Genomic DNA, 56,284 nt, shown 5'->3' with positions numbered 1-56,284 from the left:
AGCTTTGCTAGTTGAACATTACATTCTACAAATAGCAGGCCAAGTCTGGTATCTACAGTGTAACAGCAGCCAAAATAATTACCTGGAGCACATTATAAGACAAATTCAAACTAATACTTTACAACATCCGTGCTCTGTACCTTATTTTGTTGAATAGTGACCGTAGAGAAAAAAATAGTATATTTACATTTATTTAAACAATTCCTTTACAATAACACAAAAACAAAATACTACAGATGCTGGAAATCTGATTCTTCTTAGAGTCCTATTTGACTCAAAACATTAACTCTGTTTCTCTCTCCACAGATGCTGCCAGACCTGCTGAGTATTTCCAGTACTTTTTGCTTTTATTCCTCTACAATAACCATGAGTTAATAAATATATAAGTAGTGTCTGCAACAATTACATTTCAATAGATGAAAATGTATCTTCTAAAAAGTCATAGAAATCATGCTAGTTTTTTGGGGGTTGGTTGTAAACTTGTTGAAGTGATCATGCTTAAATTCTGTATTTATTGCAGCCCTAATGTGATGTTGCAATGTTATTTTTAAAATAAATTAATACATATACATATATATATATATGTGTGAAAATGCAGCCTCATAATATAACTTTTTTTTGTCTATGAGGGTTAGCTGACTAGCAGAGTGAGGTTGGCGTGCAGCTTTTTGTTCTTGGTCGCAGACGGAAAGCTGCTATTTAATTCCCAGATTAATAATTGCCAAGACTATATGCTACAAAGAAGTCTGCACCATGGCAGAACTTTCCCCAGCTTGGTGAAGATGATTTGTGGACATAAAAAGATGGTGGAAAAATAGTAGCAAAATTATAAACCAAGTAACTTGCAGACTGCTTCATGCTAAAAGCAATATCTATGATGGTGGAATTTCAAAAATATTGTTGCAGGTCTTGGGGGAGAGGGAGCTTGTTTCAATTAATTATTTCTCTTAAATAAATAAGTTAATTATAATGTACTTCCCTTTAGAAATTCCATATGTAGCGTCAGGTATTTTAAATCAATGTTATTCAAATTGACAAGAATCCAATCCAGCCTACTCTGCATGTTGTTTTTCCCTCTATGTAAAAGTAACTTAGACCATCAGTTCCTTGTTCTACAAAATTTCAGAAACACTGGTCATGAGGAAACACGTTTTAAATCTGAAGGTTAAACTCCTGAAGTGTTCACATTTTTCACTAAATTCAAAGGAAAACTCGATTATCATTGTAATCTCATAGAATCGCAAGATAATTATGGGCAAGGAAGGCCATTTGGCACAACATAGTTTATCCACCAGACAAGGTTGTGTGTGCCTTTTTAGCAAAGCAATCTTGCAATTTCCTCTCCCTTGGCAATGGAAAATAATTGATTTGGGATCGTAAATATAGAAGGCAACGTTAATTTTGGACTTCTTGCACATTCTTCCCGTATCTGTGTGGGTCTCACCCCCACAACCCAAAGATGTGCAGGATAGGTGAATTGGCGATGCTAAATTTCCCCATAATTGGAAAAAATGATTTGGGTACTTTAAATTTATTTTTTAAAAAGGTTTTGGACTTCTAAATTACAATATTGTTGGTATTTTTGCATCCCTATGCTCAAATCTTCTATCTACTAAATAATCTTTAAAAGTGCATATTTATTCAAGATTGTATGCACTATTATTGATCGTGTTTATTTCTCCTGCAAAACAATTTCAAGCAAGTCCTTGCCTCAAAAGTTCTAATCATTATTTGATAGAACTGATAACTGTGTTAAAAGTATTGGGGCAATGAAATATTTGTGAAATGCAATTGGTTCCCAATTTTTAATGGTTTATTTTCTCTTTGAGCATTATTTTTGGAAGCAATTTGAATCTTAATTATTTTATAGTTATTTCCAGTATAGGTAATGGTATGATATCGTTAAACTGGCATAGACATTCATTTAATAAAAATGCCTTACATAATGTTTTTCTCTGACCATGACATTTGCATTATTGGATATTCTTTTTAGTAATAAAACAATTGTGTTATATTAAGATACATAATTCCATTATTGCACAGTAGATACTAATGGTGACTTATTGCCAAGTGCCTACTAACTTGTGGTAAGGTAGTTGTGTTTTATGATAGCTCCTCAACATTAAGGACATACGACGTACAAAAACTCAACAAAATTGGTAGTTTCGTTGTGGGCTCATTTAAGTTACCAACTAACTTACTACTAGAACAAATGAATACTTGTAATGCTTCAAGGGGCATGCAAATAATGTCTGCACTGATGAACATTTTGCATTAGTTAAAACTAAAAGTTGTGCTGAAAATCATAAGACCAGTAAAAGGAATTGAAAAAATTATGAAACCAAATACCCACAGTTAAAGCAACATGCATTGTGTTCAGATTGTCTTTGGAGTGTTATGATTTTTTGCAATTTGTGCCAAGTGATTGAAGAGGGAATTACTTGATAATGGTAACTAGTAAGCTTATAATATTTTTCAGGCATGACGGTAATTAAAAAGTAATTTATAATTCTGTGGTTTTACCATTTTTACATAAAAGTTAAAATTATTACTATCTATTTATTAAATGACCAGCTTGTCTTTAAATCATGAAGTTTTTTTTATATTACAACACTGATGGGTTTAAGTTTCCATCAATTGACTATGTACCGAGTTCTCCAGTGATCCCACCTAATTAATTGTCAGTAATAATTGATGGCATTCAGTGCAGTATTTCAGAATTATAATTCATTGTGCAATGCTGTTTGGAATGTTTCCTCTTTTCATTTAATAATTTATTGATTGTTAAGACTGTTTAAAAGATCAAGAATTGAGAAATTTGTATAAGCACAAAAATCAAAATTTGAACATTAGCTGATTTACAAAAATAAAGTACGTTTACGAGAAATCTTAAAACTTGCACAATCGTGCTTTGCATGCAACTCGGATTGTAATCTTATTCTATCATTCTCATTTGTTTGTGCTCCTCATCCTCGCTTGTTTTCTCATTTGCTAGTTGTGGCTCAATGGTACCACTCTCACCCTTGAGTCACACGGTTCCAGGTTGAAACCCAACTCCAGGGCTTGAGTGCAGAAATCAAGGCTGAAGCTCCAATGTAGTACTGACGGAGTGCTGCGCTGTCAAAGATGTAATCTCGCCGTTGAGATCTTAAACCCAGGCTCCATCTGCCTGCTCGAGTAGATATAAAATAAACCTCATGACACTATTTTGAAGAAGATCAAGGGAGTTATCCTCCGTTTCCTGGCCAATATCTATCCCACAATGCACATCGCTAAACCAGATTATCTGGTCATTATCAAATTGCTGTTTGAGGGAGTTTGCTGTGCGCAATTTCAAAAGATATTCATTGGCTGTAAAGTGCTTTGAGATATCCAGTGGTTGTGGGAAGTGCTAGAATAATTGCAGGTCTGCCTCCCTCCCACACAGTTTGGTTCCCTATTTAGTTATCTGCTATACCTTGTCTCCTCTCCATCTTTCTTTCCTTCCCTGTCTTTGACCAAGCTTTGGGTCATTTGAACTACTGTCTCGTTATGTGGCTTAGTGTCAGACTTTGTTTTATACTGCTTCTTTGAAGTGCCTTGGGATATTCCATTTATGTTAAAGGTGCTATATAAATCTAAGTTGTTGCTGCCTCTCATTGCTACTCTAACGTTCTCTGATCTGTCTTCCCGCTTCCATCTTTTCCATTTTGTCTCTCAATGTCTTGATTGCCTTCTCATTTCTCCTATACTCTTTGTTTTGTTCCCTTCTCTCATTCCATCTGTTCATTCCTTCCTTTACTTCTAATGTTGAAACACTGCTGAGGTGCTATTAAGTAGTTGACAATAAAATTTGAAATTTGGCATTTTATTTAATGAACAAAATTACACAAGATTTTCACATGAGGAAATTATAGACATTGTTAATCATAATAACATTGATATAGCATTCAGATGCACTGCAAAAATATTGCCATTAAGCTTTCTTATAATGTCTTTTGCCGGTATATAGATATTTTCTTTTCCAAGTTTGGACACTATAACGTATTTGTTGATGTATGTTTTATTGAGTGGATATATTTCCTCAACTTGTGTTATTTTCCCTCCTTTTACGATGAAGCTTCTCTCCATTTCCACTAGTGAGCATTTTACTTCCCATTGATTTCAAGTTTGGGAGGTATTGGTACCCTGTATCGGGTACTAACATTTGAAATTTACCAAAAAATGTTCAGGGTTCTGATGCTCGGGTTAATGAGAAATGATACCACCATCAAACTCTGATGACTAACTTTATTAATTCAGGAATATGATTTAGGATTTCTGTAAATATGTTCAAAGCAAAGATGAACTTTACAATAAAACTCATGAGTTTTAAAATGAGTTCATATTTGTCCAGCTGTGAATTACTCAACATTGGTGATTATACTTTCTTGAGTGAAAAAGACAAAATGCCAATATAGTAAAAAGAATTTGATTAAGAGTTGGTCAGTGAATAGCTGATGAGCACAAATCTGAAGAGTTTCGTTTGATATCTAATCTGCTGAGTAAGCTGATGGCAGTAGAAATGGCCCCTGTTCTGTGCTAGGGTTTCCATTCAGGAAGCTGTTGTGTGTGCTGGGTGAGGACAGGATTGAGCTCAACTATAATACCTAAATGTTGACGCAGTCCCATAGCCCCCCCTCCCTTTGAGAGAGAGCTGACTGGTAGTAATTTAACGCAAGGGGCAAGGTTGAGAAGGCAGGTTGAGAATAACGTCAGCCAGAATGGGAATTGAATCTGCACCGTTGGCGTTGCTCTGCATCTCCAGCCAACTCAGCTAACCGACCCCTGACAATGCCACTGCTCGTCCCCAACAACCATTCCAGTGAAATGGATAAGCAGCACTCAAAATGGAGGCTCTCACATAAACATGGCATTTTGGCAAGGTACTTCAGAACGATATTTGAAAGTTTACAAAATTACAAAAAAATCATTAAAAGTTAAATAGTCATCAAAAGCTTGTGACCTAAATCCTTTTGCAGGAAGGCAAAGATTGTTTTACCAAAATTGCAGCAATGTTTAATAAATGCATTCTGATTTATACCTTTTAACCCAAAGTACTGGAAAATATACAGAAAGTTATCTACAGTCATGGTGTTCTTTGAAGGGAAACTGAAATGAATTGTGCAGATTTGTCTTCACTCGTTTCTCTCTTTGCCGACGGTTACAAAACCAGACTCTAACGACTTCTTTCTCCAGGTTTAGACTATCTGCCATCTGTATAATCTCCTGTGAGGAAGGTTTGCTTTGGTGTCCAAAGTGTGTCTCCAGAGCCTCTTTAGCCAGCAGGCTAATGGTGCAAAACAAATTTAGCATTAATGCCATTTCTGTTCTCTGTGCTATTTAATAAATTAATCCAGTGCCTGCCTTTAACTTTTGCTTGACAGTTACCTTTGAGGCAGAAGACCATTTCATTTCAAATTATTTTCATGGTATGAAAATTTTAGTAGACATTTAACATTGTATATATTTCATAACACTGGGTGCATATAACAGTCAAATTGGCAGGTCTTTTGTTAGTTTCTCGAGTTGCTTTCATTTGGAATTTTGTTGAACTTAATTTTGCAGCACAAAATTGAATAGTAGCATTCATTGTTTGGGACTATGGACACTTTCATGTCTACAGGAGTGTCTGAGGTGCACTCACACATTTATAAGGTGAACATCATATTGAAGGATAGTAAGCCCCCACCAGAAGTATGCAGAGTAGGTAGATCACAACATCAATAGCACTGCCATTTTGGAACTAAATGCTGCAGCTAACGTCATCTCTTAATCACACATGGCCGAACGCACGTTCACCTGTCTTATAACTGGTGCTATTTAAAAGGGATCACAGATTATTTACAAGCCAATTGCTGCTTGATTTTTCTTCTGGCTGTTGGTATGATTCTATAAGAGATTTGTGTTTTCTACAATTATTCCAAGTTGCAAAGATTTACAGGGAATGATGTGCGAAGTGTGGAAAGACTTTTTGCTGACTGAGGTTTCTGCACAAACCAGTTGCTTCCAGATATGGTTGGACTAGTAGGCGTTCCTCTTGGAGAATGAGCAGAGGGTTTGCAGAGCAGGACGAGCTGCTGGGGGATGGGAGGGGGGGGGGGGGGGGGGGAGGGGGCGGAAAGAGACTGCCTCATTAGGAAGCCACAGTGTTGAGGTAGCAATTCCTTAATCTCAGCAAGGAACAGCATATTGAAACTGCTTCCGCTGCCTGCACAGCTCTGGAAAAGCCCAGTATAACTTGCTAGAGTGTGTATCATGGATTTGCTGTGGCCCGTTACATGCTGCATAATCTCTCCCATCAAGAGATGAATTCTCTGGCGATCAGCTATCTAGTGAGCAGTTTAGGAGCATGACGAAAAGGCACTGGCAAAGAGAAGAGGCTACCTAGACATCACCTTTCATGGCTATCCATGAAGAACTCAGACCAGTTTGATACCAGGAGCTGCAGCTCTATTCCCCATTCATCAACAGTCCCATATCTTACCATCCCTCAGTCACTATCATCATAGTATCTGCTTGGAAAAAATGCAAATATAAAAGCCTACACAAAATAGACATACCAAACCAAATTTATAACTCAAATTATTCCATATTGCATACAAAAGTCAACTATGTGCATTCACTTGGTGTCTACCGTTTGCTAGTCTTTGCCTTTCCGAGTGCTCCAATGCAATATTGTCCCAGTGGTTGCAGTGTGGCTGGAGGAAGGTTAATGATTCCCTGTGGAGGAGTCTGCAGGTGACTTTGGAAGATGACCTCGTGCGTGGAGTCTGCATCATTTAGGTACGGACGACAGCTGGATGACAGGCAACAATACTTGCACTGGTGGAGTGGCTGGAATTGGAGAAGAAATGCTGCCTTCCTGAGACAGGACATTAGGGTTGTGCTCTATGGAGCCATGGACGCTTGCCCCCAGGGGTGCCACATCAGTCTTAGTAACCTGTTGGAGAACAGACTGCTGGACACCTTGGAAGCTCCTTTGCTTGTAACCCAAAAGCATGCAAATAGCAGTCTGAGCTTTTACAACATAAGTTTGACCTTTTATTGCAGCTTCCAGACATTGGATGGTTTTTCCTTCTGCAGTGAAAACTGAGACATTGGCCATCAGATGCTGCATCATAGTTAGGGTCACAAGTGAGCACATGGAGTTGGCCACCATTTCTATGCTGGAAAGCATAGGCGCCAAGGTCTGCAAAACTCTGGGCAAAGTTGGTACTGAACTCTTCCATTCTCTTTGACAGTGCAACAGGCTTTTTTGGCAGGCCTGGCAATGCACCAAGAACGTTGTGTATATCCATCGTCCTGTATGCTGTGCTTTCAAATTGTTCAGTTGAGTTTTCTATGGCAAAACTTGTGTGCAACCTCATGCTCCTTGGCACCTGTGCTATTTATTCTGTACTTGGTTACAGCGTGATGTTTGCATGTGCAGGTCCTGCCTCTAATTTATCCTGTAAGTTACGCACAGTGTCATTATCTGAGCTGGTGGTTGGAGGTGTGAAAACAAGTATGGGTGTCATATCTTCATTGTCACTGACTTCTTGCTGGTCCTGCACTCTGGTATCTGGAAGGAGGAAAGCAAGAGTGTAAGGTTGCCATGAGGGGACAGAGTGGGTGGAAAATAAGAGGTGCATGCTTAATCATCTGCAGCTTGCAAATAAGAAAGGACTAAGGATTGGGTAGGAGTGCACCATATTGATGGTTTCAGTGCCTCTTCTGACCACAACTTCAATGATGAAACATTGGTATAATGGAGCCTGTCCCTCTCTGGTTAGTTCCTGCTTGCTTGGCTTTTGTGATACCTTGTCCTGCAAGAGACTGGGAAGTATGTCAGTGAATGTCATGCAATCTTTTTGCCTGATGTGACCGAATTAGTTGGACAACTGGCAGTATGTGCAAGCTGAGAGATGTGGGTCTGAGGGTTGCAGTAGTAAATGTTTGAAGGTGCAGTATAGCATATAATTCTCAGGTATGAGTCCTGATTGTGAGAGGTTGGTGGGATTGAGGAATTGACAGTGTTTAAGGCTAGTGGTGCAGTTGGTAGGAATTAGCATTTGAAGATGGATTGACTGACCTTTATAACTCCTTTCAGGTCATTCAACGTTTTGTGGCACTATTCTGTACTGTATCCAGGTCCTTGGGGCTTGACTGCACAGCTGAGCTCTACAGCTATCTATTCGCACATCCTTTGAGCATGTGTCTGCGAGGCCTGCATTTACAGGACATCTTTCCTCCTTTCCATCTTCTCCATCAAAACCTCCAGTGCAGTGTCCCAAAACCACTGGAGTTTGGTCTTTTCTTTGTTCTGTCATTCTTCTGTCGGTCACGGGCAGCACAGTGGTTAGTACTGCTGCCTCACAGCACCAGGGACCCAAGTTCAATCCTGGCCTTAGGTGACTGTGTGGAGTTTTCACTTTCTCCCCATGTCTGCGTGGGTTTCCTCTGGGTGCTCCAGTTTCCTCTCACAATCCAAAGATGTTCGCGTTAGATGGATTGGCGATGCTAAATTGCCCCTTAGTGTCTAAAGATCTGCAGGTTAGGTGAGGTTATAGGGTTACGAGGATAGGGTGGGGGAGTGGGCCTAGGTGGGGTGCTGTTTCAGACTCGATGGGCCGAATGGCCTCCTGCACTGTAGGAATTCTATGGTTCCCAGGTCAGAATCAGTTGTACAATAACTTTCTGCAACTGTTCTAGCTGCAATAGACTTCCCTTTCAAGAGGCTGAGGTTAGCTATAACTGGTGCTAGAATCTTGCAAGTTTGGGCTTCCTGCTGAGGTATGCAACCACTCAACGATGAACTTAGCACTTGACTACACATCACAATCATGAAGCTCACTGTATGAAGTTGGAAATAATGTTTTAATTAATCTATTGTGACATTTAGGGCGGGATTTTGCGTCGGCCCACGCTGGAATCGGGAAACGTGATTAGGTGGAGATTTTTCACTGTGAGCCGAAAATCATGGCCGTGCCGAGCGCCCGACAGGATGCCATGCTCTAGTGCCTCGACAACGGCATCAATGCATTCTTCTCCACAAGTACAGTAAACGTCGTTGGCAGATCATTAACGGGCCTGACCGGGTATTCTCCGGGTCTCCTAGGATGCTCCGCCTCCACCAGGGAAACAACCGATGGTGTGTTTCACTTGTGGTTTTAAAAATTAAAAAACAGGCACCGTGGCTGCTTAAGGAGAGAGAAAGGGTATGAAAACTGTCCAATATCACTATAGCGTGCCGACAGTTGTGCCGTTGGCCGGGGGGATTAGCGGGCGGCAGCTAGGAGATGGGTCGAGGTGGAGGGACACGGAACACCATTGCCGCAGCCTGCAAGGCAGCCATGCGGCTATGCACGCCGCTGACTGCCCACAATGAACGTGGTGCACGGGCCGCAGGGGTGTCCCTCCAGCCCACCCTTTGGTATCTTCTGGCCCTAGCAGACCCATAAACGGGGTGGATGTGCTCCAGCACAACCAGTGCCACCTTGTTGGCTGGAATGATCGTGTGTGTGGAGTGGAGCGTTAATGTGCAGCTGCAGCTTGTCGGATTCTCGAGTGCTAATCCCAACCCCGGCGAATTGGACGCTGTTTATCATTAGAATCGCTCGTGTCCCACGTGGCAGCGATGCTAGCCTGTTTACAGTTCCGGATTTGCTCCAGGACTGGCTCCAATTTTGCTGCCATAGAAGTCCACCGATTCTGTCCCAGCATCAACACTTTGTCTCTGAAATGGAGTGTGTAGCCCTTAGGCCGCGATTCTCAGGCCTCATTGCGCCCTTGCTTGAGCAAATCGAAGCCGGTGAATAGCCGGAGAGGCTGAAAATGAGAACCATGCCAGGCGCTAAACACTTTACGATGCAACCGGTCCGCTCCCGTAGGCAAAATCGAGATCCCGCTGTGTGGCGAGAAACTGATTATCACCACTTAAGCACAATTTCCATACAATTAACAGGAGTGACCCCATTATCCCATGCTGTCTGTGATTCATCGGCCTCCCCAGCAAGAGGGGTCACGCTGTCCCTGATTCATCGGCGTCCCCAACAAGGGGTCACGCTGTCCCTGATTCATCGGCGTCCCCAACAAGGGGTCACGCTGTCCCTGATTAGTATTCCTTTTAAAATATGTGAACCTTGCGGAAGGGCTTCTGCGGGGAGCCAAGGAGGTGAGTAGCCATCTTTGCTCACAGGCAAAAAGCCCAGGGGCGTTGGGTTTGCCGCCCCAGTGCTCGGTGGGGGGTGGGGAACCCTCGGCTGGTTGGGGCACCCTCCACAGGAGTGGGCCACCATGCAAAGGGGTGGGGGGTGGTGTGGGAATGGGGCATCCATGCGGTGCCACCATGCCCACCACTGGCAATCCTAGCCCCTGCTCGTCTGCCCAACCAACCACACATAACCTGCACCAACTGCTGAGGCCTCTACCCATGTGGCTGAAGGCTATTGCTAATAGGGAATTGACAATTGTGGTTCAGTAAGCACTTCACAAAACCCAAGTGGATTCCCGTGGGTGGGCGGGCCATGTAGGCAATGACTCCATGTGGGAGTCATTGCCTAGCTTCCCAATCACACCTTGATGCCTGACACTGTGCTTGAACACTGCGGGAGGTAACACCACACATGTAGCAGCCAACATCCGAACACCCAGGGGATGGGACACAGCTCCGAAGGGTGAGTGCTACAGGGAGGGGGAGATGCCTGAAGAGATGGGCCAAGGGGTCGGAGGTCAGGCCGCATTGTGGAAGAAAGTGACAGAAGCATCATACTGCTTGTGGTCAAGGGTTTTTAATATGTCACCGGTGTTCAATAATGCCCCATCTCCCCACTACCCCCTCACACTTCCCGGTGCACTTGTTGACGGCACATGCACATCCGTGCGCCCTGTCCTGTGTGCTGATATCGAGACACAGCCTCATCAAAGGGGAACTTGGGAGTGCTGGTGGCCACCATCCCCACTCTATAGGACGGGTCCGGTGTGGCACCCTCTGCCCTCTCCTCTCACTCTGCCCACAGGGCCTCGGGATGGAGGGACAATGGTTCGAACCCTGGCTACCCCTGCATCATCTGGCTGTGTCAGCCTTGGCGGCTCCCCTGTCGTGTTGATCGCCATTGGCAATGCTCCTCGATGATTGGGCCATGCTCTGCAGCACCTCGGCCATTCCCATCTGAGAGTGGGACATGTCCCACAGAACCTCATCAAGGTCAGCCCGGTACTGGGTCACATCCCCCAGCAAGTCGGACATTCTGCCGTGACCCTCAGTCATGGCCATCACCGACTACGCTGTGGACACCTCCATGATTAGTGTTGACGCTGTGCACCAGGCTCTCCACTGCGGTCGCAGCCCTAGCAGTGTTGGCCTCGGTACCATGCATTGCTGGCGATATCTCCTGCCCCCGCAGCCTCTTGGATTCCTGAAATCGGTCATGGAGCTGCTGGAGTGTCGCTGACATCTCCCTCTGAATGTCCCAACCTAATGTCTCCATCAGCTCTGGATAACCTTATTCCAGAGGCTCAGCACCTGGCTGGGACCTGGGATCCAGCAAGCCACCGACTGCTGTCTCGCCTGGAGGTTCCTGCCTCCACCTGATGTACATCAGCCGCTGTGTGGTGCTCACCAGATTGTGCCCCAGAAGCCTGACCACTAACGTTTCCCACCGAGGTGTGTGTATCTGCATTGGTGGAGGGTGGGGATGACAGCTGCAACGCGTCGATCATGGCATCCTTGGAGCTCCTCTCCAAGGTGTTCCCCTGGGAGGCAGGGGAGGGGCCACCCCGGTGGGCTGGTGCCATTGGCTGGAGAACCTGTGCGAGAATGGACATGGTCAATGGGAGGGATGGGTCAGTCAATATGGCAATAGCAACTCACATGTGACAGGATCTCCGGTTGGGGCCTGGTGGATCCTCACCTCTGCGGCGTACACCAACCTCCACTCTGTCCTTGGCCACCCCAATCATCTCCAGAGCCTGTTCCTCGAAGATGGTGAGGATTTGTATGTCCGGCACCCCTCTGCTAGTCTGGACCCTTTCCCGACGATTGTGGGAGAGCATTTCTTGTGGAGACACAGAGAGGGTATCGTTAACCCCATGTGTGGTTCACAGTGGTGGGAGGGTGGCATGAAGGCAGGGTTTGGGGAGGGGAGTTGAAGGGAGGGCTGGGGGCTGCATGGAGGGTTGAGGTGGTGAATGCTCACTAGGGGGAGGAAAGACCTTGGGGAGGGGAGGTGGCAGTAGTGTCAACTCACCCGTGCTGCCCGGCGTAGGTCGCTGATCTTCGCGCGACACGGGAGACCAGTCCCCCTGGTCACACTCCCCTTGCTCACGGCTGCCGCTTGCTCGTCCCAGGCGGCACTGCCTGCCCTGTGGCTCATCATCCGGGACCCTCGGGGGGACAGGACATCCCTCCTAGCCTCCACTGCATTGAGGAGCTTTCCCAGGTCTGCATCCCGAATCTTGAGGCCCGTCGTCACAGCACATGGCTGCGAGCTGGCTGTGTAGCTTAAGTGCTGCTCGACCTTTAGCAGGAGGGGATGGGGATGATGAGCATGGTCTCAGTGAATTGGCTGGTGAACCCGTGGGGCCTCGTTAAGCGGACCAATTAACATTGAATAGCGTTACCGGCCTCTCTCGGGCGAGCGTCGCAAAGCTCACGGCAGTTCCTGCTTGCTACCACACTTGGAAATCTTTCCAGGGAATTGCGACTTAGTGTTTCATTTCTTGCCAATTTTAGATCTGCATGGAAAACTAAGGACGTTTGTTTTTTGCCAGATGTCAAGACTGCGTACAAACCCCCCATAACCCAAAGATGTGCATGGTAAGTAAATTGGTCATGCTAAATTGCCCCTTAATTGGAATAAAATGAATTGGGGACCCTAAATATATTGAAAAAAGACTGCGTAGGAAACTTGAAAATTTCTGTTATGATCTCACACACAGCAAAACATTTTTTATTTTGCATGAATTTATCTGCATATCCCACATGTAAAGTCTAAAATATTATCGTTGATTTGTCACAGCAAGAGTTTCAAGCAGTGCCAAGAAGCTGATGATCATAATATTGTGACCTGAGACCTAACTATTCTCACTACACGGAACACTTTCCTTCCACATGTCAGCTTAGCTATTACTGTCATACTCACCTGATTGTAGTTCTTCGCTTTCTTTTTCTATCATTTGTTCCAGCTCTTTCATTATTTAAAGCTGCAAGTAAATTACAATTCACTTAGGTAACTGGTGAACTTGTTTTCAGTTCTTCAGTTAGTTTTCTCCTTAAAGAATATTTAATTAAATAATAATTCCCTTGATATAAAGCAAAATACTGTGGATGTTGGAGATCTGATACAAGAACAGAAAGTGCTGGAAAAATGCAGCACGTCTGATCTGTGGAGAGAGAAATAGTTAACATTCAGAGTCCCGTATGGCTCTTCCCCAGAATTGAAGGGAAGATAGGCTTGGACCCAAAATGTGAACTCCAGTTCTCGTTCCGTATTTACTGTTAGACGTGCTGGGTTTTTCCAGCACTTTGTTTATCGAATAATTCCCTCAAGTTAGTGATCAATTTTTCTATAAAATAGAGGCTAAATTCCATGGGTGCCGCAGCCAATCCTTTTTATTTATTCATTCATGGATGTGGGCCTCATGAGCTGGGCCAGCATTTATTCCCCATTCCTGAGGGCATTTATGAGTCAACCACATTGCTGTGGGTCTGGAGTCACATGTAGGCCAGACCAGGTAAGGACGGCAGATTTCCTTCCCTAAAGGACATTAGTTGAACCGGATGGGTTTTTAACGACAATGGTCATCATTAGACTTTTAAAATTCCAGATTTTTATTAAATTCAAATTTATCAGTGGAGAATAGTTAAAGAAACATTTAATGAGATACAGAGCAAGAATATACTGCTGAGAGGAAAAGGCTCCGCTTCACAAACAAAACAGCCATGGACACTAAAGAGGTTAGGGATAGCATAAAACTAAAAGAAACAGCTTACAAAAATGCAAGATATAGCACAGCTCCGGACAAATGGGATAGGTACAAGGGGGTCACAAAGCAGCTTATAAGAGCTACTAAAAGGGATTATGAAAGGAAACTTGCAAGGGACATCAAATGCAATAGGAAGACATTTTTTAGTTATATAAATGGAAAGTGGGTGGTGAAGGGCAATGTAGGTCGACTAAAAGCTGAAAATGGAGATATTGGACAGGATTCTCTGGTCGGCGACGCCACAATCGCGTTCGGTGATCGGCTGGAGAATCAAAATTTCCGACCAAATCGGGGGTGGCGCCGCATTCACGAGGCTCCGTCCCTTCGAAAGCGATGTACTCTGCGATGTATCGATGGCCTGAAAACATTACCCGTAGCCCGGCCCCCGATGCCCCGCCCCGGACAGGCCGCGTTCCCGACGGTGTGGGTTACAACACCAGGTTAAAGTCCAACAGGTTTGTTTCGATGTCACTAGCTTTCGGAGCGCTGCTCCTTCCTCAGGTGAATGAAGAGGTCTGTTCCAGAAACACATATATAGACAAATTCAAAGATGCCAAACAATGCTAGGAATGCGAGCATTAGCAGGTGATTAAATCTTTACAGATCCAGAGATGGGGTAACCCCAGGTTAGAGGTGTGAATTGTCTCAAGCCAGGACAGTTGGTAGGATTTCGCAGGCCAGATGGTGGGGGATGAATGTAATGTGACATGAATCCCAGGTCCTGGTTGAGGCCGCACTCATGTGTGCGGAACTTGGCTATAAGTTTCTGCTCGGCGATTCTGCGTTGTCGCGCGTCCTGAAGGCCGCCTTGGAGAACGCTTACCCGGAGATCAGAGGCTGAATGCCCTTGACTGCTGAAGTGTTCCCCGACTGGAAGGGAACATTCCTGCCTGGTGATTGTTGCGCGATGTCCGTTCATTCGTTGTCGCAGCGTCTGCATGGTCTCGCCAATGTACCACGCTTCGGGACATCCTTTCCTGCAGCGTATGAGGTAGACAACGTTGGCCGAGTCGCACGAGTATGTACCGCGTACCTGGTGGGTGGTGTTCTCACGTGTAATAGTGGTATCCATGTCGATGATCTGGCACGTCTTGCAGAGATTGCCATGACAGGGTTGTGTGGTGTCGTGGTCACTGTTCTGAAGACTGGGTAGTTTGCTGCACACAATGGTCCGTTTGAGGTTGCGCGGTTGTTTGAAGGCAAGTAGTGGGGGTGTGGGGATGACCTTGGCAAGATGTTCATCGTCATCAATGACGTGTTGAAGGCTGTGAAGAAGATGACGTAGTTTCTCCGCTCCGGGGAAGTACTGGACGACGAAGGGTATTCTGTCGGTTGTGTCCCATGTTTGTCTTCTGAGGAGGTTGGTCCGGTTTTTCGCTGTGGCGCGTTGGAACTGTCGATCGATGAGTCGAGTGCCATATCCCGTTCGTACGAGGGCATCTTTCAACGTCTGTAGATGTCTGTTACGCTCCTTCTCGTCTGAGCAGATCCTGTGTATACGGAGCGCTTGTCCATAGGGGATGGCTTCTTTAATGTGTTTAGGGTGGAAGCTGGAGAAGTGGAGCATCATGAGGTTATCCGTGGGTTTGCGGTAAAGCGAAGTGCTGAGGTGACCGTCCTTGATGGAGACGAGTGTGTCCAAGAATGCAACTGATTTTGGAGAGTAGTCCATGGTGAGTCTGATGGTTGGATGGAACTTATTAATGTCATCGTGTAGTCGTTTCAGTGATTCTTCGCCGTGGGTCCAAAGGAAAAAAAATGTCATCGATGTATCTGGTGTATAACATCGGTTGAAGGTCCTGTGCGGTGAGTAGGTCCTGTTCAAACTTGTGCATGAAGATGTTGGCGTATTGGGGTGTGAATTTGGTCCCCATGGCTGTTCCGTGCGTCTGGATGAAGAACTTGTTGTCGAAGGTGAAGACGTTGTGATCCAGAATGAAGCGGATGAGTTGCAGAATTGCGTCTGGAGATTGGCAGTTGCCGGTGTTGAGTACGGAGGCTGTTGCAGCAATGCCGTCGTCATGGGGGATGCTGGTGTAGAGTGCCGAGACGTCCATTGTGACGAGGAATGTTCCTGGTTCAACTGGTCCATGGGTGCTGAGTTTCTGTAGGAAGTCTGTCGTGTCGCGACAGAAGCTGGGTGTACCTTGTACGATGGGTTTCAAGATGCCCTCGATGTAGCCAGAGAGGTTCTCACACAGGGTCCCATTGCCTGAAACGATAGGGCGGCCTGGTGTGTTGGCCTTATGTATTTTTGGGAGGCAGTAGAGATCTCCAATGCGGGGAGTACGTGGGATGAGAGCACGTAGGGTGCTCTGAAGATCTGGATCCAAGGTCTTGATCAGTCTATATATTTGTCTATATATGTGTTTCTGGAACAGACCTCTTCATTCACCTGAGGAAGGAGCAGCGCTCCGAAAGCTAGTGACATCGAAACAAACCTGTTGGACTTTAACCTGGTGTTGTAAGACTTCGTACTGTGCTCACCCCAGTCCAATGCCGGCATCTCCACATCCTGGTGTTGTAAGACTTCGCACTAGGATATTAATGGAATTAACGAGTGACAAATCCCCAGGACCTGACCGTTTCCATCCGAGGGTATTAAAGGAAATGGGGGAGCACATTAACTATAATTTTCCAGAGTTCCCTAGATTCAGGAGTAGTCCCTCTGGATTGGAAAATTGCACATGTCACTCCACTTTTTAAGAAGGGGAAAACCAGGGATTTATAGGCCAGTTAGCTTAACACTTGTGGAAGGGAAATTGCTGGAGTCTATAATCAGGGACCTTGAACATCTTGAAAATTTTTGGTCGATCAGGGAGAGCCAGCATGGGTTTCTGAAGGGAACCGTATGCCTGACTAATCCTATTGAAATTTTTGAAGAGGTGACTAAGGTAGTGGACAGGGGAATGTCTATGGATGTCATTTATATGGTCTTCCAGAAGGCATTTGATAAAGGCCCACACAGGAGACTGTTAACTAAGGTGGAAGCCCATGGAGTTGAGGGCAAATTGGGGGTGGCATAGTGGCACAGTGGTTATCACTTCTGCCTCACAGCACCAGGGACTAGGGTTCAATTCTGGACTCAGGTGACTGTGTGGTGTTTGCACTTTCTCCCAGTGTCTGCGTGGGTTTTCTCCAGGTGCTCCGGTTTCCTCAGTCCAAAGATGTGCAGGTTAGATGGACTGGCCATAATAAATTGACCCTTAATGTCCAAACGGTTAGATGGGGCTACTGGGTTGTGGGGATAGGGTGGGGGTGTGGGCATAAGTAGGGTGCTCTTTCCAAGGGTCAGTGCAGACTTGATGGGCTGAATGTCCTCCTTCTGCACTATAGGGAGTCTAAGATTCGAATAAATTATAGACATGGTTAGGAAATTGGTTGAGTGGGAGGGTGAGGGATAATGGGTAATTATCCTAATTGGCAGGAGGTGACTAGTGGTGTACCATAGAGGTCTATGTTGAGGCCTCAATTATTCTCACTATTCATTAATGACAGAAAGTCATATATCCAAATTTGCGGATGATACAATGCTAGGTGGCTTTATAGCCAGCCTAGATGATTTCAAAATGTAATGTCATTTATATAGACTTCCAGAAGGCATTTTATAAAGCCCCACACAGGAGACTGTTAACTTTAAGAGCTACTAAATGCTGAATGTCCAAAATTGTTGCAGATGGAATTTATTGTAAGCAGGTATGAGGTTATCCATTTTGGACCAAAAAATGATAGTGCACTTTCTAAATGGCAAGAGGTTAGGTATAGTGGATGTCCAAAGAGACTGGGGGGGGGGGCAGGTACATAGGTCCTTAAAATGCCAGGAACAAGTGAAGAAAATAATCAAAAAAGCTAATCAAAAAAGCTAATGGAATGCTAGCCTTTATATCTAGAGGATTGGATTATAAAGAAACAGAGATTATGCTGCAGCTACGCAAAACCCTTGGACTCCACTTGGAGTACTGTGGGCAGTTCTGGCCACCACACCTTAGGAAGGATATTTTGGCCTTGGAGGGAGTGCAACACAGGTTTACAAAAATGATACCTGGATTACAGGGGTTGAGTTACGAGGAGAGTCTACTCAAATTAGACCTGTTTCCGCTAGGATTTAGTAGGTTAAGGGGTGATCTGATTGAAGGATTCAAGATAGTAACAGGGAAAGACAGGGTAGGTAAAGATAAACTATTTCTACTGATTGGAGATTCTAAAACTAGGGGGCCTAGTCTAAAAATTAGAGCTAGACCGTTCAGGAGAGATGTTAGAAAGAGCTTCTTCACTCAAAGGATGGTAGAGGTTCGGAACTCTCTCCCACAAACAGCAGTTGAAGCGAGATCAGTTGCTCACTTCAAGTCGGAGATAGATAGATTTTTGTTAAGCAAAATTATTAAGGAATATGGGCCAAAGGCAGGTATATGGAGTTAGACCATAGATGAGCCATTATCTCATTGAATGACGCGACAGGCTCAAGGGACTGAATGGCCTATTACTATTCCTATGTCCTGTGTTCACCATCCACGAACACCCCGGTCCCCAGAGCGTTACCCTGGGCATCTGAAATTACTCGTCCAGTGAAAATGCCACTACGCCACTGCCTCCCCTCAAATATGCAATTAATATTACATATTTGATTTTCTTTTTAATTACCATGAATATTTTCAAATATTGTTATAGTTAGATAAATCTCTGGTTAGGCCCCATTTAATTCACAGCAGTCAGTTCCAGCACCATACAAGTCCCGAAACATGTGCTGTTAGGTGAATTGGACTTTCTGAATCGTCCCTCAGTGTACCCAAAAAGGCGCCGGAATGTGGCAACTAGCGGCTTTCCACGGTAACTTCATTGCAGTGTTAATGTAAGCCTACTTGTGACAATAAAGATTATTATTACTACTTCCAGAAGGATATATTACCATTGGAGGGCTGCAGCTTAAATTCAACAAAACTACCCCAGGCTGAAGAGGTTCAATTAAGACAGGTTGCATAAACTAAGTTTGTATTCCCCTGAGTATAGAAGAATAATATGTGATCTAGTTGATGTGTTTAAGATGACTGAAGGATTTAATAGGACTAGATAGACACGGTTTCTTCTTGTGCGGATGTCTAGAACGTAGGGGTCCAACCTTGATATTAGAGCTAGATATTCAAGAGGCAATGTCACAAAACACTTCCTGTCACAGATCGTGGAACTTTTTTCCTCAAAACTCTGTTGAAGCTAGGCCAATTGAAAAATTTCAAAACTGAGATTAATAGATTATTATTTGGCAAAATATTGAGGGTTCAGGAGGAAGATTCAAATTGGCCATGATCTAATTGGATGGTAGAACAGACTATAGGGGAAAAATTACCTGCTTCTGTTCCGATATTAATCCTCTGGTTAGAGCAGTTCCGGCTTGCTTCATCAGAATGCACTACCAGTTACTGCATGGTTTTTCTTTCAAGATTTTTGGGGCATAGGAAGGAAGAATTCTTGTGCAAGGAGGAATGTCAATATAAATAGCCGCTTAGTAGTACAGAACTTGACTGTTGCTGAAACGAGAGACATGCAGGTAAAGCTTTTTGTTTTGCACTCATCAGGCAAGAAGCAAGAATGCCAAATTTCAAAAGGAGCAACCATTGATACTGCATGAATAAAGGGTGCTGATTGCTTGAAAAGTTGACTCTGGTTTAAGCATTGCCATGGAGAATGAACAAATGGATCAAATCGAAAAATAAAATACATTTGTGCACTTCAGACTTAGCATAGTATAGGACACAGTGTAGGTCAGTAATCCTACAACCAATTTGTTCAATCTCATCTTGCATGGGTGCTCGCTTGATCATGGATATCAACAATTTGGTTTGACTCACAGGTGAAGCATCTTTTGAATTTCTTAGAGTGCATTAGGCCCATGATTGTTCCAGTATGTACATTTACAAGTGTCTAGATAATACTATAGTGAGAATCAGTCCCACCATTGATGAAGTGTTCATACAGGATGAGATTGAACTGATTGGTTTTAGGATTACCAATCTATACCAGTCCTATACTGCTCTTGCTCTGAGTAGCAAAGGTTTTTCATTGTTTCAAATTTGATCTTTTTATGGATCCACCATGATGAGGTTTACCCAATCAGAGTTGACTTGCAAACAAATCTGCATCTCATAAATAAATAAATTGTACTCCCTTTGAAATTTGGCATTCTTGCATCTGTCCTGAAGAGTGCAAGACAAAAATCTTCAATAGCATGTTCCAAATTCAACATAGGCTAAATGTCGAATATATCACTGAATAAATAATGCGTGTAAACCATCATCTCCACCCCCCCCATGTGAAATAACAAATGCACCATATTATATATATTTCTCTAACTCTTCCACACCAGTTTATCATAGAATTTACAGTGCAGAAGGAGGCCATTCGGCCCATCGAGTCTGCACCAGCTCTTGGAAAGAGCACCCTACTCAAGGTAAACACCTCCACCCTATCCCCATAACCCAGTAACCCCACCCAATACTAAGGGCAATTTTGGACACTAAGGGCAATTTATCATGGCCAATCCGCCTAACCTGCACATCTTTGGACTGTGGGAGGAAACCGGAGCACCCGGAGGAAACCCACACACACACACAGGGAGGATGTGCAGACTCCGCACAGACAGTGACCCGAGCCGGAATCGAACCTGGGACCCTGGAGCTGTGAAGCAATTGTGTATCCACAATGCTACCGTGCTGCCCAGTTAGTGGTATGGTTTCAAGAACTAGCCATGCAAATTTAGATTAGGTATCAAGCTGAATTACTGGCACAAATGGAGATGAATGGGTTTGACTTAATGACCACTACTGAAATGCAGTTGCAGGGTGACAAGATTGGGAACTAAATATACCAGCTAGTTGACCTTTGGGGGAAAATAGGCAAAATGGAAAAGGAGATGGGATAGCTGTAATAATAAAGGACGAGATAAAGACAGCAGGAAAAAATAATCCAGGTAACGTTGCTAATCTGTATCTTGTTCCATCTCCCTTTTACATTTGAGATATTAACTGCAATCTTCAACCTTGGTGGGAGCATAGGACAGGTGAATAGTGTTTAAGGGAAGCTAGATAATTACATTAGGGAGAAAAGGGTAGAGACAAGTTGATAGGTTTGGATGAACTTGGGAAATAAAATCATGTGGAACATAAACAAATGGACGGATGAGCTGGGCCTAGAGTTCTATTTCTGTGTTGTAAATTCTACAGTATAAATGAAGTCCAGTGTGACACTAAGATTAAAAGTTATTCAATGATTTTCACATGTTAGAAATACCATAAAGCCAAAAAATGTCAACATCCATAACTGTTTTATAGTGAAAAGATTTTCTGAAATCAGTTTATGGACATTTTTGGTAGGTTTTATGGCTGATTTATATTCTTAATACCTATGTAATGAATATTCCTGATATGGATGGAACACAAGTGATGGCAAAGTTTGACAAATACATACCCCCTGCTTGTTCTGCTTCATCTAACCATTTGGAAAGAATTGACTTAAGCTTGCAGGCATTTTTAAAACTGAGCTGTAAATTTTCAAAGCGACAAATAGTTGTTTGACTGAATTCTGAGCCGTGCACAGCTGCAAGTGCCTCTCCAACATTGGTTTGGGTATAGCCTGTAATGAGAGAGAGAGGGAGAGAAAAGATAAAATGTTCTCGGGAGTTTTTCCTTTAAAAAAGACAATATATGTAATAAGAATAAATCTTGTTGCTCCTCTTGGAATTGTGAAGTATGTTAAATAATGCTAGAATCTTGTTAAAGTTGAAAAGCTGTAACTGGTTAATTTCTAATTAACTCTTCAATTTTGGTAATCAAATGGAATTGTTATCTTATTATGTAGATAAATATTTTATAGGTTTTGTATATTCATTTATAAATACAGTACGAAGTCTTACAACACCAGGTTAAAGTCCAACAGGTTTGTTTCGATGTCACTAGCTTTCGGAGCGCTGCTCCTTCCTCAGGTGAATGAAGAGGTCTGTTCCAGAAACACAGATATAGACAAATTCAAAGATGCCAAACAATGCTAGGAATGCGAGCATTAGCAGGTGATTAAATCTTTACAGATCCAGAGATGGGGTAACCCCAGGTTAAAGAGGTGTAAATTGTATCAAGCCAGGACAGTTGGTAGGATTTTGCAGGCCAGATGGTGGGGGATGAATGTAATGCGACATGAATCCCAGGTCCCGGTTGAAGCCGCACTCATGTGTGCGGAACTTGGCTATAGGTTTCTGCTCGGCGATTCTGCGTTGTCGCGGGTCCTGAAGGCCGCCTTGGAGAATGCTTACCCGAAGATCGGAGGCTGAATGCCCTTGACTGCTGAAGTGTTCCCCGACTGGAAGGGAACATTCCTGCCTGGTGATTGTTGCGCGATGTCCGTTCATTCGTTGTCGCAGCGTCTGCATGGTCTCGCCAATGTACCACGCTTCGGGACATCCTTTCCTGCAGCGTATGAGGTAGACAACGTTGGCCGAGTCGCACGAGTATGTACCGCGTACCGGGTGGGTGGTGTTCTCACGTGTAATAGTGGTATCCATGTCAATGATCTGGCACGTCTTGCAGAGATTGCCATGACAGGGTTGTGTGGTGTCGTGGTCACTGTTCTGAAGACTGGGTAGTTTGCTGCAAACAATGGTTCGTTTGAGGTTGCGCAGTTGTTTGAAGGCAAGTAGTGGGGGTGTGGGGATGACCTTGGCAAGATGTTCATCGTCATCAATGACGTGTTGAAGGCTGTGAAGAAGATGACGTAGTTTCTCCGCTCCGGGGAAGGACTGGACGACGAAGGGTATTCTGTCGGTTGTGTCCCATGTTTGTCTTCTGAGGAGGTCGGTCCGGTTTTTCGCTGTGGCGCGTTGGAACTGTCGATCGATGAGTCGAGTGCCATATCCCGTTCGTACGAGGGCATCTTTCAACGTCTGTAGATGTCTGTTACGCTCCTCCTCGTCTGAGCAGATCCTGTGTATACGGAGCGCTTGTCCATAGGGGATGGCTTCTTTAATGTGTTTAGGGTGGAAGCTGGAGAAGTGGAGCATCATGAGGTTATCCGTGGGTTTGCGGTAAAGCGACGTGCTGAGGTGACCGTCCTTGAGGGAGACGAGTGTGTCCAAGAATGCAACTGATTTTGGAGAGTAGTCCATGGTGAGTCTGATGGTTGGATGGAACTTATTAATGTCATCGTGTAGTCGTTTCAGTGATTCTTCGCCGTGGGTCCAAAGGAAAAAAATGTCATCGATGTATCTGGTGTATAACGTCGGTTGAAGGTCCTGTGCGGTGAGTAGGTCCTGTTGAAACTTGTGCATGAAGATGTTGGCGTATTGGGGTGCGAATTTGGTCCCCATGGCTGTTCCGTGCGCCTGGATGAAGAACTTGTTGTCGAAGGTGAAGACGTTGTGATCCAGAATGAAGCGGATGAGTTGCAGAATTGCGTCTGGAGATTGTCAGTTGTCTGTGTTGAGTACTGAGGCTGTTGCAGCAATGCCGTCGTCAAATCTGTCGCGACACGACGGACTTCCTACAGAAACTCAGCACCCATGGACCAGTTGAACCAGGAACATTCCTCGTCACAATGCACGTCTCGGCACTCTACACCAGCATGCACCATGACGACGGCATTGCTGCAACAGCCTCAGTACTCAACACCGACAACTGCCAATCTCCAGACGCAATTCTGCAACTCATCCGCTTCATTCTGGATCACAACGTCTTCACCTTCGACAACAAGTTCTTCATCCAGACGCACGGAACAGCCATGGGGACCAAATTCGCACCCCAGTACGCCAACATCTTCATGCACAAGTTTGAACAGGACCTACTCACCGCACAGGACCTTCAACCGACGTTACACACCAGATACATCGATGACATTTTTTTCCTTTGGACCCACGGCGAAGAATCACTGAAACGACTACACGATGACATTAATAAGTTCCATCCAACCATCAGACTCACCATGGACTACTCTCCAAAATCAGTTGCATTCTTGGACACACTCGTCTCCATCAAGGACGGTCACCTCAGCACGTCGCTTTACCGCAAACCCACGGATAACCTCATGATGCTCCACTTCTCCAGCTTCCACCCTAAACACATTAAAGAAGCCATCCCCTATGGACAAGCGCTCCGTATACACAGGATCTGCTCAGACGAGGAGGAGCATAACAGACATCTACTGACGTTGAAAGATGCCCTCGTACGAACGGGATATGGCACTCGACTCATCGATCGACAGTTCCAACACGCCACAGCGAAAAACCGGACCGACCTCCTCAGAAGACAAACATGGGACACAACCGACAGAATACCCTTCGTCGTCCAGTACTTCCCCGGAGCGGAGAAACTACGTCATCTTCTTCACAGCCTTCAACACGTCATTGATGACGATGAACATCTTGCCAAGGTCATCCCCACACCCCCACTACTTGCCTTCAAACAACCGCGCAACCTCAAACGAACCATTGTTTGCAGCAAACTACCCAGTCTTCAGAACAGTGACCACGACACCACACAACCCTGTCATGGCAATCTCTGCAAGACGTGCCAGATCATTGACATGGATACCACTATTACACGTGAGAACGCCACCCACCAGGTACGCGGTACATACTCGTGCGACTCGGCCAACGTTGTCTACCTCATACGCTGCAGGAAAGGATGTCCCGAAGCGTGGTACATTGGCGAGACCATGCAGACGCTGCGACAACGAATGAACGGACATCACGCAACAATCACCAGGCAGGAATGTTCCCTTCCAGTCGGGGAACACTTCAGCAGTCAAGGGCATTCAGCCTCTGATCTCCGGGTAAGCGTTCTCCAAGGCGGCCTTCAGGACCCGCGACAACGCAGAATCGCCGAGCAGAAACTTATAGCCAAGTTCCGCACACATGAGTGCGGCCTCAACCGGGACCTGGGATTCATGTCGCACTACATTCATCCCCCACCATCTGGCCTGCAAAATCCTACCAACTGTCCTGGCTTGATACAATTTACACCTCTTTAACCTGGGGTTACCCCATCTCTGGATCTGTAAAGATTTAATCACCTGCTAATGCTCGCATTCCTAGCATTGTTTGGCATCTTTGAATTTGTCTATATCTGTGTTTCTGGAACAGACCTCTGCATTCACCTGAGGAAGGAGCAGCGCTCCGAAAGCTAGTGACATCGAAACAAACCTGTTGGACTTTAACCTGGTGTTGTAAGACTTCGTACTGTGCTCACCCCAGTCCAACGCCGGCATCTCCACATCATTTATAAATAGACATACAAAAGTAGCAATTAGAAATAAATCAGTGTATTCCTCATCTGAATTGTCGAGCTCCCAGCTGAATGACTGACAAATATATTGTAAATCATACAGGAATATGGGTCTCATGTATTACTCATTATAATGAAATGAAAAGAAAATCACTTATTGCCCCTAGTCGCCATATTCCGGCGCCTGTTCAGGGAGGCTGGTACGGGAATTGAACCGTACTGCTGGCCTGCCTTGGTCTTTCAAAGCCAGCGATTTAGCCCTGTGCTAAACCAGCCCCTAATAATTCAAACAAGGCAGCGGAGGTTCGTATATATTGTTCACGTTCTTACCTAGGTGTGAGCAGTACAAAACTTTATTTTTTGTTCTATCAATGACTAGCTACAGTAAGACTAGAGGTAATGAAATAAAATAATTGGAATGCTTTTAAATATACAATATTGAGTGAACTTGTAACTACACTGAGAATGAGATACTCGCACTCGGTTTATACTCTCCGTCTCTTCCTGTGCCCACAGGAACTAGGTTATCATGAAAGGCTAACTAAAGTAAGCTAATTTAATTCAGGGTGCTTATAACCTTTAGCATGAGGAGTCCTCTATCCTATCTATGTGGGCTGGATTCAAACCCTGGGATAATGTGTCACCCAGCAGTAAACGGGGGTACTTGATTATTCTATTTTGCTTTTTTGCATTTATGTCCTGTGTTCTGACGTTAAATGAACTGAAATTAATAGAAAGACTGACCTGCACTTTTTTATCCTTTAACTTTGCAATTCGCAAAAAAAATTTATTTCAGTTTTTACCCAATGCCCATTTCCACTTTGTGAGGTTATGTTTTTTCTAATCTTTTTATAATTTCCGACTGGATGGCTACATTGCGAGGATTTTGTCACAGTACAGACTATGGACTCTTTTGCACTACTAATATCCTGTGATTATCTGGCCGAAGATTGGCATTATTACTGAAGAAAATGCCATGAGCAGGTAATTTTGCTACATCTTCATTTACATTTGCAGTATTGTCTACAATCTTCAAGCTCAATAGTAACATAAGATGGGTGATGGTGAATTTGTGTAAATTCTAAGGTAATAGACAAAGGAGTGGATTATTCATACATCATTGCCAAAATCTTTGTGGGGCTGTTGGCATCATCTTGCTTCTTTTGCCTTCAGGCCTTCCTCATTCCACATCTCAATGTTTTCCATCCATCTGATTTTTCTTCTTCCACTTCTGTATTTACCCTCAATTTCTCCTTCAATTGTTGCCAGGACAAGGCTTTCAGGTCTTCATTTCAAATATCTGGACTTGGCTATCTTTTTCTTTCTAACTGCACTTAGCAACCCTTTAGATTCCTGAACTTCTAATCCTCTCATTTATCTTTTGATCCATCCTGCTGATATTGAGTATCTTCCACCATACCCATAATTCAAAAGCTATTATCCTCCTCTCATCCTCTTCAGAGTCCAATCCATAGGTTGCAGCACTCCACATTAGTGACTATAACAGAAATTCTTTCAGCTTCATGTTGGTGCTTTTGGACTTACAAATGTTACTTCAGTCAGTCACTCCTCTTGCTGTAGCTAATCTAGCGTGGATTTTATTCTTGGATGTAACTTATTATTACGCCAAGGTACTCAAATTTGTCCACTGCCTCTAACTTGATGGTTCCAATTTTAACTTTTGCATTGCCATTTCGAGCCACAACATTGTTCTTTGCCTCATTTATGTGCAGTCCAAAAGTCTCTCTGTGTCTTTGGTTCTGGCTAAGAGTGTGGTGTCATCTGCATATCTGAGATTCTACAGGCTACATAATGCCTTATGGTGCAGCCACATCTGGTAACTCATCCTGCACCATTCGCATTATCCCATGATAGCTCTGTAAAAGAATTGATGGTGGTGGAGGTTCATTCACAGGGATTGGGGTGGGGGAGGGACAGGGTCCAGTATAGCAGTGGACCAGGTTGTTTTAGTGGGGTTCAGAGGAGCATTCCTGTTCTGAATGGCCTTGGAAAAATAGATAACTTATCTATCAGACTCCTCGTCCGTTGAACTAGCAGCTGTACTACTATCACCCTGGCATAACAATCCAGGTTCCACAAAATGATTTACACATGAAAAAAACCATAACATCCGCATGGTGGTTGGATGGATGCAGACTGGGCCAATAAATGTCACCTCCCTCCCCTTCCCCCCAATTCTTTCCGACAAGCATTGCCAGTAAAACTCTACCCCAAAACTTTCCATTGATGATGGCTACAGTAAAGTTATCTGAATGGATTTCAGCCATTAGCCCTTGCTTCACCATCATTGTTCCATATTAATTTCCCTATTCTGTTAGAACTCAAAATCATAAAAGTAAGATTTTTAAAAATATCAATGCTCCCTTAGTTTAAGGAAATAGAGCACTAATTTTAGCCAGCTGAATATTTAACTTTTCTAATGATGTAAAATGTTCACACTTTTACAATTAAAATGTTGAGCTCAACCTTCAAATATTTATATCAGGAATTATTAATCTTTGCTATTTCCCTGTAAAATCCAACTCACTTTCCCTCTGAATCATCTTCATTGTGCATTTCTAACTTATATTATTGATACATTATAAAACTATCCTCTGAATTAAATTACAATATAAATTAGAAAGATAAATTATAATCTCCAAAATAAATTTTGCATTTGTTGAATTAATGCCCTTGTCCCATAAGGATTAACTCCTCCCCTATCTATATTGAATGGATTTGGTTTGCAGCTTGCTCTGAGGTTGGTGTGGTTAACTGTATAAAAAAAGTTGACAACAAAAAGAAAATGATGGTAAGACTTACTTCATAACCAACAGATTTTCTTTGGAAATATCAACATGACAGATTCTTCATTGTGTTCATTTCCGTTAGAATCACACTGCCTACAATATCCCCAATGGTCTTCATATCTTTTTTTTTCTGAAGCTTGACATAGAAATAGGAGCAGTAGCAGGCCATTCAGCCCTTCGAGCCCACACTGCTATTCAGTGAGATCATGTCTGATCTTCTACTTCAATGTCATTTGCCTCCACTATCCCCATATTCCTTGATTTTTTTAACATGTAGAAATCTATTGATCTCAGTCTTGAACATACTCAATGACAGCCTCCACCAGCCCCTTGAGGCAGAGAATTCCAAAGATTTACCACCCTCTGTGGAAAGAACTTTCTCCTCATCTCAGTCCTAAATGACCTTATTCTGAGACTATGTCCCCTGGTTCTGAACTCTCCAGCCCATGGAAACATCCTATTCACAGCATCCCCGTCACGCCCTGTAAGTATTTTGTGTGTTTGAATGAGATCACCTCTCCTTCTGCTGAACTCCAGACAATAAAGGTTGAGTCTAGTTAGTCTTTACTTATAGTGCAATGTCTTCATCTCAGGAAATAATTTAGTCAACATATGTTGCACTCCCCCCACAGCAAATATATATTTTGTTTGGTAAGGAGACCAAAACTGCACACAACACTCCAGGTGCGGTTTCACCAAGGCTTTATAAAATTGCAAAAACATCCCCTCTCTTATACTCAAATCCTCTTGTAATGATGGCCAACATACCATTTTCCTTTCTTAATTAATTGCTGTGCCTGTATATTAGCTTTCAGTGACTCACGTACAAGGACACCCAAATCTCTGTGAAGGTTAACATTTCCCAGCTTCTAATGGAGTATTTAAGAAATACTCTGGGCAGAATTCTATGTTGGCCGACAGCGAAATTGGGAAAGGCGATTGGGCAGAGAATAGATTCCAATGCCAAAATCGTGGCAGGCGCTGATTTGACGCCAATTCTCTATCATCTCGACATTGGCGACATTGCGTTTCGGAATGCATGTACAGTAAACACCGTTTGCATATCATTCACGGGCTCAACCCGATATTTTCTGGGGCCTCCGCGATGCTCCATCTCCGATGGGCCAAGTTCTTAAAAATCGTGAAACTGGCGTGGTGGCTGCTGAGGGGGAGAGAGAGGGTACGGAAAGTGTCCAAAATCTCCATAGTGTGCTGATAGTTGTGCTGCTAGCCGGGGGGCTTCTGCCAGGGCTGGGGGATGGCCAGGAGGTCGACTGTGGGGTCGGGATGGATGGGCATGGAACACCATTGCTGCAGCCGGCAAGACAGCCATGCAGCTACGCACGCCGCTAACAGCTCATTTTGAACTTAGTACCATGGGTCACATAGGCATCCCCGAAGGGCAGCCCCGCTAGGTGCCCTCTGGTCCCAGCCGACCCATCAGCTGTTTGGGCGTGGTCCAGCACAACCAGTGCCACCATGTTGGTTTGGAGGAGTGTGTGTGGGAGGTGTAATGTGTATATGCGGCTGCAGCTTGTCAGCCTCCCGAGTGTCAATCATGGACCCTGTGAATCCCGCACTGTTTCTAATTGGAATCGATTGTGTTCCACGTGGCACCGGTGCTAGCCCTTAATAGTAGCGGAATCAGTCCAGGTGTGGCGCCAATTTTTCTGTCGTGAAAGTCCATGAGACCCCGATGGTGTCAACACTTAAGGTGGGAGTCACCATTCCCCGATGCCGATATCGTAATTGGCGATCGGGCGGAGAATCCCTTGCGACACCGAAATTGGGGGAGGTGTGGTTTGACGCCGGTTTTCTATCCTCCGCCCCCTCCGAAATGGACATTCCGTCGCACGCCGTTGGAACGGCATTAGTGCGTCACCTGAAGGCCCTCCCCGATGCTCCGCCCCCAATGGGCCGAGTTCCTGACCGCACAGGGGACATGCGGTCTCAGTGGTGTGGCAGCTGCAGACTGTGTCCAGCGCCAGTACAGTCGGCCGGGAGCCGTGCTGCTGACTGTGGGGGGGGGGCTTCCATAGGCTGGGGGGGCTGGTAGGGGGTGACCAGGGGGCACTATTAGGCAGGTCGGGTCCGCACATGGCCGGCGCCATGTTTTACGGCACGGCCACGGAGCCGGCCATTCTCCAGCCGTTTATATCGTGGGAGCCGGGAGTTTTATTCAGCACAGCTGCTAGCCCCTCACCGGTCGCAGGATCAGTGAGGGTTCTGCGCCGGTTTTGGCGTTGTAAAACGCCACAGTTCCCACACCGGCATTGGCATTTGGCCTGAAAAACAGCGAATCCAGCCCCAAGTCTCCCAAAGGGAGAATCTCGCCCTCTATTTCTGTGTTTCCTACTAAAATGGATAACCTCACATTTTTACACATTGTATATCATCTCCCATCTTTTCCCCATTCAGTTAGCCTCTCCAAATCCCCTCACAGCTCATGGCATGTGTGTTGGTTTGTTAGCCCTTATTGCAAGAGGGAGCAAGTGTAACAAACTCTTACTGCAACCCACAGTCTTAATGAAGCCAGACATGAATGATGAAACTCCTCCTTATCTCAGTCCTAACTAGCCTGCCCCTTTTTCTGAGACTGTGTCACCTGGTTGTACAGTACCCACTGCCCACCAAGCCAGGGGAAACATCCTGCATCTGCTGTGTCAAGCCTTGAGTACTGTACACAGCCTTGGTCTCCACACCCAAAGATTACTGCTTTGAAGGTGATGCAATATAAATTCACTGGAGTAAATGGACAAATAAAAAAGAACAAGTTAAATTCTCCACAAGACAGATATAACTGCTAACTATTTAAAAGCCATGATGTGAAGATGTCGGCATTGGACTGGGGTGGGCCCAGCATTATATCCAACACTTTTCTTGATACATTCTGGAATGTATTTCGCATGTTTCAGGTTCTCGCTGTTAAGCAATGTGTCACATAATTAAGAAAAAAAAACTCCATCATTTACCTAACTTTATTCTTCTTACTTTAAATTGATTTGCAAACATTTCCAGCTCTTTGATTTCTGGGGAATCCATACCAATTGGCTCCTCGAGAGGTTTATTCTTCTTTCGGAACTCCTGTTTGAAGTCGATGACGATGGATTCTTCGCTTAGGACTGACTGATGAATCGGGGCAAATCCATGTCCCAGGGTACACGAAGAGGTGCTCAGTGTGTGGTCAGGCAGTTTATACAGACATGGAGCAAGTCCATCTGTGCGTAGAGAGGCAAGACTGCAGACTGTTAAAGGCATACGGTTAATGGAAACAAGGTAGTGCATGCGCGGACCTGTAAATATATATGACTCACACGGATAGTGCTATGATTCAGGGCACACACAAGGTCACCTCATCTATACGTACGTTTTACATGGAGTGGTATTTTGGAATCACTGACGATGTGTCAAATTTGGAGACTTATTCATTTGGTTCGAAGTCTTGAACTTCAGGCAAAAATACTTCCATAAAAGTCATCACTTTTCCCAATTTTGTAGAACATCAGAGATTCCGTGGAAAAACTGGAGTTAAATTAAGTGAAAGTGTGGCCTGGACTCCACCCATGGGGCAAGGAATGTTCAATGCTTTCATGTTTTAATAAGATACCATCACATGCTAAATCGAATGAGAATATAAATATTAAGATAGCTTTTAATAGAAGGTCACTACATAGTGTTATCCTGGTATATTTGTTTAATCAGTTGTGTTTCTCCATATATAGCACGTGGAAGTGATTATCGGTGCCTTCTGACGTTGTACTTGTAGTAAGGTGGGTCAAAATGCTAGAACATCCTCCCTAAAGCACTATGGGTGTACCTATACGTAACAGACCATAGCAACTTGAGAGGTGTTGGTGCACCTCACCACAATTTTCTTGAGGGCAAGTAGGAATGGGCAATGAAAGCTGACATTGCCAGTGATGCCCACATCCCATAAGTGAAAAAACAAGCCAATGATGTGGGTGTAAGTTAATTCAACAGCGTAATCACAGTTGTTAGTCTGCTATCAGACGGTGTTGAATGGATCATCAGCTTCCGTTCGAATTCACCTCAGTCCTCACCCAATTTAATTCCCCCCCCCATGAGTTATCAGGAGCTGAGCCCACTGGCGATGGCAAATGTTATGGACTTCAGCAACATTTTGGCTGTGAAGAGAGGTTGGATAAGCTCAGTGTGTTTTCCTTGGAACAGAGTAGGCTGAGGGGGAACCTGATTGAGGTGTGTAAGTTTACGAGGGGCATGGACAGGGTGGATAGAAAGCAGCTGTTCCCATATTTGAAGGGGGCATAATTTTAAGGTGAAAGGTTTAGAGGGGATTTGAGGAAAGGTCTTTTCACCCAGAAGGTGGTGGGTAGTTAAGGCAGGAAACCTCACAACCTTTTAAAAAGTACTTGGATGAGCACTTGAAATGTCATAACAAGTGCTGGGAAGTGAGATTGGTGTAGATTAGAGTCATTTTTTTTGTCAGTGCAGGATTGACGGACAAAAGGGCCTCTTCTGCACTGTAAGATTCTATAATTCTATCTCAGCTCTAATGCTGAAGGCTTGTGCTCCAGACCTATCCGCACCTCCAGCCAAGTTGTTCCAGTACCACTACCATATTGGTATTGACATGACAATATGGAATATTGCCTGGATAACCCCTCACCATAAAAAGCAAACTAATTAAATCAGCCCAATTACTGCCCATCAGTCCACTCTCAATCATAAGCAAACTGACAGAATGTGTTGCCATTTATGTTATCAATTGTCATTCACCCACCAATAATTTCACTGATGCTCAGTTTGGGTTCTGTCAAGACCACTCAGCATCAGAACTCATTGCAGCCTGACCCTCAAGATGGACCAAGAAGCTGAATTTCAAAGGTGAAGTGACATGAAACAGCATCTGATTGAGTCGAGCATCAAAGACCTCCAGTGAAGTTGAAGGCAATGGGAATTGGGAGCGACTCTCCACTGGCTGGAATCATATCTGGCACAAAGGTGCATGATTGTTGGAGCCAATCAGCCCAGATCCAAGACATCATTGCAGGTGTTCCTCAAAGTAGTAACCTAGGCACAGCCATCTTCAACTGCTTCATCAATGACTTTCCCACAACCTCAGGCCAGACAAGGGGATCACTAACATTAGTGATTGCACTGTGCACAGTTCCATTTGCAACTCCTCTATTACCAACAATAATAATCTTTATTAATGTCACAAGTATTAACACTGCAATGAAGTTACTGTGAAAATCCCCTTATCGCCACACTCTGGCGCCTGTTCGGGTACACTGAGGGAGAATTCAGAATGTCCAATTCCACTAACAAGCATATCTTTCGGGACTTTTTGTGGGAGGAAACCGGAGAACCCGGAAGAAACCCACACAGACATGGGGAGAATGTGCAGACTCCACACGGACAGTGACCCAAGCCGGGAACCGAATCTGGGTCCCTGCTGCTGTGAAGCAACAGTGCTAACTACTGTGCTACCATGCCGCTGAAAGCAGCCCTCACCTGCAAGCAGCAAGTCTTGGATTACATTCAGTCTTGGGCTGAAAAGTGTGTGAATGCCTGGCTATCTAAGTGCCAGGCTATGCCCAGCTCCAAAACGAAAAGAGCTAACCACTTTCCCTTGCTTTTAATGGATTACCATTGCTGAATTTCCCCATCACCAATATCCTGAGGGTCACCACTGAACTACACCAGCCATATAAATACAATGGCTACAAGCCAGAGGCTGGGCATTCTGCGGGGGTTAGTTCATGATGTGACTCCCCAAAGTCTTTCCACCATATGTAAGGGACAAGTCAGGAGTGCGATGGTATACTCTCCACTTGCCTGGGTGAGTGCAGTTCCAACAACACTTGAGAAGCAAAACATTGTCCAAGAAAAACGTTTGCTTTTTTGGCACTCCATCCACCAGCTTAAAATTCCAGTCCATCCACCAATGTTATTGCAGTATGTAAGATCTACAAAATGAACTGCAGTAGCTTACCAAGCCTCCTTTGACAGCACCTTCCAAACCCAAGACTTCTACCTCCTGGAAGAAAAAGGCAGCAAGTGCATGGAAACACTATCAGCTGCAGGTTTCTCTCCAAGTCACACACCAACTTGACTTGGAGATGTTTTGCCATTCCTTCATTGTTCCTGGGACAAGCTCCCTGCCTACTCACACTGTTACAGTCCATACATCACACAAACTGCAATGGCTCTCCACGTTCCCAAAGACAATTAGGGGTGGGTAACAAATAAATGGCCTTGCCAGCAAAGACTGCATCCCTTGAATAAATAAAAAACTACTATGGGTCATCAATAATGTAGATTAAATATCTGTTAACAGGATCACTCTGTGTGAAATATACAAAGTTTGATATTCTCATATAACATGCATTAAAATAAAATCTGGTATCACTGTCGTTAAAACTGTGCGACACTAACACTTCTACCTTCAAATCAAACCACTGAAGATAATTGTCCACACAATGATCTGCAGCAAGTAAATATGTCACTTCCTTCATATTACACAATTCATAGCCAAGAAAACAAATATTTGTGCACAGAATGGGGTGCTATATAATTGTGCATCTTCCTTGTGTACAACACTGAAGCTAAATGAGGACATCCAGCTGGTAAGAGAATAGGTGTGAACTACAGAATTTGACTGAGCGATAGCCATCAAAACTCTTGATTGTTCGACTTTGAGCCATAATTGCAAAAATGGTTCTCTCATCTTGTCTGGCCGTTGTACTTTCCATATCAGGATTTCAAAAGGCGGCAGTCTGGGTAACTCACATTTGTGGAAATGGTTACACCACTCACTCCCCCACCCCCTCCACTCCCCTCACCCCCTCAACACTGCACCTACTATCTTGCTGCAAGCCTGAGCTCCAACCTCCCACCATTCAAAGTGACGAAGGACCAAATTTGTACATCTGGGCAGCTGGCAATGGTTGGTGTTCAAATTCATCAAACTGACACGTACCAATTGAACAAACTTTCTTGCTTATCTAACAACCAACCACTTGCGGTGATTGTGCTATGATTAAGAAGGGTTATCACGCGACATTTTAGAGTGAGGCAACATATAGCATCAAACACAGAGCCGTAAGATATTGCTTGATGTTGAGGGACAACTGCTCTTTCTGTAAATGTTATACAAGAATCTCCACGGGGTCCAACTATATATATTTTAGAAAGGACCGTCTGAAGGGGCAGCATGGTGGCACAGTGGTTAGCACTGCTGCCTCACAGCACCAGGGACCCAGGTTTGATTCTAATCTCAGGTCACTGTCTGTGTGGAGTTTGCATGTTCTCCCGGTATCTACGTGGGTTTCCTCCGAGTGCTCCAGTTTCCTCCCACAGCCCAAAGATGTGCAGGTTATGTAGATTGGTCATGCTAAATTGCCCCGAAGTGTCCAAAGGTTAGGTGGGGCTTTGGGGATAGGGCGGGAGATTGGGCCTAAGGGGTGCTCTTTTGGCGGGTTGGTGCAGACTTGATGGACTGTATGGCCTCCTTTTGAACTATAGAGATTCTATGACTCTATTCTATGATTCTAAGGCCATTCCAAGGAGAATTTAAAATAGCTGATGGCCTTACATTTCCCACTAATATTTTTTTACCAGTGTCACGAACAACTGGTCAACTCCTGAATAATTTTTTCCACATATTACCCAGAAATTGAAACGCAGAAGGAATTGCAATCATAACAAATACTAAGCGAATGTGTGCTTGTCTCACCTGCCATCACCCCGTAAGCGGATTGTTGGCTTCCATAATGACAAGATGGCATAGAGTAGTGAAGCCGTGCAGGTGTGTTGGCCAAAGGCCCCGGAGAGAGGTGCATAAAGGAACATTTGGATGCAGGCAACGGTTGGATCGAAGATAAAACCGATGGCACTAGTAAGAAATAGCATAAAATAGGTCACACTTGGTCAATTTTATAAGACTCACAAATAAATATATGCCTGTAAACTGCTATCCACTGTTATTGTGCACAGCATAATCTTTTCATATAATCTCAGTTCCATTATTCAATATTGTGTCTGCATTAAAAACAATAGACATTACAATTCGATATACGCATATTACTTTTTGTACAGTAATTTGGTCAGCAGTAATTTTTAGCCTTATATATGTGGATTTTGTTAAACTGTTGTTATAAAATTGAGGGATCTTTGAGTAATTTTTTTAATACGAAGAATTAAAACGTTATTTAATTATAATTCCAGATAAATAATTGCGACTAAAGCAGCAAATGAATAATAAAAGTGGTTCTGTATTTGAGGTAACATTCCCGGGGGGGATCACAATTAAGACCTTTTTGTGACTTTTTATAATTTATCTATTAAAATGGTTATGCATTTTCTATTTTAACTTTATAAAGAGAAGCATATTCTAAACTGCAGAACTCCTCTTGAAAAGATAACTAGCAATTTGGGGAAGAAAATACTTCTTTTGTAAGAAACGTACACCGAATTTGTAAACATTATCACATTAAGGTAGCATTAAAAAAGGAAAATACCTAAAAGCAGAGATATTCCAAACGTTATATATTCGCATTTTGGAGCATGTTTGCTTTCTAGCTTGTAGCACGATTCCTACTTACAGATAACAATTCTTTCTCGGCCAATGTTGCTCTACCTCTGTCTGTTACCAGTAGCTAAAATTAAATCACTGTAATTTGATTTAATGTACTTACTGCCTCTGAAATAAACCAAACTTACCACACATCTGTAAAATTAATTGTGATTTATAATCAAACTTAATAGAAGATGATTTTCGTGTTCACTTTAGGTTAAAAAAAGTAATCCATTAATAAAGAATGGCTTACAATGTTACTTGGTGCAGCAGAGCGAAAATCTTCCCCAAAGTCTGCAAACAAGCCACTAGAAAGCCTGAAGAATACTAAATTGCTCCATTTTTTTCAACCAACAATTTATTCAGACACAATTGAAACAGTTCTAATGATCTAAAGTGTTAATTATGCAATATATATTTTCACAAAGAACATTAGAGCTAATGAAACTAATTACACTGTGCATTTCACAAAGGAGACCTCATTTTACATTGTTTTTAACGACGACTTGAAGGCTTAGTCTGAACCGTACAAATCACACCTTCTTCATATGAAACTTAATCGGAGATTAAGTAACTTGTCCAATATTTAATGAGCTTGACGTCTTCTGCCATTTCTCCAAAGGAGACTTTAGCCAGTCTATACATACCTGAAGAAAGTTCTTGCTCTTGTCACTTCATGACCTAGCCCATCATTGTCATCGTGACCTTCTGTAGTCCTCAACCCCCTCATATGTTCCCTTCCTCTGACGCTGGCCTCTTATTTCACCCCCATTCAGTGAAACCCAATTTTTTTTGCCTAAATCTGTGTTTGCCTCTTCTAATATTTCTTCCTTTGGCTTAATGACTCTGCTTCTATTGTTGCTCTGTGAAGTGCGGTGGGGCGCTTTTATGTTAAAGACGCTATGTGAAATGCATCGATACAGCTTGCTCAAGAACTTTCTCATTCCCTGATGACAACTTTCAAATCACATATTTGCACACATTTGGGAATAGTGCTGAGAGAGACCTTCAGGCCCTGGTTACTCCTAACTTTTGAGGCCTTCCTTACTCTGGAAGTATGTCAACATACCTCATTGTGTATCCTCTATAAAGCTGAGTTTATTTATTTTTAATGTGATGGGCACACTAGATGCCTAATTTAAAGAAGAACTATGTGTGCACGTTACCTGTTGAGACCACACTGGTTCCCTGGTTGGAGAGGCATTCGGCAACGTTTGGATGATGCATTATCAAAGGCAGAGAGGTCTCTCAGTTGAAAGCTATAAAACAATTCACATTATAAAACGCTTGTTATTCGCTTTTTAAAAAATACAAATTTTGCTTTTTTCTTCGTTAAAAATCTTTTAGCTGGTCCGTTATTTTTTACCTTCCTATTTGCTGAGACCAGATAGATGAGCAGAGCGTGGCCAGCAGAACATCCACATAAACAGGTACAAGTGCTGCAGGCGGCTCTGTTGCACACACGCAAGTCGCGTGCTGGTATTTATAAGGCAAGTTCACCCCTTCCTTCATTTTAATGGCCTTTCCCAGGGATATTACTGTCCAACCCCTGATACTGCTCCCAGCATCTCATCAGGCGGGAGAAGAAATCTGAGACCCTCTCTGTTTGTAATTGAATGAGAAAATAGACACCTGGAATCCTGGCGACCGGTGCGCGGTTTAGACATCGAACGGAAAGGGACACACTCACTGAAAATCATTTGAGTTGGTTTTCGCAATGCATTTAGTCAGAATCACGTAAACCCTCAGATTAAACCGTTCCTATTTCATTATTATTTCAGAACAGTTTCATTAGAGCTGTACAAATGGGCTCAGTTAAAGCGCGGATCTGTCAAAGTTGAAGCAAACAAACATGTTTTTTTCATAGAATTTACAGTGCAGAAGGAGGCCATTCGGCCCATCGAGTTTGCACCGGCCCTTGGAAAGAGCGCCCTACCTAAACCACGCCTCCACCCTATCCCTGTAACTCAGTAACCCCACCCAACATTTTTGGATGCTAAGGGGCAATTTAGCACAGCCAATCCACCTAGCCTGCAGATCTTTGGACTGTGGGAGGAAACCGGAGCACCCGGAGGAAACCCACGCACACACGGGGAGGATGTGCAGACTCCGCACTGACAGTGACCCAAGCCGGAATCGAACCTGGGACCCTGGAGCTGTGAAGCAACAGAGCTAACATCTGTGCCCCCATTCCACCCGCTGTTGAAGGCTTTGCCCAGCCAGATTTCTTTTTTCATGCATGGCAGTTAGTATTAACTTCCAAATTGATAGACTAAATTTTGAGAGTGCACCCCCTTCAAAATTAGGGCCTGATTTTGAACACATAGGCATTTTTTCCATAGCCTTATCGATATTTTTAACATTAATTTGTGCGGTACATCTGTAGAAGTCATATTGGGGGCTGCACAGTAGCACAGTGGTTAGAACAGTTGCTTCACAACTCCAGGGTCCCAGGTTCGATTCCCAGCTTGGCTCACTGTCTGTGTGGAGTCTGCACATTCTCCCTGTGTCTGCGTGGGTTTCCTCCGGGTGTCCGGTTTCCTCCCACAGTCCAAAGATGTGCAGGTTAGGTGGATTGGCCATGATAAATTGCCCTTAGTGTCCAAAAAGGATAGGTGGGGTTATTGGGTTACAGGGATAGGGTGGAGGCGTGGGCTTAAGTAGGGTGCTCTTTCTAAGGGCTGGTGCAAACTCGATAGGCCGAATGGCCTCCTTCTGCACTGTAAATTCTATATGATTCTATTTATTGGACTCCAGACCTTAACTCTGTTGCTCTCTCCACAGATGCTGCCAGACCTGCTGAGATTTTCCAGCATTTTCTGTTTTTATTTCCGATTTTCAGCATCCACAGTATTTTGCTTTTATCGAGTATTCTTACCTATTCTAATTCATCATCAACATTCAATTTTCAGATGTTTCATGATTTGCCCCTCTCTCGTTCTTAAAGACTGCAGTGATCAAACTGGGAGAGCCAGGAATCCACGAAGGGCGAAGAAGCATGATAAGGGCGAAGAGGCAAGATAAGGGCTCATGGAGTTGGGAGTAGTATAGATAGAGGATTGGTTCACAGAGTAAAATCAGAGAGTGGGCGTAAACGGGTTTTTTTTAAAGTTGGCAGGTTGTGAATAGTTGAGTTCCACAAAAAACAGTGCTGGAGCCTCAGATATGTATAACTTATATTAATAACTTCGACTAGGATACAGAGGGTAATGTATCAAAGTTTGCTGATGATACAAAGTTAGGTGGAAGGTTAAACTGCAGTAAGAACAAAGAAATATTGATTTGTTAGGTGAATGAGCAACAAAATGGCAGCTGGAGCCTAATACAGTGAAATGCTCGTCGAATCATAGGAATCATAGTATCCCAACAGAGCAAAAAGAGGCCATTTGGTCCATCGGGTCTACACTGACCCTCTGAAAGAGCACCCTACCTAGGTCCACTCCCCCACCTTATCCCTGTAACCCACCTAAGATTTGACCACAAAGGGACAATTTATCATGGCCAATCCACCTAACATGCATATCTTTGGACTGTGGGAGGAAACCGGAGAAGCCAGATGTAACCCGGGAGTCATTCACTTTGGCCATAAGAATAAAAAAAAGCCGAATATTTTTAAAAGGTGAGAAACTGGTAAATGTTGATATCCAAAGGGACGTGGGTGTGCCCGTACAGGGAACACAGAAAGTTAGCAAGCAATTAGGAAAGTAAATGGCATGTGGGCCTTTACTGCAAGGGGATTGGAGTACAAGAATAAACAAGTCTTGCTACAATTGTACAGGGTATTGGTGAGATCATATCTGGAGTGCTGTGTGTAGTTTTGGGCTCCGCATTTAAGAAATAATATATTTGCATTGTTGGAGGCGGTACAGCGAATGTTCACTAAATTGGTCCCTGGGGGTTGTCTTATGATGAGAGGCTGAGTAAATTGCCCTCAGATTCTCTGGAGCTTTAGAAGAATAAGGTGATCTCATTGAAACCTCCCACATTCTGAAGGGGCTTGAAAGTGTAGACACTTTGCTCCCATTGATCAGGGAATATAAAACACGGGTTCAGTCTCACGATAAGGGGCTGATCATTTAGGATTAAGATGGGGACAAATTAGCACACTCAAAGAATTGTGAATATTTGTTATTCTCTACTGTAGCCATCTAAGATGGCCACCTGCAAAGGACCATGGGAATTATGGCCAACCCAGGACTCAGACAGATACAGAGCCTATGTGTATCTGAAACACAGGTAACCAGACCTGATCGAAACCCCTGCTCGTTTAGATTTCAATGGACCATTTTCCCAGGACAATAGAACTCCAATCAAGCAACCGGTACAGCCACAGACTGATCGGCGCCACTCCCCTTACTCAGAAAGCCCAACTGCCAAGGTCAATGACCGCTAAGGACCCGCCCAGCTACCAAGGCACCCGCCCCTTTATTGGTCGAAATCGAAGATAGTGATCAGAGCCCTTTCGAACTATTGGGTCCAAGGTTAAGGACCGCCCCAAAGAGCGCGAAATCCCAGGGGGATAAAAGAGAGCACAGCCATGTGTTCTGTCTCTTTTGGATCCGGCCTGTGCCAACCCAATCACAGCAGGAACAGCCAGCCAAGTTCAAGACCAACGATCGCTACCTGATGGATGAGCCCAGCAGAGACAGAGCCACTTTCTTCGAACCAGCCAAGTGAAATCCAGATAAAGGCCTTATCCATTTGCCCAGTGCCGGTCGCCCTGAAGTTAAGTATAGGTTATTGTAACTGATAGGTGTAGTTTAACTGATAGATATTGTGTTTGCATTTGACATATCTCTTCTGTATGTAAATAAACCATCTTTTGAACTAACTAACTGGTTGTGTGGTCATTTGATCGATATAAGGGAAGGCATGTGGTTCAACAACATTATTAATAGGGGGGGGGTGGGGGGAGGGGGGGGGGGAAACCGGGTTGCTGCTGGTATGGTCAAGGGGGAGCTGGAGCGAGTAGAGGGGATTGGGACGGGGGTCTGCTGCCGTGGGGAACGGGCTGGGCGTGGGACGTGGGCGCGTGGCTGGCCGAGGAGGGGTTATGGCTAGTCGGCGCGGGAGGGGGGGCGGGTAGCCCCCTGATCCGGCTCATAACCTGGAACGTAAGGGGACTGAATGGGCTGGTTAAGCGGGCTAGGGTGTTCGCGCACCTTAAGGGGCTGAAGGCGGATGTGGTCATACTCCAGGAGACGCACCTGAAGGTGGCAGACCAGGTAAGATTGAGGAAGGGGTGGGTAGGCCAGGTGTTTCATTCGGGGCTGGATGCCAAAAATCGGGGGGTGGCGATCTTGGTGGGAAAGAGGGTGTCGTTCGAGGCGTCAAGCATTGTAACAGACAATGGCGGCAGGTACGTAATGGTAAGTGGTAAGCTGCAAGGGGAGAGGGTGGTTCTGGTCAGCTTGTACACCCCGAACTGGGACGATGCAGGTTTTATGCGGTGCATGTTGGGTCGGATCCCGGACTTGGAAGTGGGGGGCCTGATAATGGGGGGGGGACTTTAACACGCTGTTGGATCCGGCACTGGATCGCTCCAGGTCTAGGACGGGTAGGAGGCCGGCAGCGGCTAAAGTGCTGAGGGGGTTTATGGACCAGATGGGAGGGGTGGACCCTTGTAGATTTGCAAGGCCGGGGGCTAGGGAATTTTCATTCTTCTCGCATGTTCATAAGGCCTATTCCCGGATCGTCTTTTTTGTTATGAGCAGGGTGCTGATTGCGAGAGTAGAGGATACCGAGTACTCGGCGATAGCCATTTCGGACCACGCCCTGCATTGGGTAGACCTAGAGCTGGGAGAGGAGAGGGATCAGCGCCCGTTGTGGCGCTTGGAGGTGGGGCTGTTGGCGGACGAGAAGGTGAGCGAGCGGGTCCAAGGAAGCATAGAGAGATACCTGGAGGCCAACGATAACGGTGAGGTCTGAGTGGGGATGGTCTGGGAGGCGCTGAAGGCAGTGGTTAGGGGGGAGCTGATCTCCATTAGGGCCCACAAGGAGAGGAGAGAGCAGAGGGAGAGGGAGAGGCTGGTGGGGGAGATTGTGAGGGTAGACAGGAGGTACGCGGAGGTGCCGGAGGAGGGACTGTTGAGGAAGAGGCGCAGCCTCCAGGCCGAATTCGACCTGTTGACCACCAGGAAGGCAGAGGCGCAGTGGAGGAAGGCCCAGAGGGCGACTTATGAATATGGGGAAAAGGCAAGTCGGATGCTGGCGCATCAGCTTCGGAAGCGGGACGCAGCTAGGGAGATTGGGGGAGTTCAGGATAGGGGAGGGAGTGTGGTGCGGAGTGGGGTTGGCATCAATGGGGTCTTCAGGGACTTTTATGAGGAACTGTATTGGTCCGAGCCTCCACTGGAGGAGGAAGGGATGGGCCGCTTTCTGGACCAACTGAGGTTCCTGAAGGTGGAGGAGGGACTGGTGGTGGGATTAGGGGCCCCGATTGGGCTGGAGGAGCTGGCCAAAGACATAGGGAGCATGCAGGCGGGGAAGGCACCGGGGCCGGATGGTTTCCCGGTTGAATTTTACAAAAAATATGTGGACCTGTTCGGCCCGTTGCTGGTTAGGACCTTCAATGAGGCAAGGGAGGGGGGGGGGGCTTTTCCTTCGATGATGTCCCAGGCACTGATCTCCTTGATCCTGAAGCGGGCCAAGGATCCCCTGCAGTGTGGGTCTTACAGGCCGATTTCATTGTTAAATGTAGATGCCAAGGTGCTGGCGAAGGTCTTAGCCACGAGAATTGAGGATTGGGTGCCGCAGGTCATCCACGAAGACCAGATGGGGTTCGTGAAGGGGAGGCAGTTGAACGCGAATGTCCGGAGGCTCCTGAACGTTGTTATGATGCCGGCAAGGGAGGGGGTGGCAGAGATAGTGGTGGCGATGGACGCTGAGAAGGCCATAGGGTAGAGTGGGGGTACTTGTGGGAGGTGCTGAAGAGGTTCGGGTTTGGGGAGGGGTTTGTCAAGTGTGTTAGGTTGTTATACTAGGTCCCGATGGCCATGAACAAGAGGAGGTCTGAGTACTTTCGGTTGCATCGGGGGACGAGGCAGGAGTGTCCCCTGTCCCCCCTGCTCTTCGCACTGGCGATTGAACCCCTGGCTGTGGCACTGAGGGAGTCAAGGAACTGTGCGGGATGGGGAGGAGCATAGAGTGTCGCACTATGCGGACGACTTGCTGCTATATGTGGCGGACCCGGTGGGGGGAATGCCGGAGGTAATGAGGATCCTCAGAGAGTTTGGGGATTTCTCAGGGTACAAGCTCAACACGGGGAAGAGCGAGTTGTTCATGGTTCACCCAGGGGACCAGGAGAAGGGTATTGTCGAGCTCCCACTAAAAAGGGCGGAGAGGAGCTTCAGGTATTTGGGGGTCCAGGTGGCCAGGAGCTGGGGGGCCCTGCATAGACTTAATTTCCTGAGGCTGGTGGAGCAAATGGAGGAGGAGTTTAAGAGGTGGGACGCATTGCCGCTGTCCCTGGCGGGTATGGTGCAGTCAGTCAAGATGATGGTACTCCCAAGGTTTTTGTTCCTGTTCCAGTGCCTCCCCAGTCTTATCCCGAAGGCCTTCTTTAGGCGGGTCAACCGGAGCATAACGGGGTTTGTGTGGGCGCGAGGGACTCCGAGGGTGAGGAGGGTGTTTCTGGAGTGGAGTAGGGATGGGGGGAGGGAGGGGGGGGGCTGGTGCCGCCCAACCTCTGTGGATACTACTGGGCCGCAACATTATTGGCGAACTCTGGTGGGACTCTATTAGAAGTGACTTTGTCACTCCGAGAGAACCCACACACCTTGAATCCAAGAATCCGCGAGAAAGAACCACAAGTGCAAGTCCCATATCGACCAAATAACTGAATTTCGGAAGTGTGTACTAACCCGCATGCGGACCTAACAGGAAGAGTAAGGTAACCTCGTTAGAATTGTGTACAACTATCAAGGGATTGTGAGCCGGAAAATAGCTTAAGCCATACCCGCTGTTCAAATCGCCGCCTTATTCCCCTGCCCCAAATTAAAAGTAGAGAAAGAGATGAGAGAAGTAACGGCCACTAAAGCAATGGAAAGATTGATGAATCCACAGGAACCCGAGGTCGCAGCGACCAACAGAACAGAACAATGCCCCATATGGGAGGAAGAGTTAAGGAAATACTTAAAGGGGAAAGGATGGCCCCTTTTGTCGAATTTTTGCGCTAATGATGAGTCAGGTCCAGGAAAGATAGGACAAACTAAGTGGGAGAACCTAAGTGAGGTCCACAAGAAAAATGTACGGAAAGTCAGAAAGCTGATGGAAATAGTGTCCTGTTTGGCACAGTTGCGAGGCACAGAGGAGGTTGTGAAGACGCTCCGTAGGCAGTTAATTGAGAAGGAAGAAAAGAACGAGGGAAACAGTAACGAAAGCAGGAAGATAATTGAGCAACTCCGGGAACAGTTAGCAGCTAAGGATAAAGAAATGGCCGATGTAAAACGTGCACATCTATTTTGTCCAGTTCACCTTAGTAGCTTCCAGACCTAGTATGATAAAGCCTACCAAGATACACAGCGCGCAGTCCTGGTAAGAGAGGAAACAGAACAACAGGTCGCCCAGCTAATTAGCAAATGTGCAGATTTAAAAGCAGCTTTGAGAGTGCTCCAGAGCTCCACTAAGGAACAGAGGCAGAGTACCGTTGACCATGGTAAATGCCGACAGAAGATAGAAAAGTTACAGTCGCTACTCTCAGTACAGAATGGCTTCAGGTACACTTTCGTGCAGGGTTTAGATGAAGAAGATGCTCCCGATTGGCAAGAGTTAAACAAAAGCGCCCAAAGATACGTAGAGGACACGGGAAATCAAAATCGAGCCACCCACGCCCCAAAAAGAAAAGCACCCGCACCACGGACTGCGCAGGCAGCACACACCCCCACTCACAATTTGACCCCAGGAATCCGGTTACCACACAACGCAAGTCATCGGATGAGCCTGATATCGTTTACACCACCCCACTATCCATAACCCAATTAAGAGAAGCTTGCACGAAAATTAGTCCATTCCAGCCCACCGCAGACCCACACAGCTTCTTTGAGGAGGTGCGCCAACAAAAAGCTATGCATGGCCTAGATGAGAGGGAGGAAGTAAAGCTAATAGTTATGAGCCTTAGCCAGTCCGTAAGATCAGCTTTGCCCGAACCCCAAAATGTAGCAGGAGGAACCCTACAGGAAATGAAAACAGCCATATTAGATTCCATCTGGTATAACAAAGGAGATCCAGTCGAGGGTTTAAATCACTGCAGGCAAAAGAAGGGAGAGCATCCGACCGCATTTGCTGGTCGCTTATTGATTCATTTCATGGCAGTCTACGGACAATTAAACCGTGCTAACCTAGATGCTGAAGACACTACCAAATGGTCCCGCACCTTAGTCTCGCATGCCACAGACGCAGGTCAAAAGGCTTGTGTAAACTATCACCCTGCAGATCACACACACAATGAGGTTTGGGTATTGAAACAACTTTCTAGAGCATGGGAACAAACCCTGCACCGACAGACAGATCAGGATGATATAGCAGCAAACATGCACCCAGTTGGGACGAGCCAGGACCCAGCATGGATAAACGAGGGTAGACACGAGGGACAGCACTCCAGAGCACAGGCACCACGAGATTGTTACAATTGTGGCCACATAGGACATTACGCCCGTGACTGCCGACCAAGCCCCCCGAATCAGCAATGATACCAACAACCAAACCTCCACCTAGGAACAATGTTAGGCCCATGCATAATGTTAGCGCCCGTTCAGACGACTTAGCGTTTAATTCACTAGATTGACGGTGTTCCAACTCCCCAACTTGGGTCTGTGACACACAATGGGACAAATCAGGCAGACCAGTAGCTACAGGCACAGTCCGGGGACATACAGTTGATTTCCTCAGGGACACAGGAGGATCCCACACTACTTTGAACTCCTCAACCATGTTTCAACAGGACAAATGGCCCACCACAGACACCATCACCCTGAGTGGATTCACAGGCCACATGCAACAAGGATATATCACAGCTCCCGTACCCATTCAGATAAGGAACATTAGCACCAGACACCCCCTCGTTTTAGTTGACTTACCCCAAACCGCAGAGCACATTTTAGGCATTGATTTTATGAGCTCCCATAACCTTTTGTTTGACCCAGTAAACAAATGTGTATAGCGAATGGCTAAAACAGCTAGGGCTCCCGCTACGCTCACAGTAGGGGATTATGAAAACAGGATTTGCTCAATAGGGGACTATTGGTTTAATCTGCAAACAATTAGTGCAGACCAGACGATTAGAGAGGTCCTCATAAAACACAAAGCTTTGTTTGCACAACACACACTCGATTGTGGGAAGCTCCCAGGTACAGTAAAGTTTCAGGTCCCTATCCAAAGCCGCAAAAGCAATACGGTTTACCACAGCAAGCCGAGGGTGAGATTTCGAAGGTTATTAACGGTTTGTTAGACTAAGGAGTTATTCGACTCGTAGTGTCTACAAATAATGCCCAAATTTGGCCTGTAAAAAAGCCCGATAGTTCATGGCGACTAACGATCGACAATCGGGAATTTAATAAGGTAACCCCTTTAGCAGCCCTCACTGTTGCCATGAGTCCCGAGACCATGCTCAAACAGGGAGTACAGGCAAAATATTTCACAGTGCTGGTCATCAGCAATGGCTTTTGGTCCATCCTGTTAGACAGGGCCTCTCAGAATAAGTTCGCATTTACGTTTCAAGGGCAGCAGTACACGTGGACATGCCTCCCACAAGGATTCCATAACTCCCCCTCCATTTTCCACCGACAATTGTCCAACGGACTTTCACCTGAATGCCGAATACAATATGTAGATGATCTGCTCTTGCAAACGGACACAAAAGAGGAACACGTAGAGCTCTTATCGGAATTACTCGGCCTACTGCAATCCATCGGATGAAAGGTCCACCCAAAAAGGCCTAGATTTTAAAGGAAAAGGTTCTTTATTTAGACACCAGCATCACCCATGGGAAGAGGGAAATTGAGCAAAAACGGATCGAGTCCATCGTTAAATTGCCCCTGCCCCAAAATGTCACTGCACTCTGGTCATTCCTCGGTTTGGTTGGATATTGCAGAAATCATACAGATGGTTTTGCCACCAAAGCAGCCCCACTCTCAGAGCTCCTGAAAAAAAAATGCCCCATGGGAATGGCTTCCACAGCATACAGATGCCATTGATGATTTAAAACGTGCCCTAGGCACAGCCCCTGCTTTACAAGTTCCAGACCCAGACTTGCCCTATGCCATCGAAGTAGCAACCACTGACCAAACCCTATCAGCAGTACTCCTGCAAAAACGACACGATCACTTAGGACCCGTAGCCTTTGCCTCAAGAGTATTAGACCCCATAGAGCAAGGATTCTCAGCCTGCGAATGACACTTGCTTGCAGCCGTTTGGGCAGTACAGTACTTTACGTACATCACAGGCCTTAACCCAGTCACGATCTTGACCGAGAACACCCACACTCAACTATTACTCGACAGTAGATTAAAGGACGGTTCAGTCAGCCAAATCAGAGCAGCTCGCTGGACACTACTATTACAAGGCAGGGACATTACGGTAAAACGCACCAAGACCCACACATTTCTGGCCAGTAATCTCCAATATGCAGAAACCCCACATGAGTGCCAGATCACAGCAGCCCAACACCACACAGGACCATTTATCCCAAAGTCACTACACCCATGAGCAGGCAGTAAGACATAGAATTCCTAAACCACAGGGAATACTTAAAAAATTTATGTAGACGGTTCATCCACAATCGGAAATGGAGTTAGAATTACTGGTTGTGGAATTTACGTGGAAGACGCGCAGGGCCGCCCACTAGAAGAGATCTCTTTAAAATTGCCCGGCCACCTAGGTTCACAAGCAGCAGAACCCGCAGCCATAGCCTATGTAATTCAGCACCCCAACTCTTTTCCAACTCCCGCAGACATCCACTCGGACAGCCTGTATGTGTGCAACAGCTTAACAGAATTCCTGCCCCTGTGGGAATCTCGAGGTTTTGTTTCAGCAGATGGAAAACCCCTACCCTCTGCCCCGTTGTTCAAGCACATTCTCAAGACAGCCTCAGATCGCACATACGGTATCATTAAAGTAAGAAGCCATCATCGCTCCTCCCCACCCTGTAATGTAAAGGCAGAGGCCTTAGCCAAAGCAGGATCACGCCATGGTCACTTCTGGCAGCCACCCGAAAGCGAACCGATACACTCAGTCCAAGTTTCCCAGACCAATATTGAGGATCTCAAGCTCAAAAAGCAGACAACACCCTCAAACATGCTTTAGATGGCAACTTCCCAGCCCCCTATGATAAATGGAAGGACGCACTGACTGTACAGGACAGCGTTGTTTTAAAAAACGGAATTTATGTGGTCCCCACCCAGGACAGAAACCAGCTCATTTACCAATTTCATGACGGACACGGACATCAGGGGATAGACAATACCATTGCCCATTTAACACCTTTGTGTTGGTGGCCTGATTTACAAAGCAATGAAACCCATTTTGTCGAGAATTGCCTTATATGTGCTCAGAACAATCCCGAATGTTACTCAAAAAAAGGACAATTACGTCACACCCGACCTGTGAATGGCCCTTGGACAAATTTGCAAATCGATGACATTGGCCCCCTTCCCCCTTGCAGAGACATTTTCAAGTACCTGCTGGTTATAATCGACACCTTTACTAAATGGGTAGAAGCATTTCCCGCACGGACAAACACAGCAAAGGCCACCGCTAAGATTTTGACCCAACAGATATTCACATGCTGGGGTCTCCCCCGCAGCATTGAGTCAGACCAAGGTTCCCACTTCACCGGCAGAGTCATGCAAAATGTTTCAACAATTTTTGGGCTCAGGCAGAAATTCCATATAGCATATCACCCCCAATCCAACGGCATTGTCGAGAGAATGAATCGAACTTTAAAAGCGACCATTATGAAGATGGTGCAACAGAACAATACCACGTGGGACACGGTCCTCCCATTTGCTCTCATGTTTATTCGGAACACCGTTTCCAGTTCAACAGGTTTCACCCCCCACACTCTCATGATCGGACGGCCCATGAAAGGTATTGAATAATTATTAGGCCTCGATCTGGCGAGCCCTACAGTAACCGCCCTCACCCACGAAAAAGCCATCCAACAGATTACAGATAACATTAAAGCGGCACAACTCGCTGCAGCTGTCTGATTAGGCGCTAGAAGGAAGCAGAGTAAAGCCTGCTTTGACAAAACCGTCCATCCCGTAGAGTACACAGTCGGTCAGCAAGTAATGGTTTCACTTTACAACCCCAGTTCTTTCCTCTCCTCCAAATTTGCAGGACCCTGTGCCATTGCCGACAAAGTGAGCCCCTCCGTGTACAAGATAACGTACCCCAACGGTAAAACTGGTTGGGTCCACATTAACCAACTCAAAGTTTATGGATCCCAATGTAGCCACTCCCACCACATCTCTCTGGCAATAGGAGACGATCACGCCCCGCCCATCGACAACCTAGTCCGACCCCTACGCCAACCCTCCCCCAGCCATGCCAGCATTTATCCCTTGTCCACTCCCATGGACCCGAACTTGTCTCGGCCCACAGGTACGGAGTTTCACCTTGAACTTGACTCCGACGACAGCGAGAGCCTCCCGGATTTGATTGCTATCCCTGAACACTGGCGCGATCTCTCTGCCCCCAGTCACCCCAGACGCCGGAACCTCGACTTAGATATCTTTGACCCCCTCTCTGCCCTCCCCACAGCCACCGCCGACCACAGTAACTTGCCCTCCACTCCCACTGCCCCCACGCCTCACGACAAACAAGCCCCTCTTTGGCACCGCGACAACTCTTGCAGACTAATAAGGCACGACGATTCGGATTATCCAACGGCCCACGCGGCCATGGCACAGAAACGGCAGACACGAGTCTGGCAACCGGGAGATGGTGATGATTCAGATACTGACTCTCGATTCGGTAATGCTTTTACAACACTGTTTGGTACAGAACCCTGAGGTGTCCAGATGATGAGAAAGAGACACCGCCTAAGTATTAAGGTGTCCAAGTTCTGATGGAGCCTGCCCACCTTTTTTATTCTTTTTTCTACTACATGGTTTTAATTCATGTCGCCCGACACACAATTACTCTTCTGATTCGAGGGTACAATGCCCGTCAGTTAAAGGCACAAGTTTGTCGAGAAACAGATCACGGTTCTCCCAGTCTTTATGACAAGTTTTCACACGACTACAAACTCTTGCCGTCCACCCAGGTCACCCAGGTAGGGAGTAACGGCACTGATCCTCGCCCTACATGAGGACCCCAAATTCATCCGGTCAGTTAAGCTCGGGTAGTGGAGTAATGGCACTGACCCCCGCCCTACCCGGGGATTCCACCCATTCTTATACCGCAGCGACCCACACACACCTCATGTTCCCGTCACTTCATACGCTCTGGAATGGTTCTCTACACTCTGCACGGTCTTTGGCAGGCCTTAGTTTCACCTTCTCTACTCTCCCTTTAGTTGTGGTATAAAGAATGCATTTTGCCACGTTCCGTACGCTCAACCCTTCTTTCCTTTACCTCCCGCGACCACCCGGACGCTCCCCACCTGCTATTTACACATATGACACAATTGGTTGCTCTACACGCTGCTACACGCGAACTACCTCTGAACCCTGGGACGAAACTCTATAAAACTGGCCACCCTGAAATTCGGCTGGTTAAGATAAGCCTCAACCACCACTGGTTGCAAGTAAAGAAAAGACTGGGCGAAGAAATTGTCCGCCCACTCCCCGCATTAACCACAAGCTGCGAGAGTCTCTGTACTTTGCATTTCTTGTCTCTCCAAAATGGTATTTAAAAAAAAAAATGAGGCAGTCACACATGGTGACAATCAGAATGGGTAATTGGAGTAAGGAGAGAAAGACTAATAAAATTAGATATTAGCCGAAGATAATAACAGATATTATGCTTGCACCCCCAGGATTACCCAGAAAACACAGGATGAAGCAAGGACTGCTGACATGCGTTTGGATCATCGCTGGACTTCTGCAACTGCGCGCACAATGGACTGTTTTACCAAACCCCACACCAGCCCCGAATACTACCACACAACAGGCCCCCACCAGCCCGGACACGACACCACACATAAAGACAGACATCGAAACCCCCACCTGGTGTGAAAACATTGCCAAATGGAACCCTCTTTCATACATAGTAATTCCAGGAATTGCAATAATCTGTAGTGTCATCCGTAAATGGCGAGCAAAAGCATCCTGCTCCCAGATATATCCAGTCCCTTCCCCTTTCTTTGGAATTCAACAAAATTGAACTCGTGTAACAATCACTGCTAAATATAAACCGTGTACCTCTTCAACTTTATTAGGATTAAGTAGAAACATGATGCTGCTGTTTTAAAATTTGTACTGTGTATAAGTTCTTTGATATTCACCAGCAGCATGAGAGTAGCTTAGATAGTGTTAGCTAGTGACCAACTGTACGGATCAATTAAATGTTTTACAGTGACAGAGATTATAGTAACCATTAGAGATGAATTAATTTATGAATGTATTAATGGAATATTAGGTAAATGTCCCAAACCATAAGATAGAGTAGAGTCGAACCTTGCCTTGACCAAGGGTGACCGGTCCACCAAGGATGAAGAGGGATCAATAGTGTGATCCACCACGCTTTGCGTTTAGGATCAGGAGGATGGAATGTAGCCATCTAAGATGGCCACCTGCAAAGGACCATGGGAATTATGGCCAACCCAGGACTCAGACAGATACAGAGCCTATGTGTATCTGAAACACAGGTAACCAGACCTGATCGAAACCCCCGCTCGTTTGCATTTTGATGGCCCATTTTCCCAGGACAATAGAACTCCAATCAAGTAACTGGTAGAGCCACAGACTGATCGGCGCCACTCCCCTTACTCAGAAACCCAACTGCCAAGGTCAATGACCGCTAAGGACCCGCCCAGCTACCATTGGTCGAAATCGAAGACAGTGATCAGAGCCCTGTCGAACTATTGGGTCCAAGGTTAAGGACCGCCCCAAAGAGGGCGAAACCCCAGAGGGATAAAAGAGAGCAGCCATGTGTTCTGTCTCTTTTGGATCTGGCCTGTGCCAACCCAATCGCAGCAGGAACAGCCAGCTAAGTTCAAGACCAACGATCGCTACCTGACGGATGAGCCCAGCAGAGACAGAACCACTTTCTTCAAACCAGCCAAGTGAAATCCAGATAAAGGCCTTATCAATTTGCACAGTGCCGGTCACCCTGAAGTTAAGTACAGGTTATTGTAGCTGATAGGTGTAGTTTAACTCGTAGTAGATATTGTGTTTGCATGTCGACATAACTCTAGTGTATGTAAATAAAACATCTTTTGAACTAACTAACTGGTTGTGTGGTCATTTGATCGATATAAGGGAAGGCTTGTGGTTTACCAACATTATTAATAGAGCAACATTACCCCAGAGGATTGTGGATGCTCCATCATTAAATATAGTTAAAACTGGGATAGACAGATTTTTGGTCTCTCAGGGAATTAACGGATATGGGGAGTGGGCAGAAAAATGCAGCCCAAGATCAACGATGAGCCATTGGATGGTCGAGGAAGCTCAGTGGGCTGGGTGGTCTACTCCTGCTCTTATTTGTGTTCTTTGGTCATATTTGAGTATAGTAACTCATTTTCTTTCTCTCCAAAGTTTTTCCATCATCGGCAAGGCTCAAATGTGATGGGGTGCTATATACTTCCAGGTATGTGCAGTTCCAACAACAGTCTCAATTGGAACCCCATCTACTACCTTAAACACTGACTCCCTCCATCTCTGCACACCTGGGGCGAAATTCTCCGGAAACGGCGCGATGTCCGCCGACTGGCGTCCAAAACGGCGCAAATCAGACGGGCATCGCGCCGCCCCAAAGGTGCGGAATGCTCCGCATCTTTGGGGGCCGAGCCCCAACCTTAAGGGGCTAGGCCGGCGCCGGACGAATTTCCGCCCCGCCAGCTGGCAGAAATTACCTTTGGTGCCCCGCCAGCTGGCATCTCCGGGAGGCGCATGCGCGGGAGCATCAGCGGCCGCTGACAGCTTCCCACGCATGCGCAGTGGAGGGAGTCTCTTCTGCCTCCGCCATGGTGGAGACCGTGGCGGAGGCGGAAGGGAAAGAGTGCCCCCATGGCACAGGCCCGCCCGCGGATCGGTGGGCCCCGATCGCGGGCCAGGCCACCGTGGGGGCACCCACCGGGGCCAGATCGCCCCGCGCCCCTCCCAGGACCCCGGAGCCCGCCCGCGCCGCCTTGTCCCGCCGGTAAATAGGTACTCTAATTTACGCCGGCGGGACAGGCATTTTAGCGGCAGGACTTCGGCCCATCCAGGCCGGAGAATCGAGCGGGGGGGCCCGCCAACCGGCTCAGCGCGATTCCCACCCCCGCCGAATATCCGGTGCCGGAGACTTCGGCAACCGGCGGGGCGGGATTCACGCCAGCCCCCGGCGATTCTCCGACCCGGCGGGGGGTTGGAGAATTTCGCCCCTGAAGTGTGTACCATACACAAGATGCGCTACAACAACTTGGGAAGTTTTTTCGACAGCACTTTCCAGACACGCAACCTCTACCACCCAAGAGGTCACATGCAGCAATTTTCCTTTCAAATCCTAGACTTGGCAGAAAACAGTAACCTAAATTAATCTGACACTGTAAATTTAACACCAAAATGTGGGTGCAGCAAGCCCCCACCTAACCTGAAAAAATCACAGTGGCCATCACTTTCCAAACCTGCAACCTCTACCACCCAGAAAGACAGGGGCAGAAGATGCTTGGGAACATCATCACCTCCAAATTCTCCTTCAAGCCAGGTATAATCTTGTCTTTAAGGTGTGTCACCATTCATTCTTTGTCACTGAGGGAGATTCCTGGAACTCCCTACCCAAGAGCACTGGGTGAATACTTTCATCACACAGACTGCAGCAGTACAAAAATAAGGCTCATCACCACCTTCTCAAGGGCAATTAGGGATATGCATTAAATGCTGACCTTGTCAATGATCCCCACTTTCAACAAATTAATATAAAAAAGCTGATCAGCTCTATCACCCATCACCTATATTTTTATTGCAATGTTGTAAAATCCCTATCTCACGGTGCCGACGACCCAGGTTCAATCCCAGCCCCGGATCACTGTCCATGTGGAGTTTGTACATTCTCCCTGTGTCTGTGTGGGTCTCCTTCCCACAACCCAAAAGATGTGCAGGGCAAGTGAATTGGCTGTGCAAAATTGCCCCTTAATTGGAAAAAAAAGAATTTGGCACTGAAAAAGATTTAAAGGGTGAGTGCATACTCGACGGGCCGAATGCCCCCCTTCTGCACTGTAGGGATTCTATGATTTATTTTTAAAAGAGACCAATAATAGTGAAATGACAGCAAATTGCAATGAAATAAATATCCTAACAATTTTCTTGTAACATTCTGTAGATTGTTCTTTTTGGATCCTGAGATGGATTTTGTAACGTAGCATTGAGGTGTGAAATCACATTTTTCGAGAGTAACTTTTTGAATCCTCAGGCCATTCATTTTCCAATCAATTTCATATTTCAAAGATACTCACAACTTTTGAGTGACCTTTATGTAAGCAGACTGATATCCTGCAGGCCAACCTTATTATAAGCAGATTTTAATAAAATTAGTTATATTTTAAATGTGGGAACAGGCAATGAGAATTAAATGCAACATCAGACTAATGCTATTTATGCTAATCAACTGAGGTAGAGATATGATGGTTTTTGAAATATGGAAATGTGAAGCTGTCTCCCTGAAAAAGCATTCTATCTAGTCTCACTCCCTGGCCTTACCCCCGTAACCTTGCACACTCTCTCTTTTCAGAATACCTCGATCGAAACTCATTTCAGGCTCCAATCAAAATATTCTCACATCGCTTTTACTCCTTTTGCCAATTATTTTGAATCTGTGCCCCCTAGTTCTTGATTCTCTTTTGAGTGTGTACAGGTTTGCACCATGTACCCTATATACCCCTCAGAATCTTCAACATCCCTATCAAGTCTCCTCTCAGCTTTTCTCCATGGAAATCTGTTATAACCTGCCTGGATTCTATTGGCTGGGGACAATTAGTTACCCCATGTTATTTGATGAATGTGAGCTTCCCCAATGAGAGGGGGTGGGGTGGGGCAATCATTAGCAGTACAGCTGTATAAATAGAGCTGGCCATTGTGGTACCAGCTAGAGAGGGAACCAGTAGTAAACTACTGGCCCTGTGTACACAGTCTTGTAAATAAAGTTACTTGCTTGATTCCATAAGCTCGTGCTGGTTTCTTCCTGGCCCTCACAAAAAAAACATTCAAACCTCTCCAATTTATCTTCAAACTTACAATTCTTTATCCCTGGAATTATTCTTGTGAATCTCCTCTGTGCTCTCTCCAATGTCTTCACATCCTTCCTCGCGGTGCCCAGAACTGGACACAGTTCTCCAGATGAGGCTTAACTCGTGCACGTTACAAGTTCAAATGACCTCCTTACCCATGTACACAATGCCCCTATTAATAAAGTATAAGATGTTTTATTATGCTTTATTAACTGGTCTCTCAACATGCCCTGATATCTTCAATGACTTATAGATAGAAAATAGAAGCAGGAGGCGGCCATTCAGCCCTTTGAGCTCTGCC

General features: G+C 45.5%; 1 protein-coding gene across 1 annotated transcript; it reads right to left on the bottom strand.

Annotated features, from left to right (window-relative positions):
* Nucleotides 1-3,805: 3,805 nt before the first annotated feature.
* pou1f1 (POU class 1 homeobox 1) lies at nucleotides 3,806-38,008 on the bottom strand. Its single transcript, XM_072513463.1, has 7 exons — nucleotides 37,981-38,008; nucleotides 37,781-37,873; nucleotides 35,775-35,933; nucleotides 31,027-31,272; nucleotides 21,445-21,609; nucleotides 13,143-13,203; nucleotides 3,806-5,308 (listed from the first exon to the last, which is right to left on the bottom strand). Exons 2-7 carry the CDS (start codon nucleotides 37,839-37,841, stop codon nucleotides 5,098-5,100), a joined length of 903 nt encoding a protein of 300 aa, XP_072369564.1. The 5' UTR covers nucleotides 37,842-37,873; nucleotides 37,981-38,008; the 3' UTR covers nucleotides 3,806-5,097.
* Between the last annotated feature and the right edge of the window lie 18,276 nt (nucleotides 38,009-56,284).

This window comes from Scyliorhinus torazame, chromosome 8, assembly GCF_047496885.1.
Source record: "Scyliorhinus torazame isolate Kashiwa2021f chromosome 8, sScyTor2.1, whole genome shotgun sequence".
NCBI lineage: Eukaryota > Metazoa > Chordata > Chondrichthyes > Carcharhiniformes > Scyliorhinidae > Scyliorhinus > Scyliorhinus torazame.
Note: the sequence above shows the minus strand (reverse complement) of the source record. Positions and strands in the feature narration are given on the sequence as shown.

What these genes read in the sequence shown, in the direction of transcription:
- pou1f1 (XM_072513463.1), bottom strand. Translation starts at nt 37,841, where the DNA reads ATGCATCATCCAAACGTTGCCGAATGCCTCTCCAACCAGGGAACCAGT. An exon ending in AACCAGTGTGGTCTCAACAG is followed by an intron (nt 35,934 to 37,780) that starts GTAACGTGCACA and finishes ATTTCTTACTAG; the next exon opens with TGCCATCGGTTTTATCTTCG. An exon ending in AAGCGAAGAACTACAATCAG is followed by an intron (nt 5,309 to 13,142) that starts GTGAGTATGACA and finishes TTGCACCATTAG; the next exon opens with CCTGCTGGCTAAAGAGGCTC.